This window comes from Mustela nivalis, assembly GCF_964662115.1.
Source record: "Mustela nivalis genome assembly, chromosome: 15".
Lineage (NCBI taxonomy): Eukaryota > Metazoa > Chordata > Mammalia > Carnivora > Mustelidae > Mustela > Mustela nivalis.
In genome coordinates, this window is record NC_139034.1 from 83,641,443 (window position 1) to 83,713,531 (window position 72,089).

The 72,089-nt window shown below is 41.5% G+C and overlaps 1 long non-coding RNA gene across 2 annotated transcripts; it reads right to left on the bottom strand.

Moving 5' to 3' along the window:
• Positions 1–9,113: 9,113 nt before the first annotated feature.
• Positions 9,114–34,617, bottom strand: LOC309849322. Of its 2 annotated transcripts, none has more exons than XR_014303654.1 (4): positions 34,395–34,617; positions 30,130–30,348; positions 29,860–29,991; positions 9,114–9,198 (listed from the first exon to the last, which is right to left on the bottom strand). It is a non-coding gene; the product is annotated as an uncharacterized lncRNA (long non-coding RNA). The 2 variants fall into 2 exon arrangements; XR_014303655.1 differs by lacking the exon at positions 9,114–9,198 and adding an exon at positions 14,774–15,292.
• Between the last annotated feature and the right edge of the window lie 37,472 nt (positions 34,618–72,089).

A 72,089-nucleotide genomic window follows, 5' to 3' on the forward strand; every position in this document is an offset into this window, starting at 1 on the left:
AATGGCAGGCAGAGGCAGAGGGAGAAGCAGGCTCCCTGCCGAGCAAGGAGCCCGACGTGGGACCCGATCCCAGGACGCTGGGATCATGACCTGAGCCGAAGGCAGCCGCTTAACCCACTGAGCCACCCAGGCGTCCCCATGGAACTTAATTTTTAATGTTGTATGAATATAATTTGAAGGCTATAATGAACATTAGTGATATGTTTATTATATTCCTCACAATATAACTATTCTGCACTGTACCTCTCATAAAATCAAGCACATAGTATAAAGTTATTATAAAGCTGCATGTCAACAAACGTAAATGCTTACAGTACAATCCAGGAACTAAACACAATTACCAGTGTCCCTACAAGTAGAGGGAACATAAAGCATGTGTAAGGAAGAAAATCATGAATCAGGGTAAAGTAGAATTACATCTAGACTAGGAAGAGTGAATAATGTTTCTCCTGGAGGCTGAGCTGGGCTATGATATTATTTTCTGACCAGGGAAATAAAGGAAACTAACTCTAAGGAAGAACTGTGTGCCTGTGAATTTGGAAAATCCACAAAATCACAACAGGTTCAGGGAAGAAAATCAGTTCAGACTGAGAAAATGTCTTAGGAAATGTGAACAGATATTATTGGAGAGGGGAGAAAAGGGAACAGTAAAGAATTCTTAAGAGACCTGTAGTTTAGATATAATACTTAATCTTCGCATAAACATTTGTCACCTAATTTTCAACCACTGTGCAACTCATCAGCTTCCTTCAGTGCAAGGCCTTTGTCACCAGATGAGTCCCCTCCCCTTTACCTGATGTCCATGGCGCTGACCTCACAGGATGAACTGTAATGAGAGCCTTAGAGTACGTAACCAATTGTTCAAAGTTGAGTTACAAGACATTACACTTACTGCCATTCAATGTGATCTTTCTGTTTCTGATCTGTGTTTTTGCCTACTCACACATCTCTCTAGCCTCCTGCTCAGCCATCCATGGTATTGACAGCTACCAGCTCTGTGCAATGCTTTGGTTTAATTCAAGTCATTAACAAAGACGTGAAAGAGCACCTGGCTTCAAGCATGGCTTGAATCAAGGATGAGAAACACCCAAGTTCAATGGTCTCCACCGATGTGGAAAGTTCTTGTAGACAAACAGCTGCCTAGTCTGCCAAAGCAAACAGAGGAGGGCCCAGAGAGGAAGAGGCGCTGCTGAATGAAGGGAAGAAGCTCCCAGGTCCAGCTCTGGGCACCTGTTCTGTTTCTGAGAGACAATCACCAGTCAGTACCCTTTCCCTTAGGGGGCAGTTTCTATCTGTTGGGATAGTAGTCACTAGATCAGTATGAATAAGGTCAATAACAACGTGTTCCTTGCAGCTGGCCTGACTTTGCTACACAGTCATGTGCGTCTCTTCCAACATGGGTGGAAAAACAGGACTGGGTTCTTCAGTTACCAGAACTTTCCTCTAAGTCAGGAAGCTCAGATTTCTGCAAATTGGTCAAGCTTGATCTTTATCACCTTGAAATTCCCCAGTCTAGCATTGGGTCAAAATGGGCCCCAGAACCAAGATGTATAAGAGCCCAAACCTGGAGGAATTTCCTCATTTCTCACTTTCGATGTAATAACTGACACTCTTCAGAAGGTCTTTCTCTTCAAAAGTTCTACAATGGATCTGCTTTATCTTATAGTTCCTCTAAACAAGAGAGCTGTGGGGTGGCTCTTGTCTAAATTATGACCAGCTATTCAAAGAGAAGGCCCAAAGAGCTACAGTGCTTTAACTTGGTCTATACATATTCATTTTGCCCCAATGAATATCTTAAGGGCTTTCCCAAAGATCTCCTGAAATCCCTAATATGTAAATTCAACACATTAAAAATATCCTCTGCCTTCAGGCAAGACAACACCTAAACCATTATTAAAGACCTCCAGAGAAGACTTCACCATCTCCTTCAATAACTGGTTTCAGTATTTAATAACCCTTTCCATCAGCCAGCTCTTAAATCTAACTTAAATCCTACTTCCTGGTGCTTAAGTTGGGAAATATCCTTCTGTGAAGGAATTTTAAAGTTAGAAAATTACTCACCAGCCTAGGTATTACTGCCAGTGATTAACCACACATGGAAATATCTGGAGCCTGATGCTTTTGAAAATAGAATTCCATTATTCACACTTTCTGCAGCCAAAGACAGAGCCACAAGATAGTATTGTAACCTATTTGGGAAAACAATCTGGCTCTCAGAACCAACCGTGAGAATGAGCTCCAACCTCCCCACTAATCTCAGTCCCGCCAGTGTGATTCACAGAAGCAATTTCTACATTATAATATAGAATCCAGCAATCATTACTGTCCTCTATGGTTCTCTCTGCATGATAGTGAAATGCCTACGCCATCTCTTCAGAGCTGAAGAGAATACTAGTAGAGATGGTTATGTACCAGAGTCACCAGACTTTCTCCTGGGAAGCCTCTGGAATCAGGGCTCGCCTCATCCCTCTGCTTTCCTTCATCTAAATGACCCTGTGCAAAGAATATCATTCTGTTTGCCTTAACATCCCCTGGTGTAGACCAGGCTAGCATCGGCCAATTGTTGCTTTTCATGGTGAGAAAACCATCACCCTGTCTTCTTCACAAAATTCTGAAAGACCTATCTATACACCAACAATGCAGGGTTATTCAACAATTATAAGGGTGAATAAATAATGCCCATGAAGTTTGTTTCACAGCCATAATAACATAGGGCATTTTTATATAAATCCTTTTAAAAGGGAGCCTGCACGTATTTCCATGCAACCCAGCAAAGGAAAAAATTTAACAAATCCTTTCAGTAGGTGCTAAATACCATCAACATGTGAATCATCTTTAAATCATTTCCTTAACAATAGCTCCATTTTGAATGGTACAAATTGCTTGGCTAAAAGAGACAAGGAGAATGCCAGCATACTGATAAACTAGCGAACAACTCAGATGAAGTCAGTGTGGCTGTCACCATCACACAAGCTCAGCAGGGGCATGAAGGAGAGGCTACAGAAATGCTCACTATTTTGTCTTGGGAAAAAATACAGACCTCTGTTGACAAGACTTCTTACTTACCAGGGTTTCTGGAAATCTGGAGGGGAGCACATGCCTCCGTAGGAACATGGTCTTATTAAGGTGTTCTCCCCAGCCCCGTTGCCCAGCATCACTGATAATGGTAGGCAGAACCGTGCTCCCCCAAGGATACCCTAATCCACAGAGCCTGTGAATATAGGACCTCCCATGGCAAAAAGCTTTTGCTGATATAATTACATGAAGAATCCCGAGAGGTGGAGGTGATCCTAGATATCCAGGTGGGACCAATGTCATCACAAGCATTTTTATAAGAGAAAGACAGGTAGTCACAGTCAGAAGGGATGTGACAATAGTAGAGGCCAGACTAAAAAGAAGGGGTTGGGGAGGGGGGCGCTTGTTATGATCCCAGGAAGGTGAGCAGCACATGAAGCAAACAGTAAGGAAATGGTTTGTCCTTTCGAGCCTCCAGAAGGAGCACAGCCCTATAGACATCTCGATTTTAGCTCCTGGAGACCTCTGACCTCCAGACATAGGAGAGCGAAGTTTTATCTTTAAAACCACAAAGTTCATAGTTATTTGTGACAGCAGCCATAGGAAACTGATACAACTGGCATAGTGTCCTGTTCACAGAATAAAAACATAAACCAGAGATTTATACAGACAGAATCTGAAATATTTCTTTTTATAGGCAACTAAAGGTTATCACATGATATAGCTTTGTGTGTATTTCAACCTATCTTTCTGTTCAAGTAACTTGACATTCTGAGGTCTTCAGTCTACTAGCATTGTCTAAGATGACAATTTTCCCATCTGCTTGTACTTCTGTAAACAAGAGGCACTAAAATGAAATTATATTCAATGCCATTTAATAAAAGATGCTAAATGAACCACTAAGTTAGAACCCTCCCTGGGGTGCCTGGGTGGCTCAGTGGGTTAAGCCACTGCCTTCAGCTCAGGTCATGGTCCTGGAGTCCTGGGATTGAGCACCACATTGGGCTCCTAGCTCTTCGGTGAGTCTGCCTCTCCCTCTAACTTTCTCCCCTCTCGTGCTCTCTCTCTCAAAAAATAAATAAAATCTTAAAAAAAAAAATTCACCCACTAACCTAAAACTAACCTCAAAAAGATATCTTTTCTCCCCCTCCCCTCACCCAAATAAAAGCAACAGCAGAGCACAGTTTAGAGCAGATTTTGGCAAACTATTGTGTACAGGTCAAATCCACCTTTTTTTATAAATAAAGTTTTATTAGAACACAGCTACAACATTAGCTTACTTACATGTGACTCCTTTCATGTTACAACCACAGAGCTGTGTAGTCTTAAGAAACAATATACTCCACAAGAACTTCTATAACATCCTCAACTTTGTCTCAAGCCCACAAAGCCTAAAATATTTACTTCCTGGCTCTTTACGGAAAAAAACTGGCGTGACTCCTGGATTGAAGGATTGCCTTTGGAGTCAAACAGACTTCAGTTCTAACTGTGACTCAACTATTTATGAGCCATGTCATTTGGAGCAAAGTATTTAATCTTAGGGACGCCTGGATGGCTCAGTCGGTTAAGTGTCTGTCTTCGGCTCATGTCCTGATCCCAGGGTCCTGGAATTGAGCCCCATGTCAGGTTCCCTGCTCAGGGACTAGTCTGTCTCTCCCTTTCTCTCTGAAGCTCCCCCTGCTTGTAAACTAACTCTCTCTCTCTCTCTCTCTGATAAATAAATAAATAAATACAAAATATTAAAGTATTTAATCTCAGTGAGCTTCATTTTTCTTGATTTGTATAAGAGGGAGAGAGATCCAAGTCTACCTTAGAGAAGACTGAAGCTTAGCATACAGTGCACAGAACATCTGTCAAAGGGAGCCCATATTATTTACATTACATCATATATATTTTGTAATTCTCTAAAAATATTAAACACATCAAAAATTAACTTACACAATAATAGCTAAATAAGCAAGAGGCGCTTCTACCAATAGCATTGCTCCTTAGTAGATGCTCTCTCCATAAGTGATTCTGAATGAATGAATAATCTGAATTTCTAAGTCTTGAAATGGAATTATGTTAAGACTGAATTATCTTGGGACATAAGACACCGTCTGCCCCAAGTCTTTACCCACTGAACTGATCACAGCAACACTGAGGAACTCCTCCCGTAACAGGAAGGAAGCATCTCTGGTGAAGGACAGCAGGCTACAATAATGTCAAGGGCAAGGAACCTTGAGGCAGATCATCTGAGAGCAATCCCAGAGCTAAGGGAAAACATTAAGTGCCCTACCTGAATTACTACTCTATGCCAGTGATCGCCTTATGAATTATTTATATCAGTTCAAGAAAGCACAGAGTGTGATCGTGAGTGAAGAGACAAATTGTGCCATCATTGTATGGGGAAGGAACCCTTCTAATTCCTGGTCAGGAGAACACTCACTGGATTTTTCCAATCCTAAAATTTGGCATGATTAGTGAAGACTTTGTGTTCTTTCTAAATCAGGTAAAGTAATTCTTTAGGTTGATTGAGTTTTGACCATGCCTCTTTCCAATACTTTATTGCAATTTTATTACTTTCTGGGCCCACTCTTGGCTATTACCAGTGAACAAGGTTAACTGGGCTTGGAGTCAGAATGTCTTGCTCTGAATTCCAGCTCTGCTCCTCCCTACTATTGTCATCTTAGGCAAATCCCTACACATCCCTAAGTTCCCATTTTTTCTGCAAAATGGAGCTAAAAATACTTAAATCATGGAATTGCTCTAAATATTAAATGAGATTGCTTATCTAAAATCATGTACAAACAGCACTATTTTACATGTTTCTTATTAGATAATTATATGGTAGAAATTAAAAGCAAATATACTCTAAATGCTAAAGGGCAATGTAAATATTAACCATTCCTGTACAACAATCTATAGCGTAAAACGGATTACATTTGAGTGTGTCTCAAAAAGTTATATTAAAAGCCATCGAATAGTCATAGTTCACAGAGCAGTATTTCTTATACTACTAGACAAAAACTGGACACACAAATGTTCATCAACTGGCAAATGCATAGATCATTGTGGCCTATTCATTCTATGAAATACGACTGAACGATAGAAAGAATAAAGTATTAATACATGCAATAATATGGATTAATCTCATAAACCTTATCCTTAAAAGCAAACACAAAAAGCTGGGTGATGATTAATTTTATTAATCAATTTGGTTAGGTTCTGGTACCCAGTTGTTTTGTTAAACACCATCTGTAGAGTGCTGTGAATGCATTTTTTTAGATGTGATTAGCATTTAAATCAGTAGACTTTGAATAAAGCAGATTACCCTCCATGACTGGGCCTCATCCAGTCAGTTGAAGGCCTTTAGAGAAAAGACTGAACTCCCTCAACAAAGGAAAGAACTCTGCTTTTGGATTTACAAGGTATCACCTCTTAAGTCTTTGTCAGAACTTCCAGCCTGCTGGTCTGCATTGCAAATTTCAGACTTGCCAACCCCTATAAACAAATGACTCCATTCCTATAAATAACATAAATATTTCTCTCTCTTCTCTTCTTTCTCTCTCTCTATATTATCACATATGTACATTACATACACATTACATTACATATATACATTATACATTACATACATGTATTGCCTAAATATTATATATATGACATATATGTGTGTGTAATCTCCTGTTTCTCTGGAGAACCCTGAGAAATACAGGCTGTATATCATAGAATCGCATTTATAGGAAATGATAGAAAAATGAAACAGTAGTGATGGGAAGCACAGCAGTGCATATCCATAGGTCCTTGTGGCTGGGAGAATGAGAAACTTTTTAGGATAATGGAAGTGTTTTGTGCATCTGTACATAAAATTCACAAGTGGTGGTGGTTCCATAATTGTATTGATTACCAAAATCTCTCAAACTCTACGTGTACCTAAAATGGATGAATCTTACTGTATTTGAAATATACCTCCATAGAACTTGTAGGAAAAAGTCAGACTATAAGCCCTGTAATGGGTTACAATAGTCTCTTCTACATCATGAGTAAACTTAACTGACAACTATTTCACATATACCTTTATTTTTTTCATGAACATAGAAATACTAGGATCCACTGAATTGGTAATGTTGCCTAATACACTGAAAATGTTCAAGGTGAACAAACGCTGACTAATATACCTATCAGGCAGAATCATGGGTACTTCACATATTCATTATTATGAACAAGTTAATTAAAGTCATACCACTAATAAATTATATCCACTAAAGCCATTATTTTATTCACTGCTGATTTATATACAGCCCCTCTCTTGAGTAAATGGGAATTTTTATGTGACAGTAAAAACTGAATAACTAATATATCAGTCCATAGTAAACATCATCCAAAGGCAAACTGTGATAAAATTAAATCCTTACAATATCGGGGAAGAACAACAGTTATCAAAAATAAAAGTGTTTGTAATTTTAAATGTACCAGCAGTATCACTGGTTCAGACCCAGCAACTTTGATCTCTGGCTCAGAAACATTTTACAGGAGTTCGCGAGTTATCAAGAAGTCACCCGCTCACGAGAGAGCATTTGACAAATGTATTAGAGCGGCAAATAAACAGCTAAAAGCCTTTGCTCAGGACTCCCACCTTTGCTCTCGCAGCTGCCCTTCTGGACCAACGGTTCCATGATAAACAAATTGGTCTACCCTTGATTTGCTACCACATTTCCTAGATATGAGTCACCCCGCAGAATCCCTTAAGGGCAACCGTGAGTAATGATCACCCCATGAATCCAGACACCCCAGGTCCTTCTGCTACTACAGCAGCTGAGCCCACCCACAGCATTTCAATGCTTTGCTGTGACTATTGAGATTTATTTGGAACATGAGGAAGTATCAGAAATGAAGAACTCTAAAAATGCCTAGCCATGGAGTTTATGGCATAAAGTCCATTTCTTCATTGGTAGTATGGAATAAGGGTGAAAACCCAGGTTTTAGGGGCACATCTGGATTTTACCAGCAGCTCTGACACTCTGAAGTTGTGGAGTCTTAGACAAACTATTGACCTCTCCGAAACTCAGATTCAAAATTGGGAAAATAGTAATAATGGTACTAAGCATGCATGCCTATTTAAAGGCTCAAATATTGTTTGTAAGCCCTCAACTTTGAACACCCAGCCATTGTAAGATCTCAGTAAAATGGGGGATACCGCTATGATTATTCCTCAAACGAATTGAATTCTCTGGGGCTTGTATGACGTCCCTGAGACAACTGTCATCTCTTCTAAAACCAGTTTCCTAGAGAAACTTGGGTGGCTCAGTTGGTTAAGTGGTTGCTTTTGACTCAGGTCATGATCCCAGGATCCTGGAAACCCGTCCCACATTGAGGTCCTTGCTCAAAGCAGAGCATGCTTCTCTCTCTGCCTGCCACACTCCTTGACTGTGTTTTCTCTCTCTCTCTCTCTGTCTGATAAATAAATAAACAAGACCTTAAAAAAAAAATGTTAAAACAAAACAAAACACATGCTCCTAAACATCACAGATCGTAATAGGTTCCAGTTAAAGTAGTTGGAATATCAAGACAACCTTACATGAAAATGTGCCAAGCAATGGCAACCTCCCATCCTGAAGGAGATCCACACATCTGCCCAGAAGTGCAGGGCTTTCTTTTGAATATAGGATCAACCATCTCCTATGCCTCTCAACACTGATCCCCCAATACATGGATCTAAACTTTCATTTTCAAAGACGTGAAATCAATAGATTTCAAGCTTGAAACTGAACTTACTTCTCATATAAAAAATGTGAAAGAGTTGACAGGTGTCAATAAGTGCTGATTGATTTTTAAGAGATACATTAAAAAATGAGGGTGCCAATTTATTTTCTCTGCTGATGACCGGTAATGGTCTCAGTTGCCTTAAAATACAACTGCATCCCTTTCAGACACCACTTTGATTGTTCTGGGTTTGTGTACACCTCACATTTTCTGTCCCTTTTGTCTCCATCCAACACCTTGTTACTCACCAATAAATAGCACTTATGCCTTTATCATTCCCACCGAAGCCTGATTTTGGAACCAACACACCATTAGTGCCACTGGAATCTCCCATGTCAACACAGGTGACTTACCTGATAGTAATATCCTCTGCAGCCAGTGTACAAGAAAATCGCAACATCAATGTCTTCTTTACAAAGGTATTAGAACATTCCATACCTAAAAGTTGACATAAAAGTGCATAAATATGATGCATATTAGCACATAAAAGTGTACTATAAGCTCTTTCAGGGGACACATACTATCTTTCTTTGGGTTTCTAGCTCTAGAAAAACACCTGGCACAGAGTAATTGCTCAATAAATGCTTGAGGAAAGAATAAATAAACTATGTCTCACAAAGCACGCTGAAGAATGACAGAGACAGAAATAACCTTTTTTCTTCTGTCAAGAGGAAACTTTTTGAAGAATGTGCAGTGAAAGAGTTAATGACATAAGTCCTAACCTGCCTGATCCCTCCCTCGTACGGGCACAACTTCTCTGAACAACCCCGTGGGTCAGAGAGAAACACTAAAGCGTAGGTGCATGTTAGGTCACTAAACTAAGGAGTCTTTTGTATAGAGGAACCCAGAAATAACATTGGAGAAAGGAACAGGGAAGGTACACTAGCTATTCTTTTGGGGATCCTGGGAAGCAATTAATTCAGTCTTTGAGGTGACTGGTACTCATGACTCCTATTCGAGAAACTATACAGGTAAGTCTTCTATAAATTATCTGTACAGTGAAATTCATGTGCATTAAAGCAATATTTAAGGCATAAGCCTCCATTTTGCAACAGACAAATCACGTGTTGTTAGAAAGCTCTAATGTTCCCCCGGTATTTAGAACTTGGATTTTTTTGGATATAATTAGGTATATTTATATGCTGCTGTTTAATTCACTGCATACACATTCACATAATCAAGTCTAGTTAAACAGGAGAGGAAACGAAATCAGTATAACCCACCAGAATGGTGACGCTTTCATTTTTTGTCTTATCCAGTTACTCCCCTGCTGCCTAATTAGATGATCCTGATAAATACGGGGTATGAACCTGAGGACAGGTAAGATTAAGATTACAAATTCTTCAGTCTCAGATCTTTCTTTTTTCATAATTTTACATTAAGAGCCAAGCATAATTTTAAGTGCTAATAAAGGACAAATTTTTTTCTCCTTATTCCATTTCCCCACACCCCATTACCAACAGGGAGTTTTACACATCTGTCCAACAAAAACTTGAAGACTAATCGCAAAAACATTTATAAACACCAAGAAGTTCAGCATGTATGTGGAATATGAATTTGAAAATGTTTACTTATGCAAATATTTGGGAGCTAGAATTTTATTCTTGGCATAGAAACTAAGCTTTTTCTAAGCATGTTGCTACAGAAAACTGACAGCCCGGAGTGCCTGTTTCCTTGGAAGAGGCTTCAGGAATGAGAGTTACACTAGCATCTAATGACATTGATCCAATGTTACTTTCACGTTAAAAGGAACTGAGGAATTTATCTTAAACTTGGACTGAGTTGTCCTTTTTTTCTCTTTTTAATAGTCAAGACCATAATTTTAAAGGTGGACTCGTGTAGCATGGTGCGCCTATCTTTCTCAATTTCACTGACGTCAGTGAAAGCAGAAGGGATGAAACTGCATACTCACTTGGGTCATTATAAAAATAAACCATGTAATTTCAGAGTTTAGTCAACAAATGAATTCAGCAATATTCACACAGTAATTTTTTAGTCATTCGGTGGGTTTTTGTTCGGGTTTTGTTCTTGTTGTTGTTGTTGTTTATTGTTTTTTCTTAGTAAAATAGAGCCAAAACTTCAAGTCCCATTGGCCACGAGTAGACCCCAAGGTCACCATGAAGCAGGTGTGGCTGGGGTGCCCGGATGTAGGCTGTAGCCTGACCAGGGGTCTGACCGCAAAGTCCAAGTGCCATGCTTCTCTGTCTTGACTGACCCCAAAATGCCCGTGTTCTTTTTGTTTAATTCACAAACACCAATTTCATGCTATCTTCGAGTGCTCAGAAAAAGGGGAAATGTTTGCTAGTCACATACTTCATATTCACCTGCTCCTGTGTGAAAATAAATACCAGAGAGTCCATGCCCCTCCCCACCCACCCCCAACTCCCCACTGCTAGTTTGGGGTGGTTTCTGCTCTAGAGCAAAACCTGCAAAACCAGTTTTACCCCATCCTTAGAAGAATGTTTTACTGCACAAAGAAAGCATTGTTCCACAGGACAAGATAGGTAATTATGATAATGGAGAAGTTTGTCTTTCATTGTGAACTTACATAAAACAGAAATAAAGTGAGTGATCGCCTGATTACAGAAGTTCTCTTACTCACCCTGGAACTTATAAGAAAAACAGAAGTTCACGTTCCAAAGGGGCATTCAAAAAATGCTCCATTTGTAACCCAAGCTAATGAAAACAAGGAAATGTATAGTTAAAGCTGACATCCAGTACCTGCCACAACACGATGGCTTCCTCCCCACTTCCCTTAGATGCCCTGTTGAGTCCATGGAGGAAAGTCAGCTTCACCTGTGAATTTCCTTATGATTCGTTTTTGTCATAACCTTAATGTACTTTGATTGACTCTCTGGTTAGTACATCTAATTTCCTCTCTTGAACAACAGAGTATTTATTACCCCAATAGGATAAGCTACCTCAACGGAGGGTCAATTCTTGGTGACATTGCTCTAGTTTAAATCCCATAAAAAGAGGGTTTGGCTTTATCACCAAATCCCATGGATCACCATAAATGGTCTTTTTTTGGACGCCACATCTTCATAAAACGTGTTTCTAATAGTGACGATTTATTTTATGGTGTCAATAAAATTTTATATTCAAATGTTTTTTCACATTGTGTTTTACTGTGTCAAAAACCAAAATCAAGAAATCTACCTTCTGTGTAAAATGACTTCAGTGATTTACAGGAACTCATCCACAGTTCCCATTGTTGGGTGGAAAGGGCAGGATTCCATGGGACACAAGAAAATGATGCTCACTTTTGCATCCTGTGCATTCGAAACCTTTCTCTTTGGAGACAGCGTGCCAACCTTTGGGCGCATCTCAAGCAGATTGCCTGCTGTTCATGATCATTCTCTGATAAGGAAAGTTCTGCAGTCATTTTTAGTAATAAAAATAGTCTAATTTCGGTCAATTAAATGCCAAAACCAATGTACCTGTCAAAATTCCAAATTTCCTTTAGAGTTAGATTTCTCCTTGATACCCTTCCTCCCCTCCATTCCTTGGGCCTGCTTATGAAGTCCTGTAGTGGAAAGGGGGTTGGCTTGTCCATTTTAACACCTTCTCCTTTTCTTGTCTTACCCTTGTCCCCACCAGGTCATCTTCTGGTTCTTCCTGAGCTGAAGTGAACCCCAGAGAGGACAGAGATGTGAAAGGATGAAAAAGGTTCTGACCAGTCACCAGTGTTCTCTGGACTTTGGGGGTCTTCAAAGCTAACTCTTTTTGTCTTGAATGTATTTATGAGTTCTTTCAAAACACCAGCCCAAATGAAGATCTCTCCTTATAGTTCCCTTAATGGGGTAAAAATTCATTCTCTGGCTGTTCCTTAAGATACCCCTCAGCTTCTGCCTCAGTGATACCCCTCTTAGCTTTTGCCATTGGCAGTAAAATGCTCTGTGATGAGATCCTTGTAACAGTGTTCCTCAAGCTGGTTCCTTCCCTGTGGCTTACTTCTGGTCCCAGTGTAGCTATGGCCCTTCACAGGACTGGCTACGTAATTTACAGCGTCCAATGTGAAAGGAAAATGCAGGACCTCTTGTTCAAAAATTGGGAATTTCAAGATGGGGACAACAGAACCTAAAACCCACATGGGAGTCCTTCTATGCATGGGGATAAACAACCACACTGGTGTTGGGCCCAGCTTCTCACTCACCCCCAGCATAGTAACCACAGCCTCTCACCTCCTGTATTCCTCAGGTCTTTGACACCACTCCACAGCCCTGAGTTTCATTCCATAAGCAGAAAGTGGGGGACAAACCCTGAGTCCCTGTTCTTTGGAGCAGAGGGGGCAAACACCAAGAACGAACCTCCTCTAAGGAAAATTTCTGGGTTTCATCGGCCTCATGCTTTGCTACCCTGGAGGTGAGCTGAACCAGACATTGAAAAAGATCTCTCTCTCTCTCTTTTATTTATTATTTTTTTCTTTTTTTAAGTGAGAGAGAGTGGGGAAAGGGTCAGAGGGAGAGAATCTCAATCAGACTCCCCACTGAGCATGGAGCCTGACATGGGACTTAATCCCACAATCCTGAGATCACAACCTGGGTTGAAATCAAGAATCAGTCACTCAACCAAATGAGCCACAAGGTGCCCTGACAAAGATCTCCTTTCCAAGGACATACTCTAGTGAAAACTGGACAAAAGCTTCGAGTAACGGCATCAGATTTTTCTCTAGGTCTCCACCCTCTCCACTACATCTAGTTCAAGTCTCCAGGATGGTATGGCCAAGCCTGAGCCATCAGTATGTTGGCTTCATCTTGTCAGAGGCAGCGACAGGCAATGAGAACTGTGACTGATATGCTGAAGAGACTCCTGCTCTTCCCCCTCAAAAAGAGATGGGAGGTAGATGAGATGATGTGGAATGTGCCGGCCACCATCTTATGACCACAGAAGTGAAATCAGGAAGTTAAAAAGGCTGAAACCTACTTATATCTTTCGAGTCCCTGCATCTAGCTAACACTGTAATGTTGAGATAATCGAGGCAGAGGATTGATCTTTTGGCTTAAGCCGATTTGACCTAGAGTTTCGGTAAACTCTCTGAAGTAGAGTTTCAGTTTTAACTGTTAAATTTACTAATACTAATTTTTTTATAGTTCATCATTTCACGTTTATTCCTCAGTAATAATTATTCTAAATATAAAATTTAAGCAGGGTTAAAACGCCATGGACTTTTACCATTATTTCTCATGTATTGTCCAACTATTTTATTATTATTCAAGGGCAGGGGACCACATTACTGCTTCATACCCAGGTAAAAAGTAACTAACATGATCTATAAAACTATACAACTGGGGCATCTGGGTGGCTCAGTCGGTTAAACGTCTAACTCTTGGTTTCTGCTTAGGTCATGAGCTCAGGGTCCTGAGATCCAGGGTTGTGTGTCATATGTTGGCTTGCAGCGGGAAGTCTACTTGAGATTTTCTCTCTCTCCTTTTTCTCTGCCCCTTCTTAACCCTTTCTTTCTCTCTCTCTCAAATAAATAAATAAATCTTTAAAAACAAACAAACAAACAAAAAAAAAAAACAGACAATACCAAGGTACACATGAGAAGTATAGTATTTTACATATGATGAAGACAAAGTATACAAGGCTTTTGAAGTCCTCAGAGACATGTTTTGGGAAATATCAGTGAATCAACCTGAACAGTAATTATAATTCATTATTTGATGCTAACAAACCCAACAGAATGTCACCACTTACATTACTTATAGAATGTCTCCATATAGTACACATGACTTTTTCTTAAAGATGGTTTTGATGTTTTGGTTTTTTTTTTAAGTTGATGCTCTCGCATTAATAACTGTCATTTTGGAAGCAAGTAAAAGGTAAATGAAGAGAAAAATTATTAGCAAAATCAACTCAAAGACTATTTTAAAACTTGAACTTTCATTTCCTCCCACCCAGTGAAACTCATATGTTAAAGGGAATCTATAATATAACTTATTCTACATTTTTTTTATCCCTCAAAGACACTGACATTTATAAAGCATCATCCCCTCACCAACATGAACACTTCCTTGAATGACAGTGAAGTCAAACCTTACAAATATCATCGAAAAGCAAGAGGAAAGCTGTTACTTTAAGAAATGTGGCAGAGATGGTCTTCTGTTTCAGAAACACTACCACCCTAGCTACTCACGCCCTAACTACTCACGCCCACAGGTTTCCATTCGATTTTTCCTACTTTAAAGACAAAACTAGGGGCGACCACAATGGTGGGGATAATATTTTTTAAATTCTCTGCAGCTGCATTCATGAAGTACACTCTCTTTGAAGTATAAAATTAATAGTTAAACTATACACCTCAAACAGGGCCCCAAAAGGTGACCATAGTGTGCTAACACCACAGTTTTAAAATGTGAACATTTCCAGAGGTGTGCACACGTGGGTGCTGATAACATCTCCATCTGGGGCCTATTCCTCCTGCCAGCTATTGGCAAGTAGGCTTCTTTGAAGTTTAAGGAATCCTTGAGGGAAGATGCAGAGAAATTTTTCCAGGATAATGGTCCCGAGATACTCTTGGCAAATTTCTCTAGAAACAAAATACAAAAACAAAAAGATGGTGAATCACCACCGTATTTTAACGTAAATGCAGCATTTTCCCCATGAAAACTCTGAAAGAATCTATATATATGTACTTCTAACAAGAGGAAAGTCATCATCATAACGAGGATAATCGCTTCTAAAGGATTTATGGAAATGATAGAAGAAGAAGAAAAAAAAATAAGTGCTATAGGTTGAGTGTAGTTTTGGTGGAGACATAAAAAATGGGATATTCAATGACAATGATGGGCTCGATTATCAAGTGTGTTGCCGTCTCCTGATCTCTACCTACCAGGCCCCTCGACACAGACACAATCTACCAAGGGGGTAGCTCATTAATGGGAAAGTCTTGCATAAATTCCTGCATTAGCTCCCCTCTGCCTGCACAGGAGGTTGGAGCTTTCACGGGGTATGCCGAATCTACCCAAGATGGTGCCCTGCCTGGCCTTCCAATCTGACCCCTGCCTCCCAACATACCCCTCGCCCTTCCACACATTTACAGCCTCCTACCACCACACGCGCACACACACTCATACAGGCCCATACTCCACTCTCTCTCTCTCATTCTCTCTCATGCATCCCCCACACTCCAGCCAAGCTGAACGGATAGGACTTTGCACCTGCCGTCTCCTCTAACTCAGGGGTCAGCATTTTCTTCTGTAAAGGAGCAAATAGTGAATATTTTCAGCTTTTGAAATATAACCATAGCTGCAACTCTCCTGCCAAAGGCCATACGTGAATGAGCATGGCTGTGTTCCAATAAAGTTTTATTGACAGACACTAAAATTTGAATTTCATATAATGTACATGGGCCATATGATATTATTTACCTGTTTTTCCCCACCATCTGAATATACATAAAAACCATTTTTCGCTCCCAGGCCACACAAAAACAAGCAGTGGGCCAGACTGGGTCCCTCGGCCATAGCTGGCGATCACCAACCACTCTAGGTATACGGCTTCAGCTGACTTATGTGTCCAACTCATTCTTTCAGACAGTCCTGGAACCTTCCACACCAGGCACAGTGCTGCCATGGTCACAGTAATGTATCTCTCTAATTCCACTTGTTCTAACGTTTTAAATAATTTTTATTACCTTTCCTCCTAACCAGGCACTGGACTCTTTCTAAGCAGCAAAAGTCTTAAGCAATTTTGTTTCCACCAAGCTCTGTGGGAAATTAATAGTTACATAAAGTGAGGGGACTCCAGTTTTTTAGACTCCTTTCTCTTCTCTAAAGTATTTCCAATGCGTCACTCCTCTGTGGATAAAAGGCACAAGGCACAATGGGGCCAGGAGACAGTGTGGCTGGGAATGGGAACCTGCCAGCACCAGATCCCAGTCTCTGTCGGGATAATTGCTAATCTGACCTGGGTTAGGGTGTGGTGGACAGTCACTGGGCCCACAGACATTCCACGGCTGCTGGGTGTTAGGGCTACAGCTGGGAACAGGACGAGGATACTCCTTGCCCTGAGGGATTTGCAGACTAGTCCAAAGAAAGACTGCAAAAGCCAGTCTGATGAGAAAGTGGAGAGACACCCCCAAGCACTGAGCAGAGGAAGCCGGTCCAGCAGGAGAGGGAGAGGCTTGGGGAGAACCCTGAGGCAGGGACCTGCACACTCAGGCCTGAAGGAGAAGGTGGGGTTGGCTTGGCAAAAAGAGAGGGAAGGGTCTGTAAGTGCAAGAAATGATCTGCACCACAGCTCAGGGTGGGAGAACCCGAGAGAGGCTGACCAGCCATCCCCACTCTATTACCACTTGCATGAGGCTTTAGAAGGAGTTGTTGGGGGTCGGGGGGCAGCTTCCGACTCACCCAAGGATGGCTCCATCACCTGCAAACTGAGAGCAATGAGTTAAATACTACTACGGGGGTTCTTCCTGAATATACTCATTCTGGATGTGGCAGTCTTCTTTTCTGACTCAAGCAGAGAGCAACGCAAGGGTGTAAGCAGAGGCAGAGCCCAACCCAGCCATGTTTTAAAGGGACTGTGGGGTCTGGGGCTGAGAAGACATGGTAGGGGACAAGAACAGAAGCAGGGGAGCTGGGGAGGAGCCCACTGTGGTCCTGCAGGGGAGACCCGTGGAGCAGGAGGCCATCAGCAGTCTCCCCTCCCGGCCTGAATGTGGGCTATGAGTTAAAGCAAAGAGGGAAGGAGGGAGATCAAGCTTTTGCCTGGGGCCCTGGGGAGGTTGGAGTCACTGTTGGTGAACCAAGATGAGGATGTCTGGAGTGGAGTGCATTGCGGGAGCACATCAGAAGCTGGGTTTGCTGAGAATGAAGTTTCCCATAGACTTTTAGGTCAAGAGATCACAGGCAATTGGATACATGAGACTTAGTTCCAAAGAGAGTTCTGAGCTAGGGATATAAATTTGGACATCTGCAGCGTATAAATGGCCAGCAGAGCAAGAGATCGGCTGAGGTCACCAGAGGGATGAATGGAGCCTGAGGAGAGAAGAGCTGGGAGGACTGAGTCCTGAGCCCTCCGACGCTAGAGCGATTTACTGTCATTGTTGCAGAACTAACTGATTCCCTGGCTGACTCCAGTAATACAATTGTCCGAGTAATGCATCAGAAGTAGATGCCCTAACCTCTTTTATGTTACAGCAAATAATATTACACACGACTGAGAATATGGTTTCATCATTTCACACTGGGAAAAAAAAAATACTCCCTTTCAAAGGAAAAACTGTAGGCACACGCGCGCACACACACGTTTCTCAAGGTAAACAGTGCAGGAAACAGGATTCAGGAACTCCGACCCAGAGCTCAGACACAAAATGGGAACAGGATACCCAGAGACAAAAATAAAAACTGGCCAAGTGTGGTGGGACATGGAGGCTACTGTGTCACTCCCTGCGGGCGAGGGCTTCAGGGCCCAGGGCTGTGCATCCCCAGGTGAAGACCTTTCTGAAACTGGTTTGATTTTGATGAACCCCAAAAGCTGAAGAGCGAGAAAAAATCAAAGTTCCTCCTCCCAGCCCCGCCACAGTTGCTCCTCTCCACTCCTGGTCTCCACCTACCGACAGATCTTACAGAAATCCTAGGGTCCCTCTCATCAGGAAAAACAGATTTTAAAACAAATTTTTGAGATATTTGGGGGAAAACATTTTTCTTCCTCAAACAAGTAAAGCACAATAGCAATGCAGTAACAGTGAGCAGTGCCCACTGCCAATATGTGAAGATTCAGTTATCCAGAGGGTGCGTAACCACAGGGCAGCACAGAGATCGGGCAGGCAGCCTGTAGCCCCCGGTCCACCGGTGAGATCACCTTCCCGCCCCTGGGCCCTGGCCCCAGGCACGAAAGCTGATGGGGGGCCACTGCCAGCCTGAACTCCCCTTGCACTTAGGGAAAACTGTAGCATTTCAACTGAAATCCCTGAGCTGCACTCAAAGATATCCTGCCCGTACCCTAAACATTCTGAATAAACGTTGCCTTACTTCCTTCCCCAACCACTTTCTTTTCTTTCTTTCTTTTTTTCTTTTTCTTGTTTCTTTTGCTTTCTTTTTTTTTTTTAAGATTTTATTTATTTATTTGACAGAGATCACAAGTAGGCAGAGAGGCAGGCAGAGAGAGAGGAGGAAGCAGGCTCCCTGCCGAGCAGAGAGCCCGATGAGGGGCTCGATCCCAGCACCCTGGGATCATGACCTGAGCTGAAGGCAGAGGCTTTAACCCACTGAGCCACCCAGGGGCCCCGTCTTGTTTCTTTTGCTTTCTAATGATAGCCCTGTAATTTACTGGAGCTGAAGAAGACCCCCTTCCTCCTGAAAAGGTAAGATGACTTTTTCTGCAGGGGAATGGAGCACTGTTAAAATAAGACGCTACAGGCTAAATTCATGGGCTCTGCTCCAAAGTCCAACTTTGATAAGCCCTGTGTCTGGGAGCCTTGTATATGCCCACTTCACTTTCACTCCGCAGGAAGATCGCGATCTCTTCACAGAATAATATCATCATCATTACAGTGCATAGAAGCTGATTGTGGTTTCTAGAATTCAAAACAACAACAAGATATTTGGTCCCCTGAATGGTGGAAATTGTGCTCACGCTGGGAACAACGGTTGGGATCACACTGAGTCATCAGATCTGGGACCTCTCAACGACTTGGCTTCCACTGCACGTGATCAATGTCAAAGAGTTCCATTTTGTTTCACCAGAGGAAAAAATGAGCCAACATTTCTGTTTCTACTGTACCAGTAGTTATTAATTGATGAGGTGAAAATCCCTAATGAATGCAAAAAATGGAACTATTCCTCTAGGCTTACGTCCTTAACATGGGGTTTCCATGTTCTCTGAATATTCTTCTCACTTTGGATTCAGGAAAAGAGGAAAAGAAGAGGGCCAGCAGATTTCAGTTGGCCTCCTGCTTCCTTCTGGGAATGAAATGGCACATTCTCCATACAATTCTTCAAATCAGTTGGGAGTTAGTATGTTTTCTTGAAATACCTATTTTTGTGTATCAACCTCAAACTCTTGTCGGCTTTTTTTCTTTTTTCTTTTTACAAATACTACGTTCCCGAGTAACTGAGGGGCACCTCAGTCATGAAGCATTTGCACTGACAAAATAGGTACACACTGGGATTTCTTCTTCAGTCGGAAGCCAGACACGTGACGGGAGACAGGGAGCCTGGGAAATCACCCCGGCGCTGGGCAGGGATTCTCCTGGGCTACGTTGCTCATTGCTGCCTGCAAGACATTCCCCCAGAGGATGCTCCTGAAGGTTGAGTCTCCCAGAACTCCAGTCCACAGTCTATGCCTCACGGTTGCTGAAGCACAAGCCATGTTTTCTTCTCTAATATATGAATTAAAAATCAAAATTTTAAATTAACCTAATAAATTCCCTTCGTGGTCTGGCCTGCAACATAATTTTCAAGCATAACTAAGACATTGACTTTATTGAATTCTTTCCACACTGAATAGTTAGCTGATGCTATTTTTAACAAGTTTCACACCATCAATGTGGTATACATTGCAAATACTGGAAACAATCAAATCTAAAACGCCTGAACGACCCAGGGCATCTCTATTTGGAACTTTAATCCTTTTGGTTTAAGATGTCCTGTTCCTGATGCTTTTCTATACCGTAGTCCACAAATCCCTTGAAAAATAAGGACTCCTTTTGTACCTGTGTGTGTGTGTTTTACTTTTAGTATCTTCTTACTTGTTTTTAAACAGAGAAATTACCCGAGTCGAAGGTATGTATGGGCTTTCATTTTAAAGGATTTTCTTTTTTTCCCAAATCTGCTATCATCGTAATCCTCCAAGCACCCACAGCAGCTAAATTACCTGTCCTGGATTCTGACCACAGCAGCTTCTGAAGTTGGACTTTGATTAAGATTAAACCATGCCTCAGTCAAAGATTTCCAGAGCATCCTTGAAAAGGTTGGGACTGGCTGGAAGGAGCAGCTGCTTCCTGAAGTTTAAAGGGCAGGGCTGAGGTGGGGCGCGGGGTTGCCGTGAAGAACAGTAAATAGCCATTATAAAATGCTTGGCAAATGCTTTTAATGTGACACACGAATGCTCTATAGTCAAAGAATGTCCCAGCAAGGTGCAGGGCTCTGGGCAGGTGGAGGTGTTGGCCTTCAGATGAGTAATAACCACGATTAGAGAAAACTCAGAGCTCCCTGAGCGAGAGCGAGTGCGCCATCTCGCCACCCTGGGCAGCTCCAAATATGGGAACGTTTTCTTCATTTCCTCTTCCAACGCTTGACTTTGGATTGAGAACCCGGGTGCAAATACTTGCTCCCTGACACCATCTGAGTGAATCGTGGCTGTAGGAACTATGGGAGGGAAGAAAGCGGATCGTCTCTTCACTTGGGTTGGGACTGGAGGCAGTACCAGAGCAGTCTGGTTCTCAAGCCATACACGGGAGACTTTTTCCAGCGAGTCTCTTCCTCTGTTTCTTCGCTGCTTGTTAATTAGATATTCACTTCCATATTTCTTGGTTTCGGTGTGAGCCTATTCTCCTAAATCTCATGAAATAGCTACGTTTTATGGCATGCTGTTGTCTCTCTGCGCGTAAGCAGGCACACATTCTCAAACCCACGGAGAGCACTCCCAGACTTTGGCATTTCATGTGAGAAACATTTCCTTTAATCAATAAAGTTAATCACTTATCTCTATCAAAATCACCTCTTTTTAATTTTATGTGGCCCACTTTCAGACAAATTCCTGCTTAATGATCTGAATTTCATCCCACTGGTACAGTTGTTGAGAAAAGACATTATTCCTACAACTTTATCACAATTTACATAAAAACGAATACAATTTAGAGACACCTGGGTGGCTTAGTTAGTTAGGCGTCTGCCTCTGGCTCAGGTCATGATCCCGGGGTCCTGGGATCCAGCCCCACATCGGGTTCCCTGCTCAGCGGGGAGTCTGCTTCTCCCTCTCCCTCTGCCCCTCCCCACGGTCATGCTCCCTCTCTCTCTCTCTTTCTCTCTCTCAAAAACAAATAAAATCTTGAGAAAAAACTAACATAATTTGTCCGGTGATGTACATGTTAGGGAGGATATCTGTCATCAAATTTAAATAAATACCTCTCCACCCACATCCCTAATGATGTTGATACCTCACGCTTCCTCTTTTTCCTTCATAGATTTTTTCCATAAAATCTGTTTATCCTGTAGCACCCATTTTGCCCAATTTCCCCGTTCCTTGGGCTAGTCTGCAGTTAAGAGTCTCACGCAGGGACTCAAGCAGCAGGAGCACCAGGGTAGAGAGGATGGAGACACGCCTTGCTGTGAGGCACGGTACGCTTATCTTCTGGGGGCCTGTTTCCAACACATGTATCCACCACAGGGAATTTGATAGGCGCCCCTTTTGACTTGTCAGTTCAGCTGACATTTATTTAGAGACTCTGCCCTCTCTGTGGAAGAAATTCCCTGGCAAAAATGGGACTTTGTCTCCTCAGACATGAGAGGCAGGGAATCTGAAGGGCGCATTGGAGATAGAGCCCCCATTTCCTTGTATTTCAGTGTTTCTTGGCCAATGAAATTTATTTTCCTAAAAGAAGCCTTCCTGTGAGATCTGGAGTAAGTCATTGAAACTTCCTGGGTTTTAATATTTCTATCTATAAAATCAAGCAGTTGACTTGTGAGAAAGCATTCAAATATGGAATACAAAGTAATCAGTCTATGTCACAATCTTTAACATGCAATAGCTAAACCATCAATAGACCAAAAATGCACAAAGTTGGCAAAGCAGGAAAATGTACTCTCCAGGCTGAGGTGTCACGTCACCGTGTCAGTAGAGCATGTCATGCCGGCTCGGAGGGCCTGTCACACGCATGTCTCCACATATGGGGAGCTCTGAACACACGCTACTCTCTCCTGTACTCCAACAGCCAAGGGATACCGTCTATTCCAACTGGATCTCTCAGAATAAGGAAGACTAAGACCATCCAGGACTGGGAAGGATTTATGGAAACACCTCCAGTGGAGTTAGGACAAGCAGCTATGTCCCAAGCACTCTGGACAGCAATTCAGCCACGCTGAGGAGGGGACACGTGTGTGTTCCGTCAACCAGCACAGTTCTGCCTCCAGGGAAAGACTCCCCCGTGCACGGGAGACACACCCCAGGATGTTTGCTGCGGCAGGGCTGGAACAAGGGAGGGATCGCCCAGACCAGGACTGAACATTCGGAGGCGGCTGTCTGGGGGAAAGGCGCTGTGTGCACACAGTGTGTAGCAGACGTGACCTTACACTTAACTGCAGTGACTGTATGTGTGTCTCCTCTTGGCATTCGATGGTGATGAAGAAAGCTGGTGTCCAGAGGACCCCTAAAATACCCCATGCAAACATGGGTAAAGCAACCAACAGACGGGGAAGATGTCAGAAGGAACCTCGCCCAGGAAGCACCATCTTCCGTTTTTCTGCCTTTTTCTTAAGAGAATTCATTCAACTGTCCTTTTTATTTTATTTTATTTTATTTTTCCCATCTTCCCTCCCCTCCTCCGCCAACATGAGCATTAACACATACATTCCCTGTGTGACTTTTAAAGACTACAGAAAGAAAAAAAGACATAGGCAGCAAATAACATGAAATGTTAGCTGTTTTAAATGTGGGTCCTTTCCTATATGTCAGAATTTTCTTCAAATAATTAAAAAAAAAAAAAAACCAACAGTCAATTCTGGAAGAACGCTCCCCATGTTCTAGTTCACACACATGCGCACACACAGGGCCCTCCTCCAGGTCAGCTGTGAGATCCGGAGCACATCACTTAACCTCTCAAGACCTCAGCATTCTCCTGGGGGTCACGATAGCTTAACCTCTGAAAGCCCAGGGCAGCACCAGATGGTCTCCTGAGATGCTTTCATTCTCAACACTGGCATATCAGCTTTGCCAGCATCTCCAGGGACCAAAGGCGCAGATCTCACTGAACCTCCCCTCCCTTCAGCTGCCGGACTCTGCAACCCGCCCGCCGCATCAGAGCGCCTAGAAGTGCGCTCCTGGTCCAAGCTGAGTCCGTGGCTCCTGCGAGACCCCCCCAAAGGAAGATTTCCATGAGGAGGATGAGGAGGAAAGCCTTCTCGCCAGGCAGGTGCCACAATGAGCTGGAGCTCTGGAAGGGGTCGGAGACAGAGGGGAGGGAGGTCACCCCGGTGATGGGAGTGGGCAGGAGAGGGAAAGGGAGAGAAAGGAACAGCCTGGGACAAGCAGCAACGCGGACATCAGGAAATGTCAGGGACAAGCCAAGGAAAACACGGCTTTTTCGGCTGACATTCCAGCGAGCACGTCCCCTGGGCATGAACAGGACGGCTGTCACAGAGAGAAGCACGACTTCTCGTGTCAAAGCAAAAGAGATAAGGACGGTCCAAAGCGCCTGGGTCTCTGCTCACAGGCAGGGATGCCCACACACTGGGCGCGTGTCCGGGAATGATGCGCCCGTGGACCGGGTACACACAAACGCGTCACCCATCCACTCTGTTGCCTTCCTTTCCTCCCCGGTCGCCCCACGTCCTTCACTCCCCTGGGCACGCCGCCTTCGGCCTGGTGCGGGGAGGACCTGAACCGCCTCCCCCGGGTGCCCGAGCCACGATTCAATCCCAACGTAGGACATTTGTTCACATGGGTCTTGAGAACGACTCTGCGATTTTTTTTTTCCCCTGGGGTAAAACAGAATAATCCCTTTCCATTGCAAGTTATTGAAATCAATGCTTTGGATGAAAATGAAAAACTATGCTTTTTTTTTTTTTTTTTTTTTTTTTTTTAAGCTACAACCTCAGCCTGTCCCCACCCCACCCAAGCAAGTGTGTGGATTACAATGGCAGTTAGGTCCGTAGTAATTTCGGATCATCTCGAAGGAACCATTAGACTAAAGGGACATTCAGAGAACTGTTTCTCACCCAGTTACACCAATCTCTCTTTAGCAGCCGGCAATACGTATACAATACGGAGCAGTGAGAACTAGACAGGAGTTATCCCAGCAAACCCCAGGGGACTGGTCTGGAGTTACTGTTTTAAGTGGGATTTCACAACATGGGAGCTTAGCTCTGTGAACTGCCTTGTCTACACTGATATAAAAATACTTTCACCAGATGTAGGTTTCAACTACACTTAGATATACCATTTTCATATATATAATTTTCCCTTAGTTCTCAAATTCCATCATAAAATGGGCAGAGTGATACAGACACTGTTTCTCTATTTGGAATTTAATATGTAAGATAGAGGGTGTTTTTTTTTTTTTTTTCCCTTCTGGAAAAATGGGAATCCACATTGTTCCAACATTTGGAAAATTATTCCTCTTGTGCCAAACCTATAATAGAGCAATAAAATGTGTAGCAGTTGGGTGCGGCTCCCCAGATTCCAGAAGTCTGTGAAATGCAGAGGCCCCCAAGTTTAAAAAATAAAATGTCTGTTTATTTTGTCCTTAACACATTTCTAATTTGTTTTTGCAGATTGTTCTTTATTAACAAGGGAAAGCTATTTTTGTATTGTTGCCAAGAGACTTCAGAAACCAACAGCCTGATCAAAATAATAACTTCCTGTAATGAACAGTCTTGCTGGTTCAAAGATATTTAATTCTATAATTTTTTTTTCTGAAAATGTAAATTAAGGGCTTTTAAGCGTTAGTGACATGACAGTGCAGCTTTGGAATCTCATACTAAACCAGCCTGCCCTACTTTCATTGCTATATTGAGCAAGGTAAGGAACAATGCTTTTCTTCTCTTTGAAACACTATAGCACTTTGAAAATACTGACAGAGTTATGTATTAGTTCTAAATGCTATTTGCTTAAGGTTTCTTTAAAACTGAGAGGCTAACAAAACACATAGCACAAAAAGGCCTGTGACACACTGACAGCCTAACATAATTTAAATAAATCCTAAAATAAAGTTTGAAACTTAAATTTTGCTCTTTTTCCCCCTAAAACTTCACATACACAAAATAGGAAATAAGTTGCCAATGACACATGCTATAATATCACAAATTCTTCTCCAACAAAAGAAATTATAAAAGGCATTTCTTTTTTTATTGAAATGCAGTTGATATATTATATTAGTTGCAATATAAAATGCATTTCTTGTAAGGTTTCTGTACTCAGAATGCTTAATCTTCGAATAATATGCACCAATTACCTTGTAAGACATAATCTTATAGCATCAAACTATTGTAATAATAAACTGTATTACGATACAATTCGGATGTTTCTTATACATCTTCTCTGTAGTATTCACAGGCTTTAAATTTGCCTGTTCTTTTACTCGATATCCCTCTAAGTTTCTGTGAAATTGGCTTCTCCACTTGGTCTTCCCTGAAGAGCCAGTGCTACCAGACAGAGGAAGGGCCAATTACAGTGGAGACTTTTCAATGTCAAATATGTTAAGAGGTCAGTAATTGAAAATACATCGTTTGAGCTTGGTACAATGGCAACATGCTAGGATGCCAATGAAGAAATTTTATAACCTTAGGTATGTTTAACTGGAATTACCGAGGGGTCGAAAGAGAAACAAAGCGATGCTTGTTTCTCGACTGGACTATGCCTGCTCCCCACCTCCCATCGGTAGTGAAGCAAAAAGGAAAGTTCACCCAAATTATTTTTTAAATTACGGAAAAGTACCGTCATTAGAGCTTGAAGAAGCAATTAAATTTCTTTTTTGATCCAAGAATCCCTTTCACTCAGAGGGTCTTTATTCTATGAATTCAGTGAAAATGAATCCTTGAAAATTCATACTCTTTTTAAAATCTTTTCTTTTGTAAACTGATTTTATGAAAGCACAACTTTATAGTCCAGATCAGACTACGTCCTCTCCAAATGTCTGTGGAGTCAGACCTGATGAGTAAATCTCAATTCGTTTTCACCAAAAAAGCATTCTGGTCCCAATTCAAAGGCCATCGCACAAAGTCTTGGCAAATCACTGGGATTTCAGAGGGTAATGAACATCAGTGCCCTGGCCCAGCCGGGGAGGACCAGCGCTTGCTGCACTCACCACGTGGTCCCAGCCCCTGAGCCAGCAAATCTGCACCAAGAAGCTAAAGGTATACATACTATTTGCTCAGTTACTGAAGCCAGTAAATAACATTTAAAAGACAAACATTAAGACAGGATGACCTTGTTTAAAAAAAAAAAAAAAAAAAAGTCAAGTTACCTGGGTGGCTCAGTCAGTTAAGCAACTGCCTTCAGCTCGGGTCATGATCTTAGAGTCCCAGGATCGAGTCCTGCATCAGGCTCCCTGCTCAGTGGGGAGTCTGCTTCTCCCTCTGACCTTCTCCTCACTCATACTTTCTCTTTCTCTCATTTTCTCTCTCAAATAAATAAATAAAAATCTTAAAAAAAAAAAAAGGTGTTAAAAGAGGCATATAAGCCTAGAGTCACATAAAAGAAAGGAAGCATCAAAGTCACAGAACTGGGGAGACAAGCTGAGAACCAAGTTCAGTGAGCTCCTTTGTCCTCATCATGCACAAAGATTAATTACAGGTGGATTGGAGAGTTTAATATGTATAACATATAAACAAAAACATAAAAAACTTAGAAGACATAATTTAATATTTTTTTTTCTGACTGCTAATAGAGAGGAAGGAAACTTTCTAAGAGCCAAGCAATGGTAAAAATTAAAAATTGATATTTTAAGGTAATTCCAGGGGGGAAAAAGAGATCACTCACTATAGTAAAAGACAAGCAAACAAGAAACTACATTCACAACAGACATACATTAAATGGGTTAATGTCTTGATTTTTTAAAGAATGCCTATCAATCATAAAGACAGCACTAAGACCCCCTGTGGGAAAAAAAAAAAAACAACAACAAGCAAAATCACAAGTATGAAAGTTACAAGGAAGAAAATGCACATAGAGGATAAATATATGTAATCAAGTGTTCAATTCACTAATAATCAAATAAATAGGAATTAAATTGCAATGTATTTTTTACAACTAGTCAATAAGCAGATTTTGGATAATAAAACTAAGTAACACTGGTGAATATTTGCTAAAAATATATTGTTCAGAATACATATTAGTAGATTCCAAATCAATAACAGTTTGGGGTGGACCCACCAAATCAGTAAAGATGGCGGCCACAAGTGTGGAGGGAGGTCCTCGAGTGTACCCTGTGCTTTGTTTGGGCTCTGTCAGGGCTCCCGGGAAGGGACAGGATGGCCACAGAGGAGGGCTCATCCAGCGGTCAGTTACTAACCCGCACACCAGTATCTTGCTGTTTTAACAACTAATATGGCTGTACCCATGTGTCGTGAAACAATCAAGTATTGTTTTATTTAGAGGAATGGATTGCAAAAACTAGAAAGAACAAAATGATGAGTTTTCCCTTTGACCTAGTAATGCCAATGTTATCTATTCGAGAAAATTTGAGAACACTCCATGAAAAGATTCTGATCAGAGAATTAATATCAGCATAACAACAGTAGCTCAACGTATAACATTTACTATATTGGTGACAGATAGAGATGATCTCACTCAATAGAATTATGCACAAGATCACAGAGTTAATAAGTGAGAGAACCAGAATTTGAAATTTGCCCCTAGAACTGCATTTATCCATTAGCTATGTGGTTAATAACCTAACGTTGTGTGAATTAGTAGGCTTTATAGCTTCTTAAATAAAATATAATGATTAGCCTACCTAAATTATACTTAGGCCCCTTAAATTTTCATTACCTGGTCACATTTGCCAATTTTTTTTCCTTAGTAAAGTATTTTTTAAATTAATTCATTTATTTTTTTGAGAGAGAGAACACAAGTTGGGGGAGGAGCAGAGAAAGAGGGACAAGCAGGCTCCAGGCTGAGCCCAGAACCAGACATGGGGCTCGATCCCAGGACCCTGAGATGAGGACCTTAGTAGGAACCAAAAGTCGGACGCCCAACCAGCTGAGCCACCCAGGTGTCCCTCCATTTACCACTGTTATCTCCTCACTGTTTTTATGCCCTTCCGACACACTGTCAGTCTCACCAACTACACTTTAGCTATATATGGTGATATGGTTATGACTCAAACTATCGGCCTGAAATGACACATTTCTCCTTGTTCCCCCCAAAATAGTAAACACGTTCCTGTTGGATTCATCATTAAGTCTGTTACAAACAACACTTCATTCCCGGCAAAAGCATAGGCATGGCTTGCTCTGCCTCCTGCTGCTGGCTACAGTCTAGCTTTGGAGCCAGAACTGAACCAAAAAAAATGCTATCTCTGTGGCTCGATGATGTCATACAGCAGAGTTCGTGGTTTGATGAGACAGTGAGGTGTGTCTTCATGAGGATGTCTTAGCAGTGGGCCATCTCCTTTAAAATCTCTAAAAAAATAATCTCCAGAACATGATTTTATTGGAATTAATTTTTTTTAACCTGAATCTTATACCAGAGGTGCCTTTCACAATTGAAATCTTAATACCAGTTTTTCTAAACTTTTGCTATTTCGGAAATTTGTGACAAACAAGCCTCTTCAAGAAAATCCTATTTTATTCTTTGCCTCTGGATGGCTGTAGCCGCTGACCATCTACAATACAGAGAGGTCCCCCATGGGGCGTGCATTCCTCGGTTTGCTTTCCCTGTAAAAAAGTGCAGTTCATCCAGAGGGCCTCATCTAAAATCCCTCGTGGGAATTGCCCTCCAGAGAACTACCTAGTCCCATTAATACATCCTTGAGAAAGTGCCACAAGAAACTCAAGTCGATCTCGTTCTGCAGATCTTAGGAGAAGTCCTGCTGGCTGGTTATGTGTTTGTGGATAAAAAAAACTCCATGACACAAACCTGGCTTTTTTTCATGCTCTGAGCCCACGAGCTCTTTCTTTGCTCCGGAGCAGAGCGGAACTGTGCTTGAATATGAAGCCGGAGAGCGACACCTCACCTTACCTCATCGTATCCTCTTCCCATCATCTGCTTTTGCTCAGCACCCCCAGAAAGTTTCCATGCCCCAAATCCCTCTGGAAAGTGGCACCGAGCTGAGCGCTGAGAGGCAGGTGGACAGAGTGGGGCAGGCCCTTCCGGGGTGTGGGCTGGCGCAGGGAGAAGACGGGAACCACTGGGTCCCCTCCCTTAGAGGTCTCTTCCCTCTAAGGCCAGGCCTGTGTGAAAGGGGATAAACTTAGTAACTTAGTGACTTACGATTTGGAAAAGGGAGCATGGTAGCAATCACTGCAGCTGACTTTTGCTGACTGTCCCCTGGCTATCAGGCGCCAGTGCTCCGTGTGGACAGGTGTCCTGCCAGCCCTGTGAGGTGGCTGCCATCGTTGGGTCCTTGGACAAATGAAGAGACATAAGGACACGTCGCAGGGAAACCTCCCCAGAGCAGAAGAGGGCAGAAGCTGGGTGTAGACCCAAACATCCAGGGTCCGGAGCATAGGTTCCCAACCGGCATAAAGTGTGGGATCTTACCTTCTGCGGGGATGTCACCTGAGGAGCGTCCGCTCAGCTCCATTCACTTCTGCGATTCTTCAGGGCCATTGTGTTCCCTCCCAGAGAGGCTAATCAAGCCAAAAGTGCCCCCGGCGTTCTCTCCACAGCAGCCAGCAACAGGTCACAGCTACATCCCTAGGAGCCTCGCAAGCAGGTTCAAAATTGGCTTGGCTTTCCCGAAACACCCCCGTTTCTTGCCTTAAAAGAGAAAATGAAGGTCAATATATGAAAAAAAATGTGTATGTTCAACCGTCAATATCTCTAACTATGAAAAAGATGAAATGCACGTCTGTACAAATATCTCTATGCAGAGGAAATTCCCCACGACCTGCTCCCCAGGTTGGGCTTCGCTCACCGAACCCAGACTGGGAGGGTGGCAGTGACAACACTCTGTGCTGGCTCGGCAGGCCCGGCACACCGGGCAAACACAGAGGGGACCTCATCCGGGCAGGAGAATCAGAGGAGGCTCTGGGGTGGGGGAGGGTGACGGGGACACGTGTGCAGAGTCCTGAGGCATTTAGGGGTTAACAAAGGTCTGGAGAGGGTCCTTCCAGAAAGAGAGAGCAGTCACAGAGACAAGAGAGAGCATAGGTTTCGCTGGGTGGGTCCGTACAACAGAGGAACAGGTCACGAATCACGGGGCCCTCGGGAGGGTGCGGCGGGAGGCTGCCCTGCGGGGTCTGCAGAGCCGAGCATCTCGACCTTCCTGAAGGCTCTAGGGGAGTCGCTGAAGATTTTCTCCTTCGAAAAGCCTAATGCAATCAGATTTGGTTTGTCACAAAAGCGCACTGACGGTGATCGGGAAAAAATATTGGGGCCGTGAGATTGAAGAGTGGACACTGTCAGGAAATGAGCAAAGTAGAGGCTGTTTTTTGATAAATGTGGGCATAACAGAGCGCAGAATAACAAATATTTCTCTTATCGCTGCATTAAGTGTGAACCCCTGCTTTGATTTGAAGCGTTGGTAGACTGAAGTGTTTGAATTCCACAAGTGTTTTATGTTGTTCCCCCCCCCCACACTCCTGCCTCCCCAAGTAAGGCTCTGACCTGTACAATGTTTAAGTGGTAGGAAAGAAGTTGGATGGGCTTCCTTTGGGTCTTCCGCACCCCAGATTTGTGTCATCTCCCTTTTTATTCTTTGCTGTTACCACATCTTAATGTGGATGGGAACACATGCCGGGCAGATGTGACGTGGAGACGAGGAGAAACCCAACCACCAGCTTTTTGAGCTAAGGCACTGGGATATTATAACCTGTAAATCCTGCCAGAAGTTAAATATACACTCTAATAAATGGTTCTTTAAAAAAAAAAAATAATAAGTTTCAAGGTAGCTTCTGGACATGCAAAGGGTAGCTTTTATATATGTCCTAACACTCAGTACTCCAAGTCCACATGGGGTTCTCCAGAGCACGGGCGTGTCTGGGCTTCTCAGACACCCCCGACGTCCACCGCAGTCCAGACTTTCCCGACCCTGGGGGAGAGCAAACTGGGCCAACTGCGCATTGATGACAAGCATCAGGAATTAAGGTTGTTGGCCAGAAATCTGTACTAGTTGCAATTTCAGAGGCTCTGTGTTTTTCTGTACTTTCTGCCAGAGACTTACTTTTAATATCTTCCTACCAAAGAGGAAAAGATAGGAACCTGAAATAATAGTTAAATTCACGGGGAACTGCTCTGTCAGCAACCACAGCCCTTCCTACAATTCCGATCAGCAGATGGACAGTAAACGAGTGTGTCCCCCGCCGCCTCCCCCTCCCTGCAAAGTCCCCCCCCCCCCCGCAGCTACCCGCAACCCCACCCTCAAGTACAGGGTCCTGTCTGCCCCGGTGGGCATTTTGGGTTAGGGGCAGATTTAGTCCCCGTGCCTCCGGCAACTGGCCCTAGAGATTCTCCCCTCCTGCCGGCTCCGGAACATCCCGGTGGTCCCCAGCAGCGAGAGTCTCCATGCCTGGTTTACCCACGAGTAGCAGGAGCTCTTGTCTAATGTTGCTTTCAAGATTTGCATCTTTCTCCCACTTGATCTTAATCCGGGAAACTGTAGATGGTTTAGACTCAGAACTTCAACCTAAGCTGCTTCCAACATAAAAGCTGAGATGGAGAAAATAAGAAATCGGCATTTTTTTTTAATCTTTCCATTCAGAGACTTAAAACAACTTTAAAATCTTTATTAAATAAAAGCAATGTAATCACTTCAGACGACATAACATAACCGACATCAAAGATACACATAAATAAGATACGGATTGCCGTAGCTGACTTCCACGAAAGTATGCGTCCTCCATTTGGATTCTGTTTGACGCGCACGGGCTCTATACGCCAGATTTGCTTATTCGAGTCAGATGTAGCTTCTGGCAAACAACTCTTACATTTTAGGTGGCCCATTTAAAGCATTTTTTAAGAAGCTTTCGCCTTATCTGCCGATTCAGTTTAAAGAAGGGTCAACTGTGTTGTTTTTCTTCTTGTAAAAATATTCCTAGTCCCCTCCAATGCCTGAAGCCCCCGTAGATTTCCCACCTGTTTGCAAGGAGGGAGGGAGGTCTACTGACTCGGAACCGTAGCGGGATCAGCCTGTCTTTGCAGAGTGTGCAGTGGTAGCCAGACCGTGATGAATCTGGGGGTGAGAATGAGTTTCACACTATCCTCTGGCAGATTCTTCAACTTCTAGAGTTAGGCCTATCCTCACCTCTAGTCCCCCAGAAGAACGGAGTTTTGGAACGGCATCTTGGAAACTGCCCGACATGCTAGCCTACCCTCCTGGAACGTGTACCAAGTCATTATCAAATTTTCAGAACCCTTGAAGCTTGCATTCCGATGCAATGAGGCCTAACCAAAATTCTGTCACAGGCGACAGTTTGCACAGGGCCTAAAGATCAAAGGCAGGGGACAGCGGCTAGAGCAACAGGTGAGTGTGTTTCCCGGGGAACAAGGTGGCGGTGGCGCAGGAGAAAGGGCTCCTCACCATCCTGTAGGCTGCCTGGCCAGAAGGACAGCATAGCAGGTGTGGGCTGCAGGTGGGATCAAAGAAACTTTGGGATGTGAATGGGATGGAGCGAGTTGGCCCATCTGTGAGAGTCACACCGGAGTGCCTCAGAGCCATGGCTTAATTATCATTTAGCAGGAATACCTTATTAGGGACGTAGGAGGCAAATGGGTTAAGCTTCTAATTGCACCTTGTCTAACTTGAATGTGAAGCCGGCACCTTTTCTCACCTGCGACGTCTTTGAGATAACCCATCTGGATTGGCTCCATTTTCCAAACAAATGTTTCTTATGACCAAGCTAAACCTTTCGCAGCAGAAAGAATGTGACAGAAGCCGGGAGAAGACCGATTTGTTGAATTATGCCCCATCCTCCTGCATGTATATGAAAGAGAAAGGGTTATACAAGCAAACAGTTGTCGGTTGTTTCATGTTTCAGTGAAAGGAGAGAAGAGCCAAGAATGCCACAAAGGACCCTGGGGTTCAAAATATTTAGAAACTTCTTTTACTCTCCAAACAAAACCAGAATGGGAAAGGGACATGCAGAAATTAGGAACAGGCTCACACGAGAATTGGCTGACTCTGCGGTTCAACAAACTGGTGTTTTTGACGCAAAAAGTGACAATTGGTTTCGTCCCCCTCTTCTCTGTGGCGTCTGAGACTCAGAGAGGGAGCGATGTGTCCTGAGAACATAAAACACGATTTATTGCCTCCCAGGGTTGAAATGTCCCCACACGGTGCCAAGAGCGTGTTCCAGAAACCAGTGACGTTTCAGGAAGAAATCATTGTTTTCGTAAGGTGTTGCCTGTGTCCCGTCCTCAATGTGGTGCCAAACAGAAACTGGGCAAATAAAACAAGATAAGAGCTACCACTGGAGCGTCCGAAGGCTTGATTCGGACAGTCGGACGGCTCAGCTCTTACCGCATTTTCCGTGCGGCCCATGAATGGTTTCAGAACCAGCAGCGTTGTACGAGGCTTGGGCCACAACATGAGGCTGTGTACTGAGGGTTTTACAGAAGGTTTACGGAGCAGCTTCTATGTCAGGCTCTGTCCTCCATGCCATGGACCTCAGGAGCATGCCCCAAATCGCTATGTCGGGGTATCCACAGCACAAAGTGCCCCAGACCCTTTTCCCCACTAACCATAAAGGAGAACAGCACCAAGAAGGAGCAAAGGTTAACTGTTCCCTGGGGGCTGACCTTCCAGGATGCATAAGAAAAAGAAAAGCCCTGTAGGCAGAGGAAATGGGAACCTTACCTCTCCTTACCTCTTTTTTTTTTTTTCCCCCCTGTCTCTGCCTGGAATATATTCTTCTGGGAGTTTCCAGCACTCCTGTCCTTACGATGCAGATTTCTGCTCTTCACAGGACCCTCTCCCTCGCTCCTCCATCCCTCCCCAAATGTCACTCAGCTTTGTTTTCTTCATGGTACTTAAACTACAGGACTTTCCAAGGACTTTCGATTATTCTGTTTGCTCTTGGTCATTCTACTTCCTGTTGCGACGTAGGCTCCAGAGGGAGAGGACTTTGCTTTCTTGCTCGTCCGAGTATCTCCAACACCCAGGGTGTCTGGCACAGTGTCAGTAATCAATAAATTTTCTGTAACTAACAGAAATCAGTGGTACTATATTAGTTTGTTTTTAACAGGAAATTCCTTTTAATCATGGAGAAAAAGAAGAAAAAATTATTTGCCAGTGTAATAAAAAAGTGCTTTGATTTTGGCATTTCAAACAAGTACGAGCTCAGCCTCACGCATCACCGCGCATGTTTTAAAATTTCACACCAACCTGAAAACCCACATGTAAGGGGCTCTCTAGCTCGCTTCACACTCCTCCACGTGCTTTTGATTAAAAAAAAAAAAGAAAAAAAAAAAAAGAAGGCAGTCTAATCGGGCAATTTCATTGATGTAAATTACTGTCTGAATCGTTTCATAGTAAATATTGTATTTCTATGTCTTCATACTGTTTTGGGGGAAAAAGGGTTTTGTATTTTGTTTTGTTTTGCTTTGTTTTCTCACAGACTCAAGAAATCTTATTGCATTCTAAGGCTTGATTTCATTTTGAGCTCATCACGCTGAAGGATAAAAACCAATAGGTTCAGATTCAAGTTCTGCCTTTATTTATCAACTCCCATCTACCGCCGAAGGAGAGCCACTCTCATGTCGGCTTCCCGAGCTGCAAAATTAGGGTAATAATAGCTTCGCTCCCCTATCTCAGCGAGATGCTGGGAGAACAGCACCTTTTTAATTAGTGTGGAAACTCTGCGATTTTACGGAAGGTACGACGTTCGCACAGAGTGGTCGTGGTCTTCACGTCCTGCAGTCCGTCCGTGGGACCATCGGCTGGAGACCCAGCCGCCCAGAGAGAGCGCGAGCCAGAGGAGCCTCTGTGTGATGGATAGGGCTGTGAAGAGTCGGTGATAATAGTATACACATTGGGCTTGGGGGGGATTTTCTCTCTAAAGAAGTTAAGTATTTTATAAATATTATCTCTTTCATCCTTTTAAACTTCCTGTGATGTGGCATTTATTACTCGCAGCTTCCAGATGGACAACTAACCGCAGAGAAATGTATGATCTTCCCACAGGCACGTGACGGCTGCGTCTCCCTGTGCTCAGTTCAATGGGCTTTGACGGATGGAGTTGCTCATTCGTTTGCTCCCCGCCTCGGCCACTCCGCAGGAGATGTGCAGAATCCTTTTTGGGTCTGACACGGCACTCGGGACACGGATGGGTGGGGGGACAGGGATGAGTGGCAGCCTGTGACAAGCATGGAGGCCAGAAGACCAAAGAGGCGGGCACACTATGCTAGGACAAGAGTGCTCTGCTGCAGATGTGAACATTGGGGTGATGCTGGTGGAGATGCGTATACACCTTCGGGGACACAGGGAGATGTCAGCAAGAGCTACTCGGGGACAGCCCAGCTTACCACCGGGAAGAAGGGTGTGCTGGCTGTGGTTCCTTCCAGGAGATCCGTGCAAGGGTCAGTGTGCATGCATCGGAAGACTAATAAGGGAGTGGTAAGCCATTAAGACAGTAGGTCACTGCGCAGAATGTGGGCCATTTTTCACTTCCTTTTTTATACCTTCATATATTTTCTGGACATTTTTGCAGTAAGTTTATACTGAGTTTTTAATAAAAATAGGTCACTTGACTGATCATAAAATAGCATGTTTATTGACAAGTGTACCAAACAGCGTAAAATAGAAGTGGTTACAATAAAAAGTAAATATTTCTTGTTGGTCTCAACTCTCAGAAATAACCACCAGAATCAATGCGTTGTAGAGAAAGCCTCATTTTTTTAATTCACCGATATGTATATATTTTTAAAAAGAGATCATCACTGAGATCCTGTCACAAAATCATACACACCTTTCCAGGTTAATATATTTCATCTTTAATGAAATATAGTTTAAATGAATATTTTAATAATTAATATTTTAATGAAATATATTTATTTTCATTTCTTCTGACATGATTTCCCTATTCATGTCTTCGCCCACTGGCTTCTGAAGTTTTATCTTATTGTTGCTTCCCAATAGATTTTTATATATTAAAAATAGGAACTATTTGCCTATCATGTATGTTGCCACTAATTCCTAAAACAGTGTTAATGAAACAAACAAACAAAAAACTTCTAAAAGAGTCCAGTTATTATTTTCAAATTTGGAAAGATAAATCACATGGAATCACTTTAAACAGGATACTAGAAGAAACAAATTGATCAGCGTTCCAAGAAATTAGAAACATGATTTTTAAAATTTTTAAATGATCTGAGAAACAGAGAAACATAGATGAATAAAATAAATAAACAAATACATGGAACAGTGACTCTTCTAAAACACATAGAAAATGTGAAATTATTTTCTGGAAGAAAGGTTTAACAACAATAATAGATCCCGTGGTTATAACCATACATCTGCAAGGTGTTTTTAAAAAGACAATAAGCAGAGAATTGAGAAAAGAAATTATTTTAAAAGGTAAAAGAAAAGAAAATTTTTTAGAACTTGATATCAAAGACAGAGAAATGCCTGAATAAAATATTATAAAATCCAGCAAAGAAAAAAAATTCTCTATAAATTAATTTACCAAATTCTAAGTAAATCTAATAATAATCGTAATTTTAAAAACTTTTTAACATTTTCTTATTACAAATTTTGACAACTAATTCTAAAATGTATCTGCAAGAATATCTTTTGATGAGAACCACTGGAAAAGGGGGTTTATTTTTTTTTTTAAAGATTGTATCTAGTTAGTTAGTTATCTTAGAGAGATAGAGAACATATACATGAATGCAAGGGGGGGTGGGAGGGGCAGAGCGGGAGGGAGAGAGAGAGTGGGAGAGAATCTCAAGCAGACTCCATGCTAAATGGCCCAGGTCTCAGTATCATGAACCACAGATCATGACCTAAGGCCAAACCAAGAGTCAGACACTTTATCAACTGAGTCACCCAGGGGCCCCAAGGGGGGTTTATTTAAAATCAAATAATATATAGATCAATGTAAGTTAAAATTGTTGTCTTATTTGTGGAGAAATAAGGAATCAGTGGAAGAAGGGGGTTGAATGTGAGAAACTGACTTATGTATGTAAAAGATTTTATAATATGAAAAGTCACACATTTTTAAACTGAGTACTTATAAGTGGTGTTGCATAATTTGTTCTTTATATGGAAAAACTGAAGTTGGATTCCCACTTCAAATCATATGCAACAATAAATTCTAAATGGTTAAAGGGGTAGGGAGTGAAAAAGAGAATACATGTGGCAGTGAAAGATACAGGAATATTTTTCTTTAGAATTTCAGAGTATGAATGGCTTCCTATGCAAAACACAAAAGTCTGAAGCCACTAAAAAAAAATGTGGAATTATGGTCTGAGATTAAGTATTATTAACATACAAGGTGGATTGAAGATGACCATATTTGACTGCACTTCTCCCACTGAAAGGTGAATTCTATGATCCCTCCTCCTGAATCTACATGAGCTCTTTTACTACTTGTAGAATAGAATTCTCTGAAAGTGATGCGAAACCAGTTTCTGAACCTGAGCCTTAAGAGAATGGGAGTTTCTGCTTCCTGTATCTTAAGACAGGTGTTAAGCTGGTCTGTTGTGAAAATCCAAATCACATAGAGAAGCCACTCGTGGACACCTTTGCCAACAGCAACAGAAGAGTCCACAGCCAACAGCTGACATCACCAGCAAGCCAGCCTTGGTATCTAGCCCATTCAAGCCTTCAGATAATTCAGGTCCCAAGTCCTGAGCTCAGTGATTCAGGTGAGAAATACCCATCCGAGCCCAGGCAACCACAGAATTGTGAGACATAAGAATTACATGTGGTCGTAAGGCACTATATTTTAGTATTTTTTTTAGAGCAAGAATAGATAATTGGGCACAATTTGGTACTGCATATAGGGTGCTTCCATAAATTCTGAAATACATGACATTAGCTCTGGATCCAACGGTGGAGACAAGATGGGAGACTTTTGAGGACACTTTTTGAGAAGGTAGAAGAGCCTTGAGACAACTGTTACTGGGCCTTGATGAGAGTGAAACTAATTGTGCTGGAAGCTAGAGAAAGGTGACCCTGGTAGATAACACCATCACCAACTATAATGTGGAAAACAGGAAATATACTGAATGCACTGATGGATCTGGCTAAGGATATTTCCAATCAGAATATTGAATGTGCCAACTGTTTTTTAATCATATGTGGAAAAGATAGCTGATCTAATTTTTCTTAAAAAAAAAAACTGTTGTGTTTTCAAGTTGAATTTCAAAAAAAAAAATAAATTGAAGGCAATACTTACTGAGAGAGAAAATTAAACTATTTCTCATCCTGAGTTGCTCCAGATGTCAAAAGACTCAAAAAATAAGAAATGGCTTCAGGACAAATATGAAACCCAGAGCACTATTGGTAAAACGTGGCTTCAGAGTAATGACTTTAATAGTACGATATACTACCTTTTGGTGAGTCCTCAGAGAGTTTCATGTATATACCTAGTAGGACCTCAAATAATCCTAAGGTCACTATCCATAGATCTTCTCTCTTAGACAATAGGTACTAAATGACTCTTATGTGCCTGCCTCAAAGACACTGCCAACTAATCAAAAAGCCTTCCAAAAATCTTAAGAATATTGTTCCACACACCTGACTCTTGACTCAAATAAATAGCTCACACTGGAAAAATGTGAGTATGGTATGGCTTTTCTCTAATGCTGTATAATTTGATCTACTAAAAGTCTACAAGCTTTTAAAAAGAACTGTATCAAAAAAAGAGAGAGAGAGAGAGAGAGAGACAGGGAGACAGAGACAGAGAGTCATATTAGCTTTGACTGATGGAGTTGGGGTAGGACAAAATTAAAAGGACCTTGTATATCCCCTCCCAAACTACAATGGGAAGAAAGAAAGCAGAGGAAACATTCAGATGTGAAAAGTCTATATTTTATGGAAAAAGAAAGATGACGTGAAGGAAGAAACAAGAAACCAGGGCCCAAAGCCAAAAACCATGGAGAATCATTCCCAGGAAACAGAACAATTCAAAGAATTGGCAATACGTGCCCAGCTGGATTTCATAATTGCTATGGACCAATGACTGCCATGTGCCTCCTATTTTCCTCACTTTTGAATGGGAATGCCACTTGTGGTTTCTCTATGCCTGTCCAATATTGTATGTCTAATGTGTGTGTGGAGATAACTTGCCTCTTTGGTTCACAGGTCTTCAAATAGAGAGGCCCCACACCCAACAAGCCTCATTCACACCTGGGCCTGATTTAGATGATAAAAGCCTGAACTTTGAACTTTAATGTGAAGCTATCATGATAGAAGTGAGGTTTTAGGCAGGAGAGGAAGAGGCCGTGGTAGGAATTAGGGGAGGGCAGCAACATAAATTTTGCATGTGGGAAATTTGTAAATATGTAAATAATTGTGGTAAGAGAGTGGAGTGCGGTGGATTAAAGTGGGTCACAGTCTTTTTTAGTATTCTTCCTTCCTCCTCTCTTGAATTTGGGTAGGCTATCTGACTGCTTTGAACAATAGACTATAGCAAAAGGGATGCATTGCCACTTTTCACACCCAGGATTTAAGAGACTGGTCACTGGGCATCCTGTCTCTTGGACCACTTGTATTAGAAAGGAGCCACCATGCCATGGGGGCCCAAACCACATGGATGGATTAAATTAAGTTAAACTCATGAATAGACACATTAACTGACAGACCGACAGCCCCAACCGAGCCTCCAGCACAGCTCCCAGGGCCAGTAACACCCACTGCCACCCTGTGTGGGAGCTTTTGTGAGATCAAGTCTTTAGATGACTCTCCTCTCAGTAGCTACTCGACTGCAAGTACACGAAAGACTAAGCAAGACACCTCAGAGCTGTGCCCGGTCAGCTCACATAAGCATATGAGACAATATCTTGGCTGATCTCAGTTGTTATATAGATCGCAAAGAATTAATACTCATAATATGTGGAGAGCTGCTGTGGTCAGTAAAAAAGAAAAAGAACTCGATACAAAAACTGGGCAAAGAATACAATAGGGCAATTCCCAGAAAAAAGTAAAACGATAAACAAGCCTATAGAAAGATGCTCATAAGCTATGAGAGAAATACAAATTAATGTAACAAGGAGACAACTGTTTTCTTCTATCTGATTTGGCACAAATTTAATTGACTGATAAATCTAGTTTGGAAAATTGATAGCTTTATCAACTAATGTGACAATGTATCTACTTTTATGGAAACAATTAGTGTGATTTTTTTAAAAGATGTATTTATTTATTTTAGAGTGAGAGACAATGCATGAGTGGGCAGGGGTGGTCAGAGGAAGAGGGAAAGAAGCAGAGTCCCAGTTGAGCTCAGACCCCAACAAGAGTTTGATTTCGGGGCGCCTGGGGGGCTCAGTGGGTTAAGCTGCTGCCTTCGGCTCAGGTCATGATCTCAGGGTCCTGGGATCGAGTCCCGCATCGGGCTCTCTGCTCAGCAGGGAGCCTGCTTCCTCCTCTCTCTCTGCCTGCCTCTCTGCCTACTTGTGATCTCTGTCTGTCAAATAAATAAATAAAATCTTTAAAAAAAAAAAAAAAAGAGTTTGATCTCGAGACCCTGAGATCATGATATGAGCTGAAACCATTAGTCAAATAATTAACCAGCTGAACCACCCAGCGGTCCCACATTTTTTAATTTAATTCATATGCTCTTAATATCAGCATTTCTTCTAGTATGACACTAGCCTATGGGAAAAAATATATATACACACATACACAAATACATATACACATATATAACTATATCTGAACAGAGATGTTCATCATAGCACTTTTTATAATCATTGAAACTGAAAATAATATCAAAATTATCAACCATTAATTAATAAATAGTGAGATATGCATGCTATATGAGGAAGTAAAAGAATAAGGTATATATACATTGTTGACATGAAAGGATGTATATGATGCATTTTTAAGTAAAAAAGTTGCAGAACAGCATGTATAAAGTTAAAAATGTGGATATTCGCATACATTTGCATATATTTGCATATACACATGAAAGGGAAACTCTGGACTGATTCACAACAAATATCACCAACAATAGAAATAGAGTAGACTTTACGTTGGCAGATGACAGTGCGTGTGCTCCTGCAAGGTCAGCCTCTTCTCAATGAGCACATAGTTGAGGGTCATCCTTGACATTTCAAGATGTTCCCATCCCATCACCACCCAACAGCACACACACACACACACACCAGGGGAGGAGGTATGTGCAGAATATAGGCACATTGTTGTTGTTAAAGAGGAGAACAGAATTCAGGAGAGGATTTTGTAATCAGTAGACAGGGACATGTGTCTGAATGTTGAGCAAAACACACAGGAGCCAGGGGGTGGTGAAGCTGGAGTGTCTTCAATCAGGTCTCACAGAGCAGGAGGGAAAGGGTTCCGGAGTCCAAGGGTGGCGTGTGGGGGCTGCCGGTCACACTTGGGACCATGGAATGGCCTCAGAGGACCCCTGGCAGAAGGAGATCTTCCAGAAGGAGTGTCCCACTCAGCAGAAGCAGATGCAGAGAATATCCCAGGCTCTGCTTCAATTCTGCTCATGTCTCCCTCTTTCTCCAATACAATGAAGTATAAAGGATAAAGTACTATATTTACATATAACCTTTAGCCCAGATACAGCTTTCGCAACTTACAAAACACCTAATAACCAGAATGATTTCCTGTCATAGTCTTCCTTGGTATGCTTCCAGGCTGTAGACCTTCTCCATTATCCTGTCCCCTGCCCTCTTGCCCCCGACAGGCCTATGTGGGGCCATAAAGTACACCCAAGATTAGCTCCTGAAGGTCAACCCAATGAGAAGGTGATAAGCTTGACGTTTAACTGACTTGAACTTTTCCTTCTACAACAAAAAGGAAGAGCACATCAGGACTTAGATCCTTACAAAATGGTCTCCTCAGAAATTGATCCCCTCACTCTTAATCTAGTCCTCCTGCTTTTAGATTTGACCCAGCACACATCAACCCCTTTAAATCTACCCCCAACAGAAACACCCCCTTTATGGAAAATACCAGTCATAGGAGGCCTTTTCAAGGGTTGTTTTGTCTCCATGCTCACGAGCGAGGATGGGGTCCTCTCATTCTGGATGAGTCTTTTACCATGAGAGCTGCATGACTCTCTTATTTAGCAACCTAGTAGTTAAATTCGTGTGTTAAAGTATTAAACATGGAGACAGCATCACCTAATTTTACCTTGGGGAGAAAATGGAGTATTTCTGCTCCTATCAAATCTCTGGTTTCAAGGAATGATAAATTCCTCCAATGAGGAACTCCGTCCCCTGCCCGGTGCAGCCTGCAGCCTCCCAGCAAACCCACGCCAGCTTCTCCCGGTGGCTCGTCTGCAGCCTGGAGCAATGACACCACAGCAGCTACCATTACATCGCATGTACCTGGGGGCCCTCTCCAACGTACGCCGGGAGTGGTCTGCCAGCTCCTGTCACCATGTAACTATCACAGAGCCCTTGTACACCGTGACAAATGTGATTTCTCCTTGGCTATGACACAGCCCGTTCAGGCAGTGACTGTTTGTAGGTAGAGATCTTAGTCCCCGGTTTCATTCCCACAGCTTCCTTCTATTTTAGCGCTCCATTTGGCCCGCAGAACCCAACCATGCCCGTAGAATTCCCACAGGGTTTTTGCAGCGAGGCAAACCTACTCCCACTCCTGAATTAATGAAGCCCTCTCGCTGTCAGTGGAGCTTAATGGACTTCACCACCCCGTGGATTTTCACACCCAGAACAGAAAGTCATACAAAGGTAACTTAATTCAAGGGTGACCTTTGAGTTCACCGCCTGGCAGTGTTGTAAATCTTGCTCAGTGGCAGCTTTATTCCTTGGCCCATGATTTCCATAGGCGGCTTCACCTTCTGTGTGGCGATGACTTATAAGTGGCTGCAAAAATGTTACCTCTGTCTAAAATGGGCGACCGGCGTTGCACTTTATCAACCCTGGTGATGACTTAGCCTTATTCATTCCCCAAATCTAACGTTTTGCAAGACTATCTTTCAAAAAGATGGTGTTCCCATGGTACATAGTATTTCAAGCAACTAGAAAGAAAAATAACTTCTATCCTGTCCCCTTCATTGAGCCACCATTATTGGTTACTTTCTAAGGCTTAAAAAGTGCCAAACTCGGGGCTTTTCTTTACTTTTTAATTTTTCTTCCTATCCTCTTAAGTCATTCCGTAATCATTATAATTTTCATCCTTAAAATTAAATGCAAATGTGTCAGGTGAGTTTGAGATGAATACAATCTCCACAGTGGAGGTGGGTGATTAAGAATAGGGTTTCATGGGTCAGATATGAACTGGGAGGAAACCGGGAATCCCCAAACTGTCCCTGCTTCATTCCCTTTCTCCACAGATGAGGTTGATTACTTGCCTTTTGTGAAACATCGAGGAAATACAGGTGCACCACAGTGAACAGTGAATTGTCTGCCTCTTGAGATGTTCCCGGCTCGTGGGAGAGACCATCGAGTTTAAGGAGAATTGCAATATTTTGTTCTACTAGCTCTGAGTAACTGTGTGATGTGTTTGGGCAGCAAACAGGAGAGGCAAGCAGAAGGGGCAGCACACTGGAGCTGTATGTCCAACATCCAGCCTCTGTGTTGGGAGACCGCCTCCTTCACCCTGAGTGCTGCTCGGCGACCCTCCTACCTCCTTCCCTCCCACCCCAGCCACAGGCGAGTAACGGGAATGACCCCCATCCTTCTGGCCTGAGTGGCTGGTTCCGAATGAGCACATGACACAAGGTGGACCGATCAGAAACACCTCTTGAGAGTCTCTTCCCAGATGCTGAAACAGAACAGCCATCATGATAGTCAGGAAATGTACATTTGTATTGGGTGTCTTTGAATCGGGTTTTGTTCACCTACAGTTGAACAAATCCTGACTGGCACAAAGGTATTTTACAAAGAGAACAAGAGCGATAGCAAGAATGATACATTCGTGATACAGCAGATACAGAAAAGGGACACTTACACACTCCTGTTCCACCCCACCATTTGACCATGGTATTTTGATATTTTGATGCTGCCATTTTAACTCTGTTTGATTTCTCTCTGTTCTGCCAAAACCTGGACTGTAAGTATGTGGTGGACAAAATTATAGGATATACATAAAAAATAGATGATCAACACAATGGATCGTCTGACCACTCAGGACCATCTTGGAATACCTGTGAGAATTGTTTAATATAGTCTCCTAAATTAAATAAGGTTTTCATTCAATTCATAATGAAAAATATTGAAAATGATAATGAACAAAATTTAAAAATTTAATAAGGGCTCAACTAAACATGGTAAAATTTAATCTAAAAATTTCGCCAAGAGAAAAACAGAGCTGGTAGAAATGACAGGTACAACATAGATCTTACAATAGGAGAAAATTGAATTAGAAATCTTAATTTTGTAAAATAATGTTCTAAGTACTCTGATACAGAGATGCCTGATTAACAAATCAAATATCAAGTATAAAAATTCACAGAGATAATTTTCCCAAAGAGATTATTTCAATTAAACTAAAAGATTCAGAATAAACTGTATACAATTCAATTGTGCTACATAAACATTTAGACAAGCAATCGTTTGGTTTACTGTATCAGCAAGAGAAAACAATCCCTTGATAAAATCTCACCTTGAAGTTAATTCAGTGGGATTAGAACCTATTGATTCCATATGTACATCAATTTGGTTGACTTGTACACTGCGAGGGGAAAAGTATCAAAAAACGAAGCCATCGAAGGAGGAGGATACAGATTACAAAGGATCAGGCATGCCATGCTAGAGGCTTTGACTTTATCCTGAAGACTATGAATCACTTTAAAAAGGGAGTAACCCGATCAGCTCTTCGTCAAGTCAAATCCCTCTGGTAGCTCCGTGGAGGGGGAACTACAGACGAGTGAGATCCAAGGCAGGAAGACTAATAAGGATCTGATCCAGTAATCCCAGCAGGACTTAGGGAATGTCCCAGTCTAGGGAGGGGCAGAGGGAACAGAGGAAGGCACGAGGTGCAAGCGCTTTTATGTCCGTAAATTTGACGGGACTCAATGACTAATTCAATGCGAGGAGGAGCAAGAATGAAAAATCACTGCCAGGATTCCAGTCTGCGCATTTGGACAGCTTTCACCAGGAAAGAAAAGAAAATAAGAGTAACGGTTCTGGTGAGGTGATGAGTTCATCTCGGATGGCCGCGTGTGAGGTGGATGGAGATACCCATCCGTCAGCCTCCCCTGCTGCTCAGGACGGAGGTGTGGGCTTGAAGGGCCACGGTGCCGTGTATCTGCCTGTACTTTATAGAGACAGTCAGTTCATCCACCAAGACCGAAACAAAGAAAACAGAATTAAGAGGGGAAACCTGGTTTTTGTTTATCTTGTTCTTAAATTAATAGCCGTGTAGAGCTCAGTGTGCTTTATGTATTTGAATCGCTGAATCTTCATGAGAAACATATGAAACATCTTTCTGACAGATGAAGAAACTGAGGCCTAGATAGATGAATTATTCTGTGAATGGCAACACATACAGTAAATGGCTCAGACCCGTGTGATCTGGTCTCGGTCTGTGTTCTCACCAGGAGGATGTACTGTCCCTCACTGTGTTGAATACCACACAGAAGGGACAGAAAAAAGACATCCAAGAGAAATAAAACAGAAGTCATGGTTGAGGAAGAAAACGGGAAAAGCAGTGGGTGGGACGCCCCAGACTTCAAAAAAGGCATGAGTTTTAAGGAGAAAGTGAACAAGAATACAGTGTCTAAAAGTGACCTTGAATGCCAAGAGATGACAAGTGGTCCCTAAGATACGATGCGCGGCCTCTCCTGTATTTTCTGTGGCGAGTTAGGGGCACAATCTATAAGACAGTAGACGGAGAAGAGAAAGGGCGTGAGGAATTAGAAATGATAAGCACAAGAGCGCCTGGGTGGCTCAGTGGGTGAAAGCCTCTGCCTTCGGCTCAGGTCATGATCCCAGGGTCCTGGGATCGAGCCCCGCATCAGGCTCTCTGCTCATCAGGGAGCCTGCTTCCTCCCCTCTCCCTGCCTGCCTCTCTGCCTGCTTGTGATCTCTGTCAAATAAATAAATACTTTTTTTAAAAAAATGATAAGCACAGAAAACTCTGTCCTTACCTTCATAGCCAAGTTTCTTTAGAGAGGTGATACTGGTGAAGAAAGACCCAAGGTCCATTTACATTGTAACAAGAGAGAAGGACACAAGAATGTTTGACGAGGGCAGCCAGGACGAAAAGAGAGCCCATGTGGGAGGAGCTTATGCTAAGTCATTTTCCTTATATACCGGAAGTTGGAGAGAAGACTACTTGCCAAGGTAAATGGTAAATGAAGAGCTAGATTTTGGGTTGTTTTTATTTGTTTTGTGTTTTCAGAGAGGGAGAGAAGGTAGGGAGGGCAGAGAGAGAGAGAGAATCTTAAGCAGGCTCCACGTCCAACATGGAGCCCGAGGTGTGCCTCGATCCCACAACCCTGAAACTATGACCTGAACCAAAATCAAGAGTCAAATGCTTCACCAACTGAGCCACCCAGGTGCCCAAGGGCTAGAGAATTTAAACAGAATACCAAAGAACTGAAACAACTTGTGAAAATTAGGAGAAAGAATAGACGAGAGATGTTTCCCTGAAAGTGATAGCACCCTCTGATACTGAGAGGGCAACCATACGTCATGGTTAGCAAAGGATAGTCCCAGTGGATACCTATTGGGTTCATATCATTGTTTCTCTTTCAAAAGGGTCTCTGTTTAGAGGTTATGGAAACTGTAATATTAGGAGATGTCTTTAAAAAGAGACTTACAATAAATGCTCATTCTAAGAATGGAGGAGATTTCTTATATAGAGTGTGATCTCAGTGAGAACCCATGGGAGAAATCTCGTAACTGACAGGACAACCTTCTACATGTTGACTTCTAAGCAATTTAGAGCAAAATTTATGGCATGCTCCAAGCAAATATATAGAATTTTGGCATATCTTTTGTGTTGTGACCTTATCAATTTTATGTCTGCAGTACTTTACTTTTCAATCCTTAAATTTCCATGGTCTGTCATTTTAATATTTGTTATTTTATAAAATATACATAGATGTGTAAAATACTGTAAATCCTTTCTAGAGCTAGAGGTTCTGTTCAGCCTCTCATTCATTCATTTTTTTTCCATTTCTTAAAATTAGTAAGTAGGACAATATAAAATGTGGAGCTGTGAAAAAAAAATCAACTGAGATATTGTTATCATTTCAAGTTTCAGAAGAACTTTCTAATGTGTTAAAGAAAAATTAACTGGAAATAAAAATGTGGCCCTTATGGTTTGATAAAGTGATGCGGACAAGAATCATGACCAGATTCTAATGGCCATTTGCTGAGCTGAAATGGGGAGTTATGGCAGATACTACCTGTTTTCTATAAGCGTCCTCTTGCCCTTTTTTCCTCAGTTTATAGAAACCCAGTTTGTGGGGGAAAGTGTGGCTCTCTCCCACTCCCAAAACATGAAGGAAAGGTGATCTAAGTTACCTTAGCCAACTGTGCTAATTCTGTTTCACTTGGCCTGTGCCTTGCTTAGGACCAGATGCATGTTTCCATTCTGACAAAGTAGGGAGACGTCATTTGGGCACCTTCCTGTAAAGATGTTTCTCCCGATAAGAAGAGAACTGCTGTCCTATCCCACAGACATCCCTCTCTGCAGGACACATTGTCTTCCTGCCTTAGATATGGTTGTGGAAGTTCATGATATTTGTAGCAGCTATGAGGACACCATCTCGTGTGAAGAAATCAGAGCCGCCTTTGTCTAAGTCAAGTATTAGCACTTCCACCTGAAAGCATCTTGACCGCTGTGCAAGCCTTCTAGATAGAACACCAAAACTCAGTCCAGGGGTTTCTGGAGGATCAGGCAACTAAATAAACAATACATTCTTCAAGAATTGTTTTAAAGAAAATAATTGTATATTGGACTTGCCTCAAGACAAAACCCTTGGTGGTAGATTGATGGTTGTGTTAAATTTTCCTTTCGCCTTTCTCCATTTTTAATTTGTTGTGTTCTCAGCACATTCTACTTTGGTAATCATAAAAGGAAGCAAATACTATTTATAAATAAGTAGAGTTCCCCACATTACCATTTCAACAGTGGGTGATGAACACCAGTGAAGAACCAAAACCAGGATGGGTCCAACCAGAAAACCTGAATTTGAGAGGATATTTTCCCAGACTCTGGTCACAGAGGAATGCAAGGCAGAGCTAGGCTGATGGGTGCACATTTACCCAGGACGTTCCACACAACATGGCTTTAAAGTGGTGCTATTGGCGTTCACTCTTCTTCCTCTCCATTTGGTTGTATAATTTCTACATCTGGGACTGACCGTTTTACTCTTCCTTTCTTTGTATGCAGCTTATTCTCAGTCAATGAACAAAATCCTCTGCAATCTCTAACTGGAGCCTCTTAACATACTAAAAGTATAAAAATAGTTTGTTTTGTCATGGCTTCATCAAACATCGTATCTGTTAAACACCTATCAAGTTGTTTCATATGAGAAGCCTTAACTAGTCGTGAAGGTCATATTTCAGTGTGTTGCTTCCCACCCACTCTCTTTCAGTCTACTGAAATGTACTAAGTAAAAGACAGTGGTCTGCCTTTAAACCACCAGACAGATAATGAGATCACAATATGGCCCTCATGACCATTTGAAGGCTCATTAGGTGACACCATCTGAGGAATTCTGGTATTACTGTCACTTTCGAAGTAGAATATAGGGCTCAAACAAGACCTATGGGTCCTTCCAAATTGATGGTTCTTTAAGCAATATAGTTTTTAAACAATAGTTTTCAGGAATTTGTACACTACATGTTTAGAAATGGTCTTTCCATAAAATCCTTAAACTGAAAATAGAATTTTCAAATGAATACATAGGCAATCAATAAAATATCACATTATTAATTCACCTGATAACACAATGATGCTTTTTATATTATAATATTCAACTAGTGAAGGAGAAGATAGCAGAGGGGGGTAGCCTTTCATTTAAATTGGTGCTTGAGCTTTGCAATTACTTCAAATGTCATTGCTGATATTTGAAGAGCTTTCCAGTGGAATTTTTCTCAAGTTGGGTATTTGACTGATATGATTAACCTTAGGCCCCATCTTGATACTGCTAGACCATATGATGAAAAAATTAATTTTATCTTACAATGTGTGCCAGACTTGCAACTGATAAGGAAACTAAAATCAAAGGATTGTTCTGGGACAAAGATTATGGTAGCAATGATTAATTTTTAGATCATGAACAGTTCTTTGTTACTAAATTGCTTCATTTTTGCAAAACTCTTCTTCAAAAATATGTTAAAGCAAATAAAAATATGCCATCAGTTTTGAAATATTTAGTAAGGAAAACAGGAAAAGTTTTTTTTCAAAATCTGTCATTGCACATCATATTCATTAATAAAGGACAATATAATAGAATATGGTATACACAAGACATATGTCAGGAAACCAGTTTATTTAGTTCTTGCGGCTAAAAAGATCTTTGGAAAACATTTAAGTTTTTTAAAGTTTCCTCATAAAATTCCACATAAATATTTATTGATGCTCTCCTCCATTTATGATCATTATGACCTTGCAGGGCCTGAGAAGACACTTCTAATTTATTTTCAGCAGCACCAATAGGCCGAGGCAGAACACAATTCTATATACTGATGGTCCCCAATTTACCATGGTTCAACTTGGGATTTTTCAGCTTTATGATGGTTCAAAACCAATATGCATCTAGTAGAAACCATTCTTAGAATTGTGAACTTGGATTTTCTCCTGGGCTACCAATATGTGGTTTGATCCTCTCTCCTGGTGCTGAGCAGGTTAATCCCAAGGATAAACAAACCTTCTGTCCCCATACAGTCATTCCGTTTGCTTTCAATCCAGTGTTCAAGAAAGTACATGAGATATTCAATACTTTGTTATAAAACAGGCTTTGCATGAGTTGCTTTGCCCAACTGCAGGCTAATGGAAGTGTTCTGAGCATATCTAAGGTAGGCTAGGCTAAGCTACAGTGTTCAGTAGGTGGAGTATAGAAAATGTATTTTCAGCTTTCAATATTTACAACTTGTGATGGTTTTATAACAATGCAACCCCATCATAAATCAAAGGAGCTATGTAATGTTAACTGATTTTATATATATATGTATATATATATATATATACACACACATACATATATATATATATATATATATATATATGAACAGTTCACTGAGTGTCAGAGTTTCTGTATTTCTTATTTGAAAAGTTTCCTTTTGATTAGTCTAAAACCCAAAAAAAGTTCATTTTGGTTTACTAGGGAACTCTGTCCAAGGAACCTAAATAAAGAACAAATGTTGGAAATTTGGAAATAAAACAGGACTGTTGAGAAAAGAATGGTGTGAAAATTAACTGGCTTTCTGGACTAACAGTATTTCTCCAAATAACACAACTACTGACAAATTACAGATCCAACTGTGGGTATTAAATTCTCCCACAATCACACAATGTTACTTTATCTTCCAAGGAGAGAAGCAATCTTGTAAAACATGACAATTAAAGTAGTATAACAGAACTCAATAGTATTTAATACCTATGTCTTCAGAAGGGTGTGTTTTAGAAATTTTGATCATAATGCAATCTGCTCAAAGCTGTTAAAGTATGGATAATTTCACTCAATTTTCCAGTAGGTTTCTGCCTTGAATAAGTAAATAGTGGGTAATGGTTTGTGTCAAAGTCCTTGCAACACTCCATTAAACATAGAGCATGACAATCTGATCAGATGTCTCTTTTATAGTCAGAAACTGACTTGTGACTTTGTGAGTTACTCAGCTACATCAGGTCACATCAAAAGTCTCGTCTTTTCATCTTGCCCAAATCCCTGATGGTTTTACATCTGACACGTTTTGAATCTCAGCACTGTGACCTTACTCTTCAACCGGCATTTGATATAGTCTGAGTACTGCTATTGAAATAATATGAAGTTATTATTTAGGGAGCTGAATTGACAAGCAAATAATATCCACATTAATAGAATTTCAAAAAAATTATTAAGATTTTATTTATTTATTGGAGAGAGAGCGAGCACAAACAGGAGGAGCGGCAGAGGGAAGGGGAGAAGCAGGGTTCCTGCTGAGCAGGGAGCCCAAGGCAGGGCTTGATCCCAGGACCCCAGGATTATGACCTCAGCTGAAGGCAGATGCTTAACCAACTGAGCCACATAGGTGCCCTTAGAATTTCAAAATTTTACACTATTGTCTATCAGTGTCTAGCCCAAAAAAATCACAATTTTGTTTCGACATCAAATCATCAAAAACTTTAGTCTGTTATTCAACCCTGAGAAATAAATAAATTCAATATTTGAGTACTTGACTACATAAACTCATATAAAATATAACCAACACCAGATAGTGCAAATGTCAAACCTACCTAAGTATTGCATCAAATAATTAGATGTACACTTTATATAAACCCAGCCTGGATTTATATAATTCATTGATTATATCACTGTTGGAAATTCATTGCTGATATTAATTTTTGAGTAAAGTTCTCAGTCACCAATTACAAACCATTTCATGAGACACTGACTGTAACTGGATTTTTATTATTTATTAAAATTATATGTACAGATATTTGGCACTTCCTGAGTCCTAGGTGATGACTCTAAAACTGTGTATTAAGTTTCCTCAGTTTCTAAAAATTTATTTCACATCTACTGTTTAACACATATTTGTTTCATTTAGGGATTGTTGTGTGCAAGGTTTGTAGGATCTAGACATTTACTGTTCACTTTGTTCACAAGCCTGGGAATCAGAGAGTGTGTTACAAATTTACATCGATGAATCTGAGGTCCAGAAACTGTGCGTTGGGGCTTTTCAAAAAACAGAACTTTCAACCATCTTAATGTTCTTGCAGTCCATGCCAATCACCAAAGAACCAGAGATCGCTAAGACCGGAAGGGATCTTAGTGATTCTGCATCTAAAGGTTCATGGGAAACCTGTGATCCTAGCTTCTAGTCTTTCCTCGAATATGTCCACGGAGACAAGTTATTATTTTGGTTCACTTCACAAAAATTGTCATCCCTGTGTTGCATGCTTGGCTTGCAATATGTTTGACTAACTCTTTGATGTTAATATTTCAACCTATTTTGCATGACAACTTTCAACTATTTCCATAAACTACCCCTGTAACCCCTAATCCTTTTCCTTTCTAATTAAATTTCTCCAGTTCTTCCTGTCACTTCATATATGGCATCGATTCCAGACCTCCTGCCATCCTGGTTAGTCTGCTTTGATTTTTTTCCCCCTTGATGTGTAATTGTTTGTGTTTAATGTTTTCTTATTGAGATAATAATCCTACATACAATGAAGCACAAACGTCTCCAACGGAGAGCTCAATAAATGTGCATACATCACTAGAGTTTTGTTTTTTAAGCCCACAAAAATAGAATGTTATAAAAACTCCTAAGTATCCTACAGGTAAAAACTACTATCATCTAGTTACCATTCCGCTATTGATGGAAAGATAGATCCTGTCTTTTGTCTTTCTTTTCTCTTCTTCCTCCTTTGTTCCTTGCTTCCTATCCCTCACTCCCCTGCCCTTCCCTTTATTCCTATATATTGTTTTTATGGGTCCAAAGAAGTAATTGCTTTAACTTTCAGAATTCTCAATTCTCAATGTGGTGGGATGAATGGAACCTTCTGGAACCCCACCAGTAATTCATTTAGAATATCCTTAAAATATTAAATTTTTGTCCTTTGAAAAACAAAGGTCTTCTTCTTTATTTCAAAGAATGCTGATTTTCTTGACTACAAAGAAACAATGAAGTTTCCTGAATTTAAATCCAAATGGTTTGGGTGAAATCTTTTTAATTACTCATGATCATTAGTTCTAAACTTCCAGAATCATTCTGTTTAAGCTAAATGGCCTCATACAGGATTTTAGCCTTCTGTGGCTTTTGTTGCTATAACGTGGTTGAAGGTTACCACTGCCATAGGCATTGGTTGGTATGCTTCATGTTAATTTGGCCCCGTTAATACCACATCACTCTGGAGTAGCCCATCTACTGAAGCCCATCTAGTCTGGAGTATTCAACTGGTATTAATATAATGTGTTATATACATGTTGTCCTTCCTCATGGAGAGAGAGGAATTCTTTCTTTGTGCTCTTATGAAATACAAGACTTTCTAAAAATTTTATTTTTCACATTATTTTCTTCTTTTAATACTAATACATGCTTATTGTAAAATTTCCAACATTTCAGAAATGTCTGGCTTAGGAAAAGTAGGTCTCATAAATTCTCTCTCCTGAAGTACTCTGAAAACCTCAGGATAAAGATATATATTGGTCACTCTCTATGTTACTGAATCTTCCAAATGCTTCCAACTAGTCATTATCATTCAAAACTTTTCATGACACTTCATAAAGTCATCTAAGCCCGAATGTCTTCCTTTCAAAGGCTGGAACTCAGAAAATCCATGAACGTGCACAGAGAACAAAATAAATCTGTACCTTCCTTTTCACTTTCTTCAATGATGACAATAACACACCATAGTTATACCAGCAGTGTCTGACGCTTGGTCACTAATTGATATTATTTCATATCAGGTATCTCTAAATATTCATTGTACTCATCAGATTAGGCCCTCTACTAGATCTTGTCACTTTGTGTATTTGTAATCAAGACTACCATTTCACTTTTTTCATCTTCATAATTATTTTTAAAGTAGGATCTCTTTTATTTAATTCTATGTATTTTATTTTATGCATGTAAGAATATTGCTTTGACAAGGGTTTGCCAAAGGGAGTCCATAGCAAAAATATAGGCTAAGAACTCCTGACCTACTGGCTTTAGTTATTTAATGTCTTGGAAGAAAGCCCAAATGCATTCTCAGACACATTGCATCAGTGATACGTGCACCCTGAAGACAAGCACTGGAATTGGCTTTTTTGTAAATTCACTAGGGTTGTCTTTATTTTCTGTTTCCTACAGAATAATCTATATATTACCCCACCTATAGCCAATACAGTCTACTCCACTATAGCTCCTTTTATCCCAAAGCCACGTGTACTTTTGAAACTCTTTGCTCACAACTCACCCTTTCCCCAGCTCTGTTTTCCCCAGCAAATATTCACTTGTGGTGAATATCGGAGGCTGGCTCTTCTTACCCTGAAATTATGCAATGGTGTTTGGCCATCTTATTAAATTTTAGCCAATAAACCCACACCAGCAATATCATTTTGAATCCCCTGCCTGTTCTGTCATGGAAGAAGTATCCCTCCTGATTAAACACTATGTGTCAGTTTTGTACAGAAGCAGTGCTCCTGACCGGTATGGCCAGCACCTCTGCTTGGTGAAAACATAGACTGAAGAAGAGCAGAGCCGATGCAGTGCCTCTGTGGCACAGTGGGTTAAGCCTCTGACGCTTGGTTTCGGCTCAGGTTGTGATCTCAGGGTCCTAGGATGGAGCCCCACATCAGGCTCCATGGTCAGTGTGGAGTCTGCTTGAGCCTCTCTCTCTCTCCCTGTGCCCCTCCTACTCATGCTCTCTCTCTCTCGCAAATAAATAAATTCTTTAAAATAAATAAATAAATAACAGTAAGATGAAAACAACATGAACATCTTAACTAACAACGTGCAAATGAACGATCCTTGTCAGAGAATGGATGTAGGGCCAGAACCCAGGTTCCGAATACGGGTCCTCTGGCTCAAGTTCAATGTTAGCCTCTCCACGTGTAACACCTCACTTGTGATTTCCAGTTTTTTATTTCTTTAAAGTGAAGTGAGATCCCAAAGATAGTTGTGGAAACATCTGAGTGCCGAATCTTTCTAGATTTTTATGGCTTGTCTTCTTCAGTTGACCTGCCTGTGACTCATTGGTAGTGGTTATTTTTACCGATCAGCTTTTCCTGAATCACCGCAAAGCATTCCACTTAGCTTTCAGAGCAACAGTGCTCTTTCTTTATATGCTCATTTTTAGGTCCTGCTTTAATTATATTGCTTAACTAGAAACCTAATACAATTAGCTTTACCATGTCTGGAGGTGAGGGCAGATACAAAAAAAACAATTCTTGGTAAGGCAGATCAAGTTGGACGGAGACAAGGGGAGTGTACAGGGACGGATAAGGGACAGACTCACTACCACTGAGTAGAAATTGGCACACCAACAATGACCGTCACTGGGTTTACAGAGAAAAGGGACATGTGGTTGAATCTGGCAGGAAAATGATGTGGAGAGAGCTGTCCCCATAAAAATAGTGTATATATATATATATATATATATATATATATATATATATATCACTTTTATTCACTTTTACATTTCTATATTCTCTCTCTACCCCCATCTTATATATAAATTATGTGAGATGTCTTAGAAAAATAAATTTTTATGCAGAAAGATTCAGGGTTTTTTTTTCTAAGAAAAAAAGAAAACAAAACAAAAAGCCAGACATCAGAAACAAGCCCTCAGTGTTAGAAACTGGAGTCTAAACCCATTCCACATCATCAGAGGCTACCTGGTCTCCCCACCTCACTTCCGTGGGCAGACAATTTGACTTTTGATTGGCCAGTGTGTGAAATGAGTTGAGAGTAGAGCACTGTATATATACATGTGATACCTCCTCAACCCAAATGACTATTACCAAATATTTTTATTTTATTTTATTTTTTATTTTTTTTAAAGATTTTATTTATTTATTTGACAGACAGAGATCGTAAGTAGGCAGAGAGGCAGGCAGAGAGAGAGGAGGAAGCAGGCTCCCTGCTGAGCAGAGAGCCCGATGCGGGGCTCGATCCCAGGACCCTGGGATCATGACCGGAGCCAAAGGCAGCGGCTTAACCACTGAGCCACCCAGGCGCCCCTTACCAAATATTTTTAAATATATATGCTTCAAAACTTACATGACAAAGAGGAATTTTCCCCCTAACTTCTAAATGGTTAGAGAATAACCACACCAGGCTTCTAGCAAATTTTGCTATTCAGCATCAAATAAAACATGAAAAATATCTGAACAAAAAAAATTTTCCAGTACATAAATCCACCCGCTTCACTCTACAGAAAAGTGAACTTTCTTGGAACGTAATGGGAGTGATTTTGTGTAGAACAAAAGAGCACAACAGAGCCAGAAAAATGCAGTACCAGTTTCTAGCAGTCTTTACAATAACAGTCTTTTGTGGACTCGTATTTTAGAGATTGTCAGTTCTACATGGCTCTATAGTCCCCATAATCACAACCCCATTCCAATGTAGTATTGGATTATCATTGACTTCTCCTTTTGTGGTGATGTTCTACATGGTTAAGGTCACTAGAAGTACAACCTCTGGAAGGCACCCCACCCATAACCTTGTCCCCCAGCTGAAGATACAGTATCATGTCTTAGAAGATTCCAGAGGATAGGTACAAAGAATCTCCTCTGCCACTATTTCCCTGGAGTGCTGCAATGAGGCAGTTACCCAATGTGGCTGAATGGTTGGGCACATGGGGGCACAAATGGTGACCAGCTCTGTGACACCACACCTTCAAAGCCTAGCCTATTGAATCCCATGGGAGTTGACCTATTCACTCAGCAGACAACTGGCCATCTCACAGAATGGCTCCACTCCCTGTTGACTTTCATCTATAACTGCTGGGCACTTAAACTTTGTCTTTTATGGTGATCCTACTGGCCCAAGCACTTTCTGTGCTGGAGAAAGACTATGAGACCAATTGTCTGTTGGCAGCCCCAGACTTCTTACATCGGCTCTGTTACAGACTGAATTGTGTTCCCTTTCTCAAAATCCATACACTGAAGCTCCAACCCCCAATGTGACTCTATTTGGAAGATGGGTAACTAAGGTTTAATGAGGTAATAAGGCTGGAGACCTTAACCCAAAAGGACTAGTGACCTTCTAAGAAGAGTAAGAGATGCCGCGATTGTGTGCACACAGAGAAAAGGCCATGTTGGAGATGTAGTGAGAACATAGTCATCCACAAGTCAAAGAAAGTGGCTAAACTGGAAACCAATCCTCCCAGCCCCCTGATCTTGGACTTCCAGCCTCCAGAACTGAGGCGATAAATAAATTTCTGTTGTTCAAGGCCCCTTCTGTGCTATTCTGTTATGGTGGCTGGGGCCTGCTGGCACAGCTCCCAAGCCAGCACCACCATCATTCACACCTCCCTGTAACCCCCACCCCTGTGTCTCCTCCAAACTTTCCCTCTGGGCTCTTGAAGAGAGAAGTTCTTAAACAATATATATATATTTTTTAATTGTATTTAATGACCATCAAGAAGAATCTGATGTCTTATCACAATGGAGCCCCCACCCTTACAAACATAAAATCTGGTTTCCCCTCTTTTCCTGGACAGGAAAAGAAATATTTTCATCCTTCCTCTAATGAGTCAGCCTCCTCAAAAAATGGACAGAAAACATTTGCACAAAGCAAAACTCAAGTTTGAGTTGTTGTGTCCTATTCCACACATATATTTCTTATGAATAATTTCAATAAACATTCAGTGTTTCTCCCTATATCTTTAACAGTGGCCCTGAGGCTGCTAAAATATCAAATTGTCCTTCATCTATAAACATGGTAGGGAAGCATGAATTGCATTCGGACAAGAATATTCCCTAAAAGTAGTTAAAAAATGAAGTGTTGATAATTGAGCATTCTTTCCGTATCTGGAAAATTTCTTTCATGGAACACCTCAATCCTTCTACCATGCCAAATTAACAAAGTGCTGTTATCCTTCAGATGAAGCACTTCAGCTAAAAACACACTCAGAATTCAATGAATCACATTTTGCCAGCTTGTTTAGAAATTTAAATGTCATTTGCTTCTGGAACATGTTTTTCTTGTTCTATCAAAGTGAATGTCATCATTTTTGACTAAGAGGGTCCCAGTGGACAACACCATGAGATAATTTCAGGTTTCATATATCAGGTGCTAACATCAGAATAGACCTGATTTTTATTTTCTAAAGATCTAATCCAATGTCTGGCCAAGGAAGGATCTGCTACACAAAGACATGAGGTGAGATCCCAACAAGGGGGAAATAAAAGGAAAGAGCGTAGGAAGTAGGTAAGTAAGGCAAATTTTCTTTTCTAAGATTGTATTATTTATTTGTCAGAGAGAGAGAGAGAGAGAGCACAAGCAGAGGGAGAGAAGAGGGACAAGCAGCCTCCCCGCTGAGTTGGGACACCCACGTGGGCCTCAATCCCAGGAACCTGAGATCACGACCCAAACGGAAGGCAGATACCAAATCGACTGAGCCACCTGGGTGCCCCCAATAGCAGCATTTTCTTATGCAGGCACAGAGAGCCACTGGTTGCTGGGAAAGGCTCTGCTCCCGTGACCTCCACACATAATTTCATAAAAAGCAACAAGCTCTGGTTTCCCTGCTCTGAAGATTTTCACTCCTCAGAAACATAAGAGAACCACAAACTTCATGACCATTTAAAAAAAAAAAAAAAAAAGGGAAATAACAGCATCTGGTTATATGGTTGCATGCACTCTCTTTTGTCCATGACTCTTGTCTCTGCATTACTTGGTGGCTGGCCTGATAGTAACATGAATTGAAGCAACGTTTTTAAATGTGAGGCTTTCTTTCTTCTTGGCCATCTTTGAACCCAGACCCGCCTGTGTGGTCAGGCTTTGCTCATTCCTTACATGGTGGAACAGGAAATGGAGGTTCAGTGAGCAAATCATATCTCTCACTTTGTCAACAGTGAGGTCTCCCAAAAACCAAATGGCTTAAGGTGGTAGGAGATATTTCACCGTTGGAAAGATAGGGCACACCGTTGGTTAAAGTAAAATTTTTGTGGTGGTCATTGAGACCACTTGTGGCCTGAAAAATAAATTCACACCATGTTTTTTCTCCCAAACAGAAAATAATAACCAGACCTTTCTCGAAGGGTTTCTATAAAGGATGAGTGAACACGGGTCTACAGAGAACACTCCCCCACATCTGAAAGTCTTTCCTGAAGCCACATATCTCAAGTTTGGGGTGCAGTGAGACCCCAAACTGTCCTCCCAAACATGTATAACCATGTGTTTGCAGAGAAATTTGAACCCATATGTTTCTGATCAACGTCAACAGTGCTGTTAAGACTGCTCCAAAGATTTTACAAGCTTTTCTCAGGAAACTTGTTGTAGTTCAAACTCAAAAGTGATACTTAACCAAAAATAAACCAAAGGTAAACCCCTACCTATGGGGCATTAATTTGAACCAAAGATCACAAAACTACCTTTTAAAGAGAACAATTACTTTCTGGGACATGCAGGGCCGAGAGGTATGTTCTTTCTAGTACTTTTCTAGCTGAGCTTGGTAAGCCACTAAAAGAAGCACTTTTTAATAAAATTGAGAGAATAAAGCTCTATAGTAAATCCAAAATAGCACTTTCTTAAATCCCTACTCCAAATAGAAGACGTTATCACCATTAAACTTGGTTTAAAAAAGAAAAAAAGACTTAAAAAAATAAAAAGCACAGGCTTTTTTTCAAATGGTAAAGGAAATTGTCACGTAATCTAGCCTTTCAGGGTTAAGTCTGTCTGTGATATAAATTGAAAATTAAGGATTTTTATCTGAATTAAATCCTTTTAAAACATTCGCAAATTTAATAGTAACCTATTGTACCCAGGGGATTTTGAATTCCTACTTCCAATATCCACCGGATTTCAAAAGCAAATTCTAGACCAAATATTTGAAGTAACCTGAGTTTTGCCTACACACTATCTTCTTACTAGTTTAAAGGAGGTTTACAGTAATGGGACTCTTGAGAGAAATGATTTCTTCCCAACCATAAAACCAGGTGCACGGGAGGGTTCATTAACAATCAGCACTAAACCAGGGCTTTCCTGGTGAGTCTGAACGTTCTTAGGATTTCCTCCAGCAATAAAAGGAAATAAATATAAGTTAGTTGTATTATCTAGTACTGGTAAAATCAATGAGAAGTAAAAATGCAGGCCAAAAATTGTAAATGAATGGGAAGTTGTTTGTCGGTATATGTATGTGTGTGTGTAATATATATTACATATATATTTATAACCCACATAGAGAGAAAAAAAATTAAATAAATATTGGATACAAGCAATCATTACCACAACAGTAAGACATGTGTGCCCCTAGGGATAATTCCTTGTGCTGCAGGCCCACAGGAATGCACCAGAAGGCCAAGAGCTGTGACTGACATCACACTGGGGGAGGGGGCAAATCTACTCTCGGGAAGAGTTTTCATTTGCCTTTTTTAACCAATAACCCTTCACTCCTGAATCTACTTACATTTTAGTCAAAACTAAGATAGAAGAAAGAAAGATTACGAAAATGTTCTATGTTCACCTAATTCAGACTTCAGGATCTCAGAAACTGACCCCCTGATTGGAAGAGATAACAGTCCCCAAATTACAAACGTATTCACTCTGCCATTAAACGTAAAGGTAAATTCTACCATTAAAAAGAACAAGAAGGGGGCACCTGGGTGGCTCAGTGGGTTAAAGCCTCTGCCTTCGGCTCAGGTCATGATCCCAGGGTTCTGGGATCAAGCCCCACACCGGGCTCTCTGCTCCGTGGGAAGCCTGCTTCCTCCTCTCTCTCTGCCTGCCTCTCTGCCTACTTATGATCTCTGTCTGTCAAATAAATAGATAAAATCTTTAAAAAAAAAATCTTTAAAAAGAAAAAGAATAAGAAGAAGACGAAGACGATGACGACAATGAGACAAGGACGCCGGCTATCTTCTCTTCTCTGCAGTCTTCTAACTCAAGGAAGACGGAGAATTTTTTGCTGTCGAAGGAACACCCACCCTCCGTTGGGGAAAAGCCCTTTTAAATCCTCTGCTGGACCCATTCACTTCCTGCAGTTTTTTGCTTCTGGGTGGTTGGTGACACTTTACCCCTTCACACCCTGTGGCTGGAGACCATCCGCACAGAGAGAGTGGAAAGCCAACTGGAGATGGAGCTGTTTGTGGCCTCAGAGATCTGTTAACCCTCAGATGCTTTGTTTTGTTTTCACTTAAGTGAAAACTTAAGTCTTCTGTGTGCTTCTCTATGCGCCATAATCCACCAGCCAGTGACTCTGCTCCTTTGAAAGAAAAACGTAACAAGGAGGCACAAACCCAATGGTTGTCTATAGTTGCATAAGACCGAATCTAGGCCATTACAGTTACTGCTTTAACACACCACGGAGTTTTCCTCTGGAAGTAAACCGACTTCACGCTGCTCAGCACCAGAAAGTATATGTTTAATTCAGGGAATTTATGTCTCCCAATTTAGAGGAAGGAATGTATAATTTTAACACTTTGAAAATGAAAAACGTATCTCCATTTCTTTATGATGTGTCTTTAAGTCTTCTTTTCCTTAAATAAGAATGATTAGGTAGACTGACTCTTTACAAACTTCATACACACACACACGCACACACACACATATATATGCACATACATATACATATTAACTATTTCTGTTTTCTCCATGTAAGTAGAACCACCAGCCTAAGCTGTACTTCAAGGAATTGGCATTGCTTTTTAGGAAGGAAACAGTCACCAGGATATTCTAGAATCTTCAGAATGAGTCATTCTGTAACAGACTTTGGTCTATCAAAAAATTAAAATAATAGGGGTGCCTGGGTGGCTCAGTGGGTTAAAGCCTCTGCCTTCGGCTCAGGTCATGATCCCAGGGTCCTAGGATCGAGCCTCACATCGGGCTCTCTGCTCCGCAGGGAGTCTGCTTCCTCCCCTCTCTCTCTCTGCCTGCCTTTCTGCCTACTTGTGATCTCTCTCTCTCTGTGTCAAATAAATAAAATCTTAAAAAAAATTAAAATAATATTCTACAAGATGTTTGTAGCATCTCTGCTAGGGTGTTTAGGTCCAAGTCTGGACTTGCAAAGACACGATTATGGCTAGAGTAGATTTGGATTTTCTCTTCTCCTTAGGCCTTGCCCAAGAAATAATTGTCTGAAAGGCCCCATGTGGTGAGGACAGATGAGACATAAGTATAATTTAGAGTGGATTTGACCTTCCTAAGTAAACCCACTTCCAGAGACAAGAGGACCATCTTCCACCAGGACATTTTCTGCCTTCCAGGGAGGGAGGGAAGGTGATGTCCAGCTGACTGTTGGGTTCGCCAAAGAAGATTTCACCATCTGCCCTGCAAGGCCCTTCAGGGTCTAAACACTCCCACCGCCATGATGGTAAAGGTCAGAAAGAGCTCTGAGGTCACTTTATGTGACGGTGTTAAAACACAGATTACTAGTGACAGCCAATAATTGCTCCCTATGTCCTCTGAGAAAAAGACTGAACCATCAATGGTTTCTGAATTGCAAGACAGGTACCACGACAGATGGGCTACATTTTTCAGACTTAATACCTCATACAAATCAGGTGAGGTCAAATGAGCACTCTCGATTAAACTTAGAGAATACAGTCTTCCCCACATTTTCTTGGTTTAAAATAAATACCCCATTGGAGACTCTGCAGTGCCTGTTTTCTACTGAATTGTGCCGAGCAGCTACACTGTGTGGGGAGGGGACAGGGTGGCGCTCAGAGAGGAGCCTGCACAGTTAGTTTTCCTCTATATCCCTGGTGACGTGAATGAGTGGAAAGAAGAAAGGAGAGGGAGGAAGGAGGGGACAAGGGAGCGGGCATCGTGAAGTATCGTGTTAGAAAGGAAACCTTGAGAATCAGTCTACCAGGGGCGCCTGGGTGCCTCAGTGGGTTAAGCCTCTGCCTTCAGCTCAGGTCATGATCTCAGGGTCCTGGGATTGAACCCCGCCTCGAGCTCTCTGCTCAGCGGGGAGCCTGCTTCCCCCTCTCTCTCTCTGTCTGCCTCTCTGCCTACTTGTGATCTCTCTCTGTCTATCAAATAAATAAATAAAAGTCTTTAAAAAAAAAAAAAAGAATCAGTCTACCAGTACTTCTGCTTGTCTGCCTTCTAGTGTGCTCAGATCCCCAGAGCAGAAAGTCAGCAAAAATAACCATAAGAACATTCTCCCTTCTGTGCTCCTAGGGGGAGGGTGTAGTAGCAGGAGAACAGCACTGATCAACCCATCATAGAATTATCTCTAGCCACCATGCCAACTAGTAAATGACTCCCATGGTATTGGATTAGGCAATAGTACAATAAATAAGCTCTTAAAATTTCAATACTTTTATGCTATAGCAAGGAAAAGACCTAAAAATACTTCAATCCTCTTGTCTTTTTCTTCCTCTGAATAACTTCCAGCTTCCAGGGACTGAAAATCTAGTTTCACTGTAAGTAACGGCTCAGATGTTTTTACCAACAGTAACTATAATTTGCAACTTAAAAAAAAAAAAATCTTAAACTAAACTTCTTCCGTGCCCAGGTTTATGTATTCAGCTTAAATTACACTGTTTTGCATCCATAAATATGTAATATTATCATGTTCTTGAGTCATTTGATGTTTTGATCGTCAGATCCTAAAAATATAAACTCGAGCAAGTCAGAATTCCCTCCTTTCCCAGATTTCTACCATGCTATGTATTCTATAGAAGTTTAATAAGTAACCGGAATTTGTTCATTGATTCATCATTCAGTAATTTCTGAAACACAGTCAAACCGATCAAAGAGATGGAAAAGAACAGACAGGAGGCCAAGAACAGGATGATGTCATCTGCTTGAACAAGAAGAGCACCTCGAAGAATAACAAGCAAAGGGGTTTATGTTCTCTCTCTGTCCCTCTCCAATCCTGATGTCCAGATGAAACGAAAACTGGATCACTCATTCAGATTGTGGATCTAACACCAGACATCTGGATATTTGGCATCAGCCAGGGGCGGGGGGGAGGGGGGAAGACACCACAATCTGGCGCCTGTCCTTTTCCTTTAGCCTTTTTTTTTTTTTCCAATTTTTTATTTGGATCTTGCAATTTCAGATAGAAGGAACACACAAAGCATGACTGATTGAATTGATAGTATGGCAAAAATAGTGGGGTAACTAGCTTGGGGAAGCCGTGTTTTGAATGGAGAGTAAGGAGGAAAAAGGAGACGGGAATTTCAAGGGCGAAGAAGAGAGACGGTCTTGGTTTAGCTATTTTATAGGTTGTCGCACATTACGATGACAGAGTGCTCGCACTGAAGGTCCAGGCTTCTTTTTTAAACAACAGTGTATTTTAAAAAGAGAAAAGACAGTTTTAGAATCACACATATCCTCACAATTTTCTAATAAATAGCAGCTTGCCGCCGCTGGGATCACACTCCACCAGCTTTTCAGCGTCTCAACTCACAAAGTAAACTGAGCATTCGGGTTTGCCTCAACAAACTCTTGCCTGCTAAAATTGGAGAGTTTGACAGATTTTTAGAAATGTTCCATGAATCCTAATTTATGAGCAACAGTTGGTAAGTGAGCGTGCCAGTTAAACCGAAGAGTGAGTGTTCATTCATTGACATGGTATTTCCACATGGAAAGGGAAAATTGTCTGCAAAGCAGTAATGGGAGAGTCTTTACTGACTGAACGTTGCATCACTCACTAGTTCGCATTTCTTGATTATTCGCCAGTAATTGTTTACTGAAACTGTTCCCTCGTGCAGCAATTTGCCCGTTAGGGTCCACTCATCCCTTGCTCTGACACTTATTTCATTTAGAGTAACCATCAATAAAATGGGGTTCTTTCCCAATGAAGACGTTTCAGGCCAGAAGCATGCAAAATTGTCCATTTCGTGAATTGTTGAGCACCACAGTGTCATTTCAGATTAATCTCCAGAAGCCATTTTAGACCTTCCCACTCTGGCTGTGGTGCTCAGCTTTCTTCTTTCCTGCTCCCAGCAGGAACTGAGAACGGTGGCAGGGCGAGAACTCGAATGCGGTAAGAGACGGCAGAGGAAGCGAGAAGGAAGTTCCCCATTGTTCCCGGGAGCAGCAGCGCACCTCCCCAGCTACATGCCCACGGCTCTGCTGGGGATGCAGCGCGTCTCTGTCAGGAAATCCCTCCCCAGCAGATAAAGGGGACTGGCTGGACAGTGACCAGCAGAGAAGGGAGTGGGGATCACAGCACCCACCACCTGGGTTCCCATCGTTTGGGGCGTCTGGGGCATTGTGTGGCCCAGTATTGTGTCCATAACAGCAGCCTTGATAGCTACAAAATAGATAGATAGATAAATGAATAAATAAATAAAAGACTCTCTTTTACCTTAATAGCATGGGAGAGCAGGGTAATGTTTAATTGAACACTAATACTGGAAAGTTTTCTTTCAATGTTTTTTTTTTTTTTTAACATTTTATTTACTTATTAGAGAGAGAGACAGAGAGCAGGGGCAGAGGGAGAGGGAGAAGCAGACTCCCTGAGCCAAAGGCAGACACTTAACCAACTGAGCCATCCGGACGCCCCACTGTCTCTCTCTCAATGATGTCTATGTAGCATTATTAACAGTGAGTTGCACAAAAGGAAGATCACAGCACATGTTTAAAAATAAACAACAGGGCCGCCTGGGTGGTTCAGTCGTTAAGTATCTGCCTTGGGCTCAGGTCATGATCCCAGGGTCGTGGGATCGAGCCCCACTTCGGGCTCCCTGTTCTGTTCTGTGGGGAGTCTGCTTGTCCCTCTCCTCCTCCCCCTGCTTGTGTTTCTACTCTCATTGTGTCTCTGTCAAATAAATAAATAAAATCTTTCAAAAAGAAGAAAAAGAGTCGACGAGCATGGAAAGTAATTCATTTGTAGGTTTACTGCTGTGCTCGCTTCGGCAGCACATATACTAAAATTGTAGGTTTACTGCTCTTTTTTTTTTTTAATTTTTTTTAATTTTTTTATTTTTTATAAACATATATTTTTATCCCCAGGGGTACAGGTCTGTGAATCACCAGGTTTACACACTTCACAGCACTCACCAAAGCACATACCCTCCCCAATGTCCATAATCCCACCCCCTTCTCCCAAACCCCCTCCCCCCAGCAACCCTCAGTTTGTTTTGTGAGATTAAGAGTCACTTATGGTTTGTCTCCCTCCCAATCCCATCTTGTTTCATTGATTCTTCTCCTACCCACTTAAGCCCCCATGTTGCATCACCACTTCCTCATATCAGGGAGATCATATGATAGTTGTCTTTCTCTGCTTGACTTATTTCACTAATCACGATACGCTCTAGTTCCATCCATGTTGTCGCAAATGACAAGATTTCATTTCTTTTGATGGCTGCATAGTATTCCATTGTGTATATATACCACATCTTCTTGATCCATTCATCTGTTGATGGACATCTAGGTTCTTTCCAGGTTTACTGCTCTTTAAATGAATTCACTCGTTATGAATCGTCAACAAGTATATGGGCACGGTGGCAGAATCATACAAGTGGTACTTATGCAACCGAACTCTCTCGAACTTAAGCTGTCCCCTTACATGCGTCTGCTGGCCAAGCCACCAAGTCACTCCGATGGAAAAAATGTGTCTACAGTGTCAAGGTTTATTAAAGTTTCTAAAAGGGGGAAGAGCCTGCCTTTTGCAGGGATGCAGAGTGACATTTTCAGGAAAAGTAATGATTGTGGCTGAAGGAGAAATAGAAGTTCAAAGTGTGAAAGGGTCTTTTGATTCTTTGTCGAGTCTGTAAATGTAGCCCAATTAAGGGGGGAAAATACCTGAGGACTATTCTAAAAATTTAACATTAAACATGCTTTCTCAAACACACGGGAAAGGGTACGCCCTTGTTCTGTGTTGTCCCTCGGTCCCCCTCCCCTGTTCCATTCACCACTGACTAGTATCACAAGCCGGGAATATCTCGGCTCAGGAAGTAAACAGACATTCTATCATGCTTCTTTCAACCACCCAATAAGTTGAAGTGAAAACAATCCAGTATGGATTAAATTGGGGGTCAAAAGGCAAAACAGACTTTGGAAAGTGAACATTCATCTCACGTGAGCTACAAAGAATTCTCAATGGCCCGGACTACGAGAGTCTCTACTTCCTACAGATACTTTCATGACGGCGGGGGGGGGGGGGGGGGGGGGGGTGGGGATTCTGGGTCGGAGTTGCTGCGTGAGAAATATCCTCAAAGAAAACAGCAACGACAAGACAGCTGCCCGGGGAACGGCACGCAGTTTAAAAACCTGGGAAATAAAGAAATCTATCTAATGGATAGAATGCATGCGGATATACGTGAAGCATATGGAAGTACTAGGCCCAGTAATCTCTATTTTCAGATTTCATTCTATCTGTAGCTAAATGATGATGTGATATTTTAATCGGCCTTGATCAAATTTTTCACTCTGCCCCCCCAAAAATAAAAATTTGCAGATAAAGTGAAAACTTACTCTAAAGATACCCGACATTCTCCCTTTCGAATGACGACAGCAAGCTCTATCTGAAAACCCTGCTCCCACAATTCTAAATGCATTCAAGTGAAACACGGACTTGTGTTCACAGCCCAAAACTAAAACCATAAAGTCTGTGCTATGTGACAAAGAAATGTTATGTCTTTGAAAGGAGAAATAGCAACCGACAAAGAAAACTGAATCCCGGAAATAACCAGGTGATTTAAAGCTTTCTAGATAATCACCAGCAACTAGAATGATAATACTTTAATAACATATTATATTTAAATAACACCTTTCAATCTCCATCATGTTAATCTACACAACATGTTCACAGGTAGGGAGGAATGGGTATTATTCTCATTTTAGATTAGAATGTGGAAGGGTAATAGCGGGCGCCTTTACCGAGGCAGTGGATTCAGTACTAGGCACTCAGGGTGCTTTTCATGAGATGTCGCCGGCCTCCACACCAGCCCTGGGTCGGTGTGCTGGCCTTCCGGGCTGTTTTCATCACCCCTGCGTAGACTGAGAATTTCTCAGTGATTTGACCAAATCTCAGGCTTTCTCCACTTCCTGGCATCACCTCGTGGGTGTCCTACAGAGACTTCCTGGGACCAACAGAAGGAACACTTGAATCTCCCTGAAATCCGTTCTTAGTCCTTAGGCTTTGCCACAATCTGAATGCAAAAAATCAAGTAAGCCGTGGGTTAAGGGTGTCTCAGGGTACAAATCTTTCTCAGAGTTGCCTCAGCACAGACTATATGGACCCAGTTGTGAGGATCCAGGCTCCCTTTGTCCTTGTCCCTTGAGAAATGTCTATTTCTTTTTATTTTTTTTTTAAGATTTTATTCATTTATTTGACAGGGAGATAGAGAGAGAGCATAAGTAGGCAGAGCGGCAGACAGAGGGAAAAGGAGAAACAGGCTCTCTGCCGAGCAGGGAGCCCAATGTGGGACTCAATCCCAGCACCCTGGGATCATGACCTGAGCCGAAGGCAGCCTCACAACCAACTGAGCCACCCAGGCACCCCCAACAAATGTCTATTTCTATTTTTTCTTCATTTCTACCCTCAGAGTAAGTTGACCTCCATTTTAAGCCCAGCCTACATGTATACAAAGTTCAGAAAGAATGCAGGCATATCTTTACGACCTTCTGGGCCAGGTGGCTAACTTGAATTCCAACCTAAAGTCATTTCTACCTTAGCCAGTGATGCAGCAGAGACTCAAAAATAGGAAGAATGGTTCTCATTCACACGTCGAGTGACTACAAGAACCTGGTTCTTCAGACACCAGATCAAAGTACTTTTCCAGTATCAGTGGCCACCACCCACCGTCTGCACCGCGGTAGCACTGAGTACCATCACCCACACCGTGAGCCATGTTTCTCCTGGATGGTCCGCAGGAGAACAGGATGGCAGTAGCAAAGTTGTTGAAAAGCACTGAGCAAAACCATGCATCTGTTCTGGAGTCTTCATGCTTTGCTCTTCAAATTCATGTGTGTGTTGTCTTCCACACGCTGTTCTCAGAATAGCAAGGTCTCACCTCGTTCCTCATTTACTGCTCAGCGGGGTCCAAGTGCTCTCTAGACAAGTGATCTTTTTCTTCCACGTATTACAAAGAGCTCTATACAAACACACTGTTGATATTGAGCAGTCCACAGATGACATGCTGTTTACCACAAAAGGACATTTTCATATGAATAATCAGTAGGGCTTTTCACACGTGGTTTCAGGGAGATGCTCTAACCCATGCACAGAGTGATAATAAGAATGATTGATACCTTTGTATAGCATTTTGTTATATATAAAGCACATTCACATATATCATTGCATTTGTAGACAAATTATTTTGCTTCTTTGAGCTTCATTTTCTCCACATGTGTAGATACAGGCACAGATGTTTCATGATATGTACATACATTTAAAGGACTGTAGTTCAGTTGTAGAACTGAGAATTCGAACACCAATTAGATATTATTTCTGATGACAATATGTTTTTTTAAGTGACAATGAGTGAGGTTTTGATGATCTGTCACTTATTGTGGGCACCAAGTACAGTGTTTGAAGAGGCACTGTAAGTATTAGCTGCTTTCAGAGCTTGCTAAGTATATAGCAAGCTATCCAATGTACTCTTAAGGATCCTTATTTAGCTATAATAAATATTATAAAATTTGAAGTTAGCAGTAATATGTATTAGATATTTTAAGCCAATCCCACTTGATATTGAAAGATTTGTTCAATCTGGCTTATTAAATCATCTTGTGGATGGAGTTTTCTCCTGATTATATAGAACATTCTTTTGGAGTGATCTAATCCGTTCACTTGGCTCAAAAAGCCATTTATATACTAAAGGAAGACCAACCTCCTATCTCCAGCCCATACTTCTCTGAATTCCTGGATCTTGCACCAAACATCATGTTTGACATGTTTGCCTCTAAGCACTTCTTAGAATAACTTAAACTATATAGATATAGATATACAGATATAGCTTAGAATAATTAAGCTATGTAAAATTTATACTTGATTCTACTTTCATGCAGAAAAAAAAAACTAGTAAAATTAAAATTATCTCTTAAGGGTCTAAATGATATTTTATTTTAGCCAGGGATGTTTTCTACAAGAAGTTGGATTTTTTTTTTCTAATGGCTTTTTTGAGAAGATTCCTGAAATTTATATGCACATACATATGCACTTACACATATAAACATGTATTTTCAGGGAGGATTCTTACCAAGAGAGAGATTTTGTCTATTTAACAATTCTGAAGCTTAATTTTTTAATGTCTCAGAGAATGAGGCCCTTTTTAACCATTGTAAGTCTGATTCAAATCTGGGGCTAAAGGCCTTTATTGTGATGCGCCAGGTCCCAAGATCCAGGTGCAGAGCTTACAGGTTGGATGGACCCGCAGGAGCTCATTATCAGCTAAGAACAGATTTCCTGTTTGTTGGTTTAGGAACTGCTCTTGTATGTGTTGGCTGATAGCCTATAAGCAAGCAATTATTTTATTAATGAAAAAATAGAGGAAATAAGATCACCCATTATGTGTCCTGACAGTGTCTCTTAGGTTTAAATCATCACGTTTGCATGAGATGTTAATCCCATGAGCCAACAATTGCCCCTCACAGACACCAACGCTGGCTTCCAGAAACATCAGCACGCTGGCCTCTCTGAGTTTTCTGTAAACTCACTGAGATTTCTAGGGTCAAAGTGAGGGCTCCCTGGAAACGCAGAACAGCTTTCTTTTGGGAGCCCAGGCATCGATTCTTTCTCCCCTACAGGGGACTAAGCTAGAAAGGGATAGGAGAGGTAATTAAATATGTTTGCAAATCAAGCCCTAAACCTTTCATCCCTCTCTTTGGGCGTAGCTACCACTGTGGGTCTCATGATCTCAACTGAACAATATACTTGTCGTCCCCCATACAGTCTTAGTTTATAATTTCAAAATCTGTGGCTTTGTTCATGTTGTTTCCTTTGCCTGCAGGCTCTTCCCTCCAACATTTGCTCCCTAAATACCAATCTTTGTTAAAAGTCAATCCATCTTTTATAGTTTATTCAAAAAGAGCATCTCCTCCACCGACACCTTTCCCTAATCCTTCCAATTAAATACTCCCTGCCAACTCCCAGTTCCCGCTGTCACTGAAGTAAATACTTATTCCCATCCATATCCTATACCTTAATGGATTTAAGTTACTGGTGCATTTATCTAATTTCCCTCAATGTTTTCTCATTTCCTTGCATGTCATAGTACCCACCAAAAAATATATGGAATGAACATCCCATAAAGTCATGCTTCAAAACATGCACTTTGTAGAGTGTACATGTGTCTGAGTTCATATCTTCCCTCCTCTACGTATTAGGTGCATAAACTTGGGCGAGTTGATTAATAGCTCTACACCTCAGTTTCTTCCACCACAAATAGTCATAATAATAGCACTTACTTCATTGGCTTATTCCGAAAATTAAATGAACTAATACTTGCAAAGCAATAGTAAGAAGTCTCCTATTTAACAAGTAAATATTTGAATGAGTCAGAGAATGGATTGCAAATTGAGCAGGATAATAGTTGGATGTTAGGTATGTGTACTTTCACAGAGAGGAAGTAGCGCTCTAACTGGGAAATTCAGATGTCCGGCGAAGGCAGCTGAGATGAAATCACACAGTCAAGTAGGCTTATGGGCATCACAGTGATCACCGAGCCCACGTGGTTGGCCGG